At 37.4% G+C, this 72,089-nt stretch overlaps 2 protein-coding genes and 1 long non-coding RNA gene across 3 annotated transcripts; 1 reads left to right on the top strand and 2 right to left on the bottom strand.

Annotated features, from left to right (window-relative positions):
• Positions 1-22,411: 22,411 nt before the first annotated feature.
• Positions 22,412-23,179, bottom strand: LOC110919659 (extensin-like). The gene has a single exon (XM_022163923.1). The coding sequence runs from the start codon at positions 23,177-23,179 to the stop codon at positions 22,412-22,414; it is 768 nt and encodes a 255-aa protein (XP_022019615.1).
• A 5,961-nt stretch (positions 23,180-29,140) lies between these two features.
• LOC110916782 lies at positions 29,141-31,142 on the bottom strand. Its single transcript, XM_022161446.2, has 3 exons — positions 30,300-31,142; positions 30,122-30,157; positions 29,141-29,405 (listed from the first exon to the last, which is right to left on the bottom strand). Exons 1-3 carry the CDS (start codon positions 31,093-31,095, stop codon positions 29,278-29,280), a joined length of 960 nt encoding a protein of 319 aa, XP_022017138.1. The 5' UTR covers positions 31,096-31,142; the 3' UTR covers positions 29,141-29,277.
• A 1,399-nt stretch (positions 31,143-32,541) lies between these two features.
• Positions 32,542-33,693, top strand: LOC118488069. Its single transcript, XR_004883610.1, has 3 exons — positions 32,542-32,604; positions 32,749-33,022; positions 33,180-33,693. It is a non-coding gene; the product is annotated as an uncharacterized LOC118488069 (long non-coding RNA).
• The last annotated feature ends 38,396 nt before the right edge of the window (positions 33,694-72,089 follow it).

Below are 72,089 nucleotides of genomic sequence, written 5' to 3'. Positions count from 1 at the left end.
CAGTTAAGTCATCATTAGGATGACAGTTGTACCCTCCCCTGTCTTGACACGCATTCCCACCCGTTTACCTTTTTGAATTCGAAAGGTTGCATCCCCTATAAATAGGTGTTCTGTTTAGGGTTTGGGATTTCATTTCCTTCCTTTGTTCACCGTTACTTCCTTCAACTTCTTGAATCTAAAAATGGCCTCGAAGACCGGCGAATCTTCTTCTTCTGCCCTAGCAAGCTTCGATGCCTTATATGTCAAATGGGAGCAGACTTCATTCAACAATCTTATTCAGGATTACGATATTAGGGCAGAGTGGAATCCGGTACTTCCGTCGAAGACATATACGGCATTTTCGTTAAAGAAGGGTAAAATTACTCTGTTTAGCGATTTATTCAAGTTTTGCAACTTCCGATTGCCGATCACCAAGTTCTGTAAGTTGGTTCTTGACCATTATCCCATCCACATTTCCCAACTACATCCGTTAGGGTTGGTTAAACTCCGACAGTTTGAGTTTGCCTGTATCGCCTTAGGGCTTATCCCTGAACTCATCGTTTTTAGGGCTTTTTTCGTCCTTGTATGGAAATCCCCCTTTTTTACCTTCGACAGAAGGGACACCGATGTATCTTGCTTGAGGGACATTCCTACCAGTTCCAAGGATAAGGACTGGAAGAAAAAGTTCTTCTATATCGATGCCGGTGTCATTCCCGGAGAAATGCATTGGAGAGAGATGGGACCGAAGGACAAAGTTAAAGACGAAGGTCCCCCAAAAAGATGCTTACGTGGCCAACGCTCTTTATACGAAATTATGTGGGCGCCCTTCTGAGTGCACGGTAATCCCGGAGGGAGCTTTGGTGATGGCGGGAATGAGCCTGTTATGGCGTGGTATAAAGCTGTATCCTTCTTTCCGGAGGGATGATGAAGGTATGTAGCTTTTTTGGCTTTGCATATGTTTTCCAACTGTATAAACTAACATGTGTACATGTCACATGTAAATGGAGTTTGTTTGACTTTGTGAATCCTCCGCGAAACGTTGCTTTAAGGGCCGCAGACCGCGTGCTTGGCGAACAGAAACCAGATGTTCTGAAGATTCACTTGGAGCAGTTTTTGCTGCCAGCTGTGCCGGCGGACCCGACTGCTTATATTTCTCAGCCTCCCCCCAGCGGAGGAAGTGATGTTGCTGCCATAGAGAAGAAATCGATCCGGGTAAAAGTCATCGGGAGGAAGTACATGGCCGCGGGGGCCGCTGCATCCTCGGTTGGCGTGACTGTTCCCGCTGGGAGTGCTGCTGTTCCTGCTACTGAGTTGACAAGTCCGACCCGCGTGTCGAAAAAACGCAAGACTTTTTACTGTACCTGCTCTGACTGCTTTCGAGGCTATGCAAGCCGCCTACGCCTTGCCCATTGGTAAGTAATTTTGTCTGTGGGCGTTATTGTGGACTATGTGCTCCATAATGCTGAAAATCTGATTTAATACAGGTTCTACTGCTGGGGTTCAAGTTGAGGGTGTGTCCTCTGCCCCTTTGACATCTGTGGATACAATGCCTTCCGCCACTAGCGGACCAAGCCTTTCAGAGCTTATATTTAAGGCAAGTGTTACCGCTACTGTCAGTAGCTCCATTACGCCTCCTATGCCCACGGCTGCTGTGGAGATGACCACTAGTCCGGTGTCTACATCGCTGCCTTCCAGTATTACCCCCACCTCCTTGTTTGACTCTCCTTTCAGCGTTTTTTGTGCAACTGGAAAGGAGACGCCTACGGTGTTTGCTGCTCACGAGGCAACCAGTGCCGGAGATACCGCTGTGAGCGATGCTGGGGGGTCCAGCATGCGGGATTGCTGATGATGGGCCCCGTTTGGGTGATGATCTTTATCTGCCCACTATTAGTTGAAAGACGAAAAGTACCGGTTGGAGAGTCAACTCCAAGCCGCTGGTTTGAGGGAGAGCAGGTTTGTATCGGAGAAAAAAATAAGGCAGAGGATGACCTGAAGCGGGTGACTGCCCATCTTGCTGAAGAGAGAATATTGTGGGCCCGCGATATAGCGGAGAAGGATCGGGTCCTTGCTCATGCCAAAACTGTTCAAGAATAATTGGAGCATAAAGCTGTTACCGAGGCCCAAAAGGTGAGATCTGAAATGTCTGCTAAGATGGAAAAGTTCCGAATTGACACTGATTTTGTGTCTTAGGTGTAGGAGCGGTACCAGGCTTTAACTGTTGAGGTAGAAGCGTCTAACGCCAAGGTTCAGGCGAAGCAGGTTGAGCTGGAGGAGCGGGAAGCACGGCTTAGGGAGGTTCAACAACAGTGCGATTCCCTTGTTTCCGAGAGGAACGAATTGGTTGATTCTTCCGCCACCCATCAGGCACGCCTTAGGGAGGCGGAAAATGCTTTGGAACAAACAAACGCCGAGGTGGACAGCCTGACTAGCCAGTTGGCTGCATTACGAGGTGACAGGAATTGGCTGATAACCAATGGCCTGGTTGGGGCGTTTGAGTATCTCCGCCAGTCGGGGTCTTTTACAACGTTGTTGGACCGCCTCTCTGCCGCAGCTTATCAGTTCGGCCATCATGATGGTGTTTACAAGGGCTACTTTGAGTGCCAACAATCAGAGAAGATTACTCCCGAGTTCCACACAAGGAGGGGCAAACTTCAGGGAGATATTGCGGATGCTCTTGAAGCGGCGTGCAATGAGCCGCTACCCGCGTATGCTGATCTAATGGATAAAGTGAACGAAGATGGCGTGGACTCCTTACGCCTAATGTTGGACCTCGCGGAGGAGTCGGAGGAGGAATGAGTGTTTTTATTTTGTTTGTTATGTACACTGTTCCTTGGATATTTTGTATAAACACAGTTATGCTTGGGTTATATGCATACACTCGATTTTGTGTCAGACATTTAATGCTAATATCATGATGAATGATGCCGCTGTTTGCCTGAAATGTGGTGATTTGACGTGTGATAATTACTTTTCATTAATTGTACTATCGTCATCACTATCAAACCGTTTAAACTTCTATAAATTAAGTTACTTTTTCCAAATTTGGTAATTCGAAAAGATGAGTCAGAATTGTTATAAACAGAGACTTTCTGATATTTTCCGACGATTGGATGCAGCAGATGGTTTGATTCATCTCTAAATTCAGGTTACGGAGGAGATGATCAAAGGAAAGGAGGTGCACTCCGATGATGCTTTACCCCGGGTTAGTCAGTCCTGCAAGAGTGTCATATATGAGGAACCTTCAAAAGCTGATGCAGGTGTGGCTTCACTAACAGCTGACACTCTGATGGGAGCGTTTCCCCCTGACCGTGTCCAACGCTGTGGATTGGTATACGAACGATGCCGCGGTGGCCGTTCTAGTGCAAGCCTGGTCGATGATCAGGAGGTGGTGGCTTTTCCGGTGGACGAGGGGAATGTCGATGACTTGATCGTTGACCCTCATCCGTTGGAATGTTATGGTGTGGCATTGTACACCCCTGCAGAGGTGAGAGCAATGCTTTCCAAAAAATAGATATTTAGAACATGTTCGTTTTTTGGTTCCCGTATGTTGGTATTTAGCAACAGGGACAAGTACTTGGTTTTTTGCAAGATAGTTGTGTGTATTTATTACCAAAATACCTATCTTTTTTGTAGTGGTTAATATATCTATTACCAAGATACCCACTCTTAGCGCTGTATATTTTTGATCCTTCGACTTATATATGAAAAATATTTCGTGTCCAGGATGCTTTTTTACCGTTATATGCAGTTTAAATGCGATGGTAATTGTTTGTACCGTAAAGTGCAGTACGAATGCGATGGTAACTTTTATTGTTTATGTAAGTAATGAGGAAAAATAATAAAAAGGAAATAACTTTTATTAACTCAATACTTAGAAGAAAAGAGAGACATCGTTAAAGATGGATTACACTTGTTTGTAAAAGAAAAAACGATCAAACCCGCCGTTAGGGGCAAGGTTTTACATATAACACTTTTTCAATTAAGCCACGTTCCAGCTGCGCGGGACCGCGGTGCCATCTAGTCTGGACAGGCGGTAGGCTCCTCGGCCGAGGTCTTCTTGGATGACGTAGGGACCTTCCTAGTTGGGTCCCAGTTTGCCTGAGGGTTCCGCTCTATTGGCTTCATTATCGCGCATGACGTACTCGCCTTCCTTGAAGGTATGCTGAGCCACACGCTGATTATAGTATTTTTCCAGAGTTTTCTTGTACTTTGCCTCGCTGATAGCGGCTGCCTCGCGCCGCTCTTCCAGTAGATCTAGGCCTTCCCTTAGGAGTCGGTCATTGTCATCATCAGTAGTGATGCGCCGTGGCGAGGGTAATCCGACTTCCGCGGGTATCATTGCTTCCGCACCATAGGTTAGGCTGAAGGGGGTTTCATTGTTACTTGTCTTGGGCATTGTTCTATGTGCCCAGAGGACATTTGGCAGTTCTTCCACCCAAGAGCTTCCTTCATAACCTAACCTTCTTTTTATCCCATCAAGCAAGCTCCTATTTGCCGCTCCACCTGGCCGTTTCCCTAGGGATGTGCTACCGATGTAAATATTTGCTGAATCTGAAGTTCTGCACACCACTCTTGCAAGACCCTGTCGGTGAATTGCGTTCCATTATCACTCCCCAAGTATAGCGGCAGTCCGAATCGGCGCACTATGTGCTCCCATAGGAACTTTTTGGCGTTTTCAGCAGTTTTTTAGCCAAAGGTTTGGCTTCAACCCACTTGGTGAAGTAGTCGATTGCCACAATTAAATACTTTAGCTTTCCGGGAGCCAGCGGGAATGGCCCCACAATATCGACTGCCCACTTTTGAAAAGGCCACGCCGCTGTGACCGGAATCAGATTGTTCTTGGGGCGGAGCATTTGGGAAGCAAACTTTTGACAACTACGGCACTTTCTGAGTTTGTCTACCGCGTCTTCATGCATCCCGGGCCAGTAGTATCCGACATTGTGGATTTTGGCTACAACCGCCCGGGGTCCAGCGTGAATGTCACATATACCGGCATGTATTTCTTGGATTAAGTATGTTGCTTCCGCTGGGGACACACACCACAGTAGTGGTCCCAAGTATGATTTCCTGTACAGGATACCATTGTTCACTTCATACTGCAGCGTCTTGGTTTGGATCTTTTGGGCTTCGCCTCTGGCGGGAGGTAGTTCTCCCTTTGTGAGGAACTTTAGTATTGGGGTGTACCAACAGGGTTCTTCCGCTGTGATGACGGAAACTTCCCGGGGTTCAATGGAAGGTGTTTGCAATGTTTCTACCTTTACTTCTCGTTCCATACCTGTTGGTGCATCTAGTGTCTGTTAACTACGTCTATATCGAGTCTTATGTCTAGATAGGAAAGAACAGTGCACAAATACCAGGAAAATGTAATTTAGTGGGTGATTCCGCTTGAAATGACAATAGGTCATTTTCAAGCGAAATCAGAATCATAGCTATTCCGCTTGAACACACACATGGTGATTTCGCTTGAAATCACTTGGTGCGACATCAGGTAATTCCGCTTGAGCAGTTTCAAGCGGAATCAGTCCTCCTATATATGTGTGTGGTGTGTTCATTTGGAGCGGAATCTGGTTAGTGTTTCTGAGCCGAGGTGCTGTCCGTTTGTCATTTGAACGTGTAAAAGCTCAGGAATTCAGTAATAGAAAGGAAATTGAAAAGGAACAAGCTGTTTGACATTGTTTGCATTGATTCCGCCTTTGTAAATGATGATGAACTACTCCACTTGACTGTTTAGGGTCACGTAACCGGTCCTACAAGTGGTATCAGAGCTCAGGACGAGGAGTTCATACCAATTCAGCTTGATTTCACCGGATTCTCTCACTTCTACACCTTCTCTTCTGATTTGAACAAGTTTTAACGGTTGAAATGGCCTAATTTTCACATATATCACGTAAAACATAGTTTTAACAAACCCTACAAAGAATCAGATCAAAATTCGAATTAAAACAGGTAAAAATGGCTCAAAAACCATATTCCGCTTGAACGAGTGCTTGATAATTCCGCTTGAAAACTGTGGCCATTTGAAGCGAAATAACAGATTCCGTTTGAAATTACATGTTTTGCTTGAAAGTAAGAGTCTGATTCCGCTTGAATCAGATTTCGCTTGAAAAACATTGTTTGATTTCGCTTGAGCTGAGATTTCTCTTGAAATTTCAAGCGAAATAAGAGATTTCGCTTCAAAAGTCTTATTACACTTTAAAAGCTGATTCCGCTTGAGAAGCTATTTCGCTTGAAATAGTGATTTCGCTTGAAGTTGCTGTTTTTCAAAACCAAAAATTTTTCTAAGTGTTTGTTGATCGTTTCAGGTACTTGAAAATGGATGATTTGTTCATGAATCCATTCTGTGATGTGTTTGCTTATACCAGTGGTTCGGGAGACGGCACAACAAACAACACAAATGAAACTACACCAACCCCAAATGCGAAGAAGATTCTTTCTGATGCGATGAGCGTGGAAAGTGCCTATGGTACATACAACAAGCCTCCTAAACTGATGGCGATCGAAGATTATAATCGGTGGGCTACGAGATTTGAGGAGTGGCTTAAAGCATTCGCATATCAGAGCTGGAAAAGTTTAAAGAATGGTTTCGGTTTGAAAGATTGTGTTGGTGAAAATTTGACAGATACAGATGATGTTGAAAGATACGTTGCTGAACAGAAATGCATAGCGTTGATTCATCAGTCAGTCAGAGATGATATAATTTCATTGATCGAATATGAGAATTCAAAAGATCTTTGGGAAAAGTTAAAAGTTAAGTGCATAGGTAGTGCTGAGATTGTAAAGAACAAAAAGAAATTGTTGCGTAAAGAGTTTGATTTATTTGGTTGTATGAAGAATGAATGTGTTTGTAAAATGATCGAGAGATTTGGGCATCTGAAGATGGAGTTGGCTAGACATAGTATCACTTATACTCAAGAAGAGCTGGTCGACAAGTTGTTTGATTCGTTGCCGAATGATCAAGATTGGCAATACTTTGCCTTAATGTTGAAGAACACCATCAAGCCGCCAGAAGTGTTGACTGTGGATTTGCTGATCGAAAGACTAGAAAGCCACGAGTTGGAGATAAAGAAATCGAAAGTCAACAACACAGCTCATCAGCAGAACGTGGAGTTATACTACAGAGGAAATCTACCAAAGACTGGGTCTCCACGAACAGTGTTTTCAGCAGAAAGTGCAAATTATGTGAATCATGAAAGTCCTCATAGTGGTTTTCACAGTGGATCTTCTTCAACAACTTCAAGCCAATCTGCATCAAAGAACTTATTTCAATGCAACATCGCTGTAGATTTGAAGAATGGTCAAAACTTTAGCGAGGAATCTGCAAAGCAGCAGATGGTTTTCTTAGCATCTGTGCTTGAATCGTATGAAAGCCTTGTGGCAGGCAAGATAGGCAACACCAACCTAACAAAGGAAGACTACGATCAGATAGATCCTGAGGAGATGGAATTGATCGACATAAGGTGGTGCATGGCCAGTGTAGTTCGAAGGGCACAACGTTTCATGGAGATTACAGGAAGAAAGTCTATTGGTGGACCTTCTACCAAGCTAGGCTTTGACAAATCAAAAGTGACCTGTTTCAAGTGTAAACAGAAAGGTCATTTTAAAAGAGAATGCCGAAATGCTTATGCTGATGATTCTGAAAATCCGTTCAGAGAAGATTACTACAAAAAGACAATTTATCATCAGAACAAGGCTGAACCCCCCCAGGATGAAGCAGATTGAGGACAAAGAAAAATCCAGAGCTCTTGCCGTCATTCATGATGATGAAGGTTTTGACTGGAGTGAGCTGCTACCTGAGGAAGACGCAGTAGGTTATGCGTTTCTAGCAAAAACGGAAATCAAACCGTACAAAGACACTAGAACAGAAGCAGAAAAAGCACATGAAAGACGATAGAAAGCTGAATGGAAAATGTTGAGATTATCTCGTGTATTCAGTGAAGCTAGAAAAGCAAAAAGATGGGATGCAAATAGAGAGTGTTACCTTGATCCTGAAGGAAACATTGCTATAGATGCAAAGACTCTTAGTCTTGAAGCTTTAGTTGAGGAATTTGCTGAACAAGAAGAGGCTCAACAGAGAGAATGGTGGGGAGGTGGTGAAGAAAAAGAGAAAGAGAAAGAAAAAGAGCCGGAACAGAAGCCAAAGAAGATAGATGAAGGAATCATTGATACGACACAGGATATGACAGCTGAAAACTTTGGAAAGATGGCTGACAAGGTGCTGGCTGCTAAAGCACTTGAGGTAGACTCTAAGTCTGTATCTGAGTCTAAAAGCCAGGTCAGTTCAAACGCGTCGTCAAGTGAGTCAGGTAAGAAAGTCAAAGGTGACAATGACTACAAACATTGCATGAAAAACTGCAAAGTTTGTAGTACACAAGCTTACCTCAAAGATACGAAGGTAAATGATCTGACAAAAAGAGTCAGAAAAGTTGAAGATCAGATTCTTGAACGTGATAGAATGCTATAAAATTTTCAAATGAACAAGTTAAAAAGTTGACTGAGAAAATTGACAATGATAAAATTGAAGTAGAAAGAATTAGGAGAGAAAATGAGAAACTAATTCATGAAAATCGTCAACTCTCAGAAAATTTTAACAAGTTAAAACAAACAATTCAAGATTATGATGAGCAAAACGGTAAAACAAGAAAAGAAAATGAGCATTTAACTGTGATTCTTAGATACAAAGAAGAACAAATCAACAAGAAATTGGATGAGATTGCTAAGTTGAAGCTTCAATTTGAAGAAGCTAAGATTGAGAATGAGCGTATCAATCTGAAATTAACCAGTTACAACTCCGCAAGCTTTGTTTTGCAACACATTGTTCCCAAACCTATCGGGAAAAACAAAGCAGGCGAAGATGTATTCTCTGATGGAACATGGGTGGGGTATCATCAAGTTCCACCACCAGTTTTGAACAATTATTCAAAGAAAAAATCAGGGTTGGTTAATGATGATGATGAAAATGAGGTGAAATTTCCTGACACGATAGATGTCACGTTCACTTCATCTTCCGATGAGGATAGTGTCCAAACTGATGTTGTAAAAAGTGTTGTTGAGAATAATCTAAAATCTGAAAGTGACATTACTGAGGAAGATGAATGTTTCTTGGACAAATACATTCCGAAGCCAAAGTCCAAGAACAACTTAAATGAAGGACCAAATCTTGTCATGTACAAAATTGTAACATCCGTCAAAAACGGATATTCAAAATCCGACCCGTCTTGAAATTCGGATCTTAAACCGTACAAAAATCGGGAATTCGTACGTTAATTCGTTAAAATACCCAAAATTTGGGATAAATCAAATAATTATAATATTTATTATTTTTAATTTAATAATTTAATATTTTAAACAATTAAATAAACTAATATTTTAATAAATTAGTTTTTGGTTAACAAGGTTAGTTTAAACCTAACCTAGTTAGTAGATCCTTTAATACATTCAAAATAACCTAGTTAGTCCAACTAGGTTAGTTTTTATAAAAGAAACCACTAACTGAGTTAGAAAACTCAGTTAGTGCAGTTAGTGCCAAAAAACAGGAAAAAAAGGGGGGATCCTTCTTTAAAGGACTGGCCCCCCAGATTCGAACTCGCGACCTCGATCACACAAAGCAACGCACTAACCACTCGGCCGGGCATGCCACATCCAAACGTTTATGGAAACTAATAACTCTTATCCGGTATTTCAGTGTTTCGAATTTCCACTTAACCGCCTAAAACAACAACACGTTGACCTTCACTTTCCTTTTGTTCAACCTTCTGATTAATCGGAGATTGACAACCGAGACCGCGTGGTCCATGATCAACATTTCCTTTTATTCTGTTAATTCCCATTCAAGAGAATCAATCACCGAAATTACGAAACCATTTCCAATCGTGCAAAACGTCTTCGGTTCCTATATAAACCGGCACTCACCACCTCCGAAACCCACCACCATTCGACCTTCACTACCCCACCGGAAGAACCTGCAACTCGCCGGAAGAACTTGCGACCGCCGGAACCACCGTTAACCGCCGGAGAAGACGACTGCCACCCCCGTTCCCACCGGTAACTTCTCTGATACAGTTTCCGGCCAACTTTCCGGTTTACAGTTAAAGTTCGTTGTTTATTGTTATTGTTTTATTAATAATATCATTAATTAATAATTTGTTATTATTTAACAAACTCAGTTATTATTATTATTATTATTATTTAGTTTATTATTAAATAAAATTAACTATTAATATTATTTTTATAAAAATCCAGTTATAATGTTTATATAAATCCAGTTATATTTATTCAATTATTTTTTAAGCAGAAATTTTATTATTATTATTATTACTATTATTATTATTATTATATAATTAATCAGAGTTATTATATTTAATCAGGATTATTATATATATATATATATATAATTAGGTTTATTATTAATATCAGAATGTTTGTTAATATCAGAAATTTTTATTAATAATAATCAGAATTATTAGTATCGGAATTTTTATTAATCAGATTCATTTAATCTATAATAATCAGAATTATTAATTACATTATCAGAATTATTATTATTATTATTAGTACATATATATTAACCTAAATTTATAATATTATGATCATTATTCTATTATTAGTATTATATTATTATTATTGTTATAATTATTAATCACTGAAATTTATTTAATTATTTTTTTTATAAATATCAATATTAATATTGTTATTAGAAATATTATCATTTTCATTAAAAATCAATTTTATTATTATCATTAGTTGTTAATATTATTAGTATTATAAATTTAATTATTACTAATAATGATATTATTGTTAGTATTATCCTTATTTCAACTATTATTATTATAATTATTAATATTATTTAATTTATAAAATAATGTTATTATTATAAATACTACTATTATTATTACTAGCTTTATCATTAATAAAATTCTAACTTATTATGTTTGGTAACAATACAAATCATGGATATCACAATGCCAAAAGTCAAACCATAATAATTGGTAACGTTTTCCTCAATTAGGGTAATCACTTGGAATCTCGTGGGCAATCTCTAATCTCTTTACCAAGAAAAACGCAACGCAATCAATGTGAGTATACTCGATCCCATTTTTGTTTTAAACACATTTGGGTGCAACATGTATTACATATTCAAATTACACAACACTTGAGTCTTGTTTTTATCACACTCTATCCACATTTAAACATGAAACGATTTGATGCTTGTAACCCCACATTCAATGCAAATTCAACACTCTTTGAGTGCAACTTCATTATATGCAACTTTATTTGAATGCAACTTCAACACTCTTTGAGTGCAACTTCATTTGGATGCAACTTTATTTGAATGCAACTTCAACACTCTTTGAGTGCAACTTCATTATATGCAACTTTATTTGAATGCAACTTCAACACTCTTTGAGTGCAACTTCATTTGGATGCAACTTTATTTGAATGCAACTTCAACACTCTTTGAGTGCAACTTCATTATATGCAACTTTATTTGAATGCAACTTCAACACTCTTTGAGTGCAACTTCATTTGGATGCAACTTTATTTGAATGCAACTTCAACACTCTTTGAGTGCAACTTCATTATATGCAACTTTATTTGAATGCAACTTCAACACTCTTTGAGTGCAACTTCATTTGGATGCAACTTTATTTGAATGCAACTTCAACACTCTTTGAGTGCAACTTCATTATATGCAACTTTATTTGAATGCAACTTCAACACTCTTTGAGTGCAACTTCCTTTGGATGCAACTTCATTTGAATGCAACTTCAACACTCTTTGAGTGCAACTTCATTACATGCAACTTGAACGATATTTGAAAGCAACTTGAACAATGTTGAAAAGTGGTAGCTAGTGTCATCGTCTTCATGTTGGAATTTGAGCAACTTCAAAACTTGTTTTATTCTACTATGCTATGTATCAAACTTGTATATTCGCCAACAACTTTTGTTGATTTTATTTTAATACATGTTGCAGGTTGATAGACAAGATGATGAAGAAGCAAGTTAGGGTGGACTAGAAACTCACCTAGAAAATAAACTATGTTTGAAATTTGATTTATGTTTTGATCATGTTGAACAATGTATGACATTTTAGTCATTTATGAAATTTGATTTAATCAATATTGTCACCAATAGTGTTATGTTGTTTTGAGCAATTTGTTCGTCTCATCCCGATGTTTCCGCCATCGGTTGGGGTGTGATAAAGATGTTGGGTTCGGATAAGTTGTTTTCGGATTCTGAGTTTCCACTGGAGAATGTAAATGTTACTAAACTGACAAATGTGTTCAGATTGATTGAAGTTGATCTATCAGAAGTGAACAGTTTAAATCAAACAAAAAGACAAATGAATTTTGAAAAAGATAAAGCTTACTACAAGAAGCCAGTTGTTCCACCACGTTTTTATAACAACAATCGAAACAAATGGGCCGGGTGGATATCAGGGTGGTAAGTCTTATCAGAAAAGGAATGTTCAAAACAAAAGGTTTGTTGAGAAGATAGTGTTTGTGAACAGTTCGAGTTCACTTTCTGATGAAGAATCAAAAATCTTTTCGAAAACAAACAAAGAGTTCTTTGAGAAGATGACCTCACAGCCTCAGTCTGAAGGCACAAGTCGAGTTGTTGACACTCGAACATGCTTCAAATGCAATCAAGTTGGACATATTGCACGAAAGTGTACTAACTTGAAGCCTAAGACTGAAGTTGTGATGAATCAAAGAAAGAAAGTTGATGGGAAAGGAAAAGCTCCATTGGTTGTTGAGAGAAAGGTTTTGAAAAATGAGAACATCAAAGTCAAAACTGAACCTGCTAAAAAGATGGTAACTAAAAATGATAAATTTTATAAGCGGGTTGCATCACCTCAACAAACATGGAAGCCGAAAGTTGTTAAGAAGGAATAAAGTGTTCTAAAACCAAAGGTTTCTAAGACTAAAAAACAATCATCTTCTACCACACCAGTAAAGATGACTGTTCCTTTGGATTATTATGTGAAACTTGAGAAATAAAAGCAAAAATCTCAGAAGAAAAATGTTCAGAAGAAAGACCAACCATCTAGTCAACCTCAAAAAGATGAGTTTTTCCTATATAAAAAGGTTGAGGTTGGGTCTGAAGAAAGATTAAAAATGAATGACAAAAATTTTCCGCCACTTTACACTACAAAATCTCACATCAAAGTTGAGTTACCTGAATCAAAACAGGCTTGGGTAGCATCCAAATCTAACTAAGTGTTTGTGGTTTGTGCAGGAGCTTCCGAGATCCGTTTCAAGATGGATTATGGATAGTAGAACTTCTCGGCACATGACAGGAAAGACAGCTTTGCTGTACGATGTTAGAAATTTCAATGGAGGTTATGTAGGATTCGCAGGAAATCAAGGTGGTAGGATTATTGGTGAAGGAACGTTATCCAATGGGATTGTGACGTTTGAAAGAGTTAATTACATTGCTAAGTTGGAGAATAATCTACTGAGCATCTCGCAGATTTATGACAGGATGTATACCACTCATTTCACTGACAAAGAATGTTTGATCTTGAAGCCAGGATTTGTTATCCCTGAAGAATGGATTATCATGAGGGCACCAAGAGTCAATGATCTGTACGTGTTGGACATGAGTGTAGCTACTACAACCATGGGTCAGGCTCATTGTTTCGTGTCCAGAGCAACGGAGAAAGAATCGAGATTGTGGCACCGAAAAATGGGCCATATACATCTACGAAAAATGAATCACCTGGTGCATAACGATTTAGTTTTGGGTGTTCATGTAAAAGGTTTTCATCTGGAAGGGGAGTGCATTAGCTGCATCAAAGGCAAGCAGAAGAAAAAGTCACACCCTAAAAAGCAAGTCAATTCAGTTACAAGACCTCTGGAGAGACTTCACATGGATTTGTTTGGTCCTGTGAATGTCAAAAGTATTACAGGAGATTACTACTGTCTTGTGGTTACTGATGATTTTTCCAGATTTTCGTGGGTATCATTCTTAAAGTCGAAAGATAAAACGTATGACAGTTTGATGGCGTTGTTCAAGAAAATTAAAAATCTGTACCAAAGGCGTATAAAAAGAATCAGAAGTGATAATGGTACTGAATTCAAGAACAACAAGATGGAAGAATTTTGTGAAGAAAGAGGTATATTGCATGAGTTTAGTGCTCCGTACACTCCGCAACAGAATGGAGTCGCAGAACACAAAAACAGGACACTAATCGAAACGGCAAGAACTATGCTTACTGATTCAAAGCTACGGATAAATTTTTGGGCAGAAGCTGTTTCCGCCGCATGCTATATGCTCAACAGAGTTCTCACTGTCAAGAAGTTCAACAAAACGTGCTTTGAGTTAATCAATAACCGCAAACCTAATCTGAAGTATCTTGAACCGTTTGGGTCACCCTGTACTGTTCTAGAGCCTTTTGGAAAGTTTGGTCCGAAGAGTGTTGAGGGAATATTCATTGGTTATGCAAGTCCTCTACGACGTGTCTTCGTTCCAAGTGAGAAGCGGATTATTGAAGCTCCAAATGTTGAATGTCAAGGTAATACAATGCCGCCGCAGAATCCTGGAGATTCATGGCGTTATCATTGCGACACTTTATGGGATTCGTTTGACATGATGGAAGAACCAGAAGAAGAAGAAGATTTCTTTGATGAGTTGGATATTTTGAGAGAGTATGAGTCATCGCAAGAGAGGTTCCCAGCTGAGTATTCTACACGACCACGACAAACATCAAATGATAATGAAGCAGGTCCAAGCAATGCTGGTGAACATGATGATGTCCAACAAAATGAAGTTGCTCATGATAATCAAACGGAACAGAATGATAATCAAGAATCCGAGAATATGCCGATATTTGATCGTGGTGATTCAGATTCTGAGGGGGAGCAAATTCAGAGTTCAAGTCAAACAGATCCTATTAGTGAACAAGGTGCAAATCAGAATGTTACTAATCTGGAAGGCGATGTAGATGTTCCAAGCGAAGTGATGCCAAGAACTCTTTCATACCATCCGGAGGAGCTGATCATTGGAGAACTACAATCAGGCGTTAGCACTAGACGTCAAATTGACCAAGGCCTTACATGTTTTTATTCTATAGTAGCACCTTTACAAACTGAATTTTCATTAAGTTGTTTTATTTCGCAGATCGAACCGCGAACATATAAAGAGGCGCTAACTGAAGATTCTTGGGTCAATGCGATGCAAGAAGAGTTGAGTCAGTTTGAAAAGTTGGGAGTGTGGAAGTTAGTAGATTTGCCGGATGGTCACAGGAAGATCAACACAAAATGGGTGTTTAAATGCAAGAGAGATGATAGAGGAGTTGTTGTGCGAAACAAAGCTTGACTTGTTGTCCAGGGCTTTAGTCAACAGGAGGGGATTGATTTTACTGAAGTGTACGCTCCGGTGGCTCGACTAGAAGCAATCAGAATTTTCCTGGCATTTGCATCTTGGAAGAACTTCAAAGTATATCAGCTAGATGTGAAATCGGCGTTTCTTTACGGGAAGGTTAAAGAGGAGGTATATGTCGGACAGCCACCGGGCTTTACCGATCCAATCCACAAAAACAAGGTCTACTTGCTAGACAAAGCACTGTATGGTTTACACCAGGCCCCGAAGGCTTGGTACGAGACTTTGTCTCAACACCTACTAGCCAACAACTTCATTCGTGGAAAAGTGGATGCCACTCTCTTCACTAAAGAGGTCGACGGACATCTTCTGATAGTTCAAATATACGTGGACGACATAATATTTGGGTCAACAAATGAGAATCTGTGCAAAGATTTCGAACAAGTGATGAAGCAAAAATTCGAAATGTCATCAATGGGGGAGATGAAATTCTTTTTGGGACTACAAGTTGATCAACTACCTGAGGGAATTTTCATTCACAGACAAAGTACGTTCATGATATTCTAGAGAAATTTGGGATGTCAGGTTCTACTCCAGCGTCAACCCCATTAGCAACAAATCATGGGATACACCCAGATCTCACCGGACACAGGGCAGATGAGACGTTTTATCGTTCCATGATCGGTTCATTGATGTAGTTAACTGCTTCAAGACCCGATATCATGTACCCAACGTGCCTCGCACCAAGATTTCAATCTAACCCGAGAGCTTCGCATATGGTTATTGTGAAGAGGATATTACGCTACCTGAAGGGAACTCCATCATTGGGATTGTGGTATCCTAGAAAAGGCGACTTTACGCTCGAAGGGTATTCCGACTCAGATTTCGGATGCTGCAAAGTCAATGCAAAATCAACAACAGCAGGATGCCAGTTCTTTGGACCTCGTCTGTTCACCTGGCAGTGTAAGAAGCAAACTTCTATGGCGCTATCCACATGTGAAGCGGAGTATGTGTCTGCTAGCAGTTGCTGCTCTCAGATCTGGTGGATCCAGCAACAGATGCGTGATTACGGTTTGCAGTTTCTTAACACACCTCTCTTTGTTGATAATGAGGCCGCTATTAATATAACAAAAAATCCAGTACATCACGCTAAAATTAAACACATAGAAATTCGACATCACTTCATCCGAGATTGCTTCGAGAAGAAGTTGATACGAATTGAGAAACTCCACACTGACGAACAGAAAGCTGATTTACATACCAAAGCTTTTGATAAAACACGTTTTAAATATCTTTTAAAACTGAACGGTATGATGCTTTTCTCGGTGTCGAATGGAATTATTGGCGTTGATGAAGGTACTGTTGTAGATGAAGATGAGAAACAATCTGCAATGGTTTGTCGATCTTTTACTTGTTTTGGTATTTAGGGGGAGTAAATATTTTCAGAAAATACAAAAACAGTAAAAAATTCAAAAATACAAAAACATGAGAAAATTTCAAAATTCAAAAACAATAGAAAACTGAAAAAGAGCTTTTGTAAAAAGGGAAAATGATAGTACATCGGCTTGACAGTTACAGTACGCTAAAGATTTGTAAAGTTTAAAGGCGTTAAACAGTCTCGCTGATGATGTGTCGATAGGTTTTTACACATCTAGTAGGTTTGTTCGGGATATAAACATAAAATTCAAACTTGCTTATTTCGTGGGGAACACTACTTGGATATATAGGTAACCCCTGAAATCTTGTTTGAAAGGTCCCTCTTTCTGAAATACTAGGTCTTTGTACTCAGTGATATCTGGGGTATTATTCCGGGACTTCTGCTGCATGAAAGTTCTGAACTAGTCCTCGAATAATACTTTTCGCATTGCTTGAAATACAACACCACCCTCAGCATAAAAAACGATGAAACATTGCAAAATGATAATCGTGTGCTGTTGAAACAAAAGATCCTCTAAAGGGGACACACCTAAAGTCGAACCGTCATCTATCTGCTGAACGGAAGTTCTGACCTGAGCTCTCACGGTTTCGCATCTAACCCCTTACAGATATCACCTGTGGTATACTCACCTGTAAGACTGAATATTGGGATCTGGATACGAGAGTATATTCAAGAGGTGGGACACATGAATGAGTTTAAGTTATTAAAACATCTAATCCGTATCCTGATCAGATTGAAAATTGTGTGAGAATTTAAAGTGGATCAGCATATCGACAATCTAAGTGAATTGTTTAATTCTGGGTATGAAATTAAAGCTTAACGGTACTAGTGACTTGTCTGATAGCTGATATGATTCCCTAACATGCTCACCAAAAATATGTTTGTAAATATTTTACTTTCATTACATTCTGCATTTAAATTTCTGTATTTCATTTCTAGTTTAGAAACTTTATTAAAAATCCAAAACGATTTTTCATTTCTGCTTTATTTTCTGACAAACCAAAGTGGAAAGTTGATCGTTAGATTCTCAAAGTTAAAGCAGATGCAGGAAATTTCTGGACTGGAGGATGAGAAGAGCTTATCTTGATAAAATTTGATTATTGAAAAAGTCAAAAACAACTTCATTAACTTGATACTTGTTATTTTCAAAAAATGGTTGAAAATTCTTGAACAAAAATCAGTGTGTTTTGTCAAAAATCAACCAAGGTCATTAGGTTGGACTTGGTAGATAAAATTAAGTAATCAGGGTCATTAACTTGAACCTGAATACTTAAGTGGATTTCTAGAACTGATGAACAGTTGAAAAATTTTAAGTTTGTATAGATTGTAATGATTTATGTTTGAGAAACAGGTTATGGATTTCAAAATCCCCACGGCAACAAAATGACGAAGTTTGAACCAAAAATTCGAGTCCCAGCATACCGAGAGGGGGAGTCTGTGAAAGGGGGAGTCAGAATTCTGGATCAACTTTCAAAGGGGAGTTTGTAGATTAAGGATAGAGCCAGGATGGGATCCTGAACCTGTGAAGAGGAAGCGTTTACAATGAGAAGATAAATTGGAAAGAGAAAAAGACTGAAGACTCGACGCCGAAGACTTCGTCAACATCCAAGGGGGAGTCTGTTGGTGCATCTAGTGTCTGTTAACTACGTCTATATCGAGTCTTATGTCTAGATAGGAAAGAACAGTGCACAAATACCAAGAAAATGTAATTTAGTGGGTGATTCCGCTTGAAATGACAATAGGTCATTTTCAAGCGAAATCAGAATCATAGCTATTCCGGTAGAATACACACATGGTGACTTCGCTTGAAATCACTTGGAGCTAAATCAGGTAATTCCGCTTGAGCAGTTTCAAGCGGAATCAGTCCTCCTATATATATGTGTGTGGTGTGTTCATTTGGAGCAGAATCTGGTTAGTGTTTCTGAGCCGAGGTGCTGTCCGTTTGTCATTTGAACGTCTAAAAGCTCAGGAATTCAGTAATAGAAAGGAAATTGAAAAGGAACAAGCTGTTTGACATTGTTTGCATTGATTCCGCCTTTGTAAATGATGATGAACTACTCAACTTGACTGTTTAGGGTCACGTAACCGGTCCTACAATACCCGAGGTAGCAAGTTTGCTCAAGGCGTCTGCTATTTGGTTTTTTCCTCTGTGGACGTGATTGAGCGTGACACTGTCAAAGGAAGCTATGAGCTCTTTGGTCTTAGCCAAATATTTTGCCATTGATTCGTCCTTGGCTTCATAAGTTTCATTCACTTGGTTATTGACTAGCAGAGAGTCAACATATGCGTCGACCCTTGTTGCTCCCATAGATTGGGTCATTCTTAAGCCCGCGAGCAGCGCTTCATATTCTGCTTCATTGTTAGAGCATTCAAAATCGAAGCGCAGGGCGTACATTAGTCTTATCTCCTCTGGGCTGATTAACATGAGACACGCCCCGGAACCTTTTCCACTGGATGATCCGTCGGTGTACAATTTCCAAGTTTGCCTAGCTGTGCTGGATTCCGGTATGTCTTGGACCACAGGATCCGATATAACTTCTCCATCAGGAATCTCAGCCAAAAAATCGGCGATCACCTAGCCCTTAATCGCTGTTCGCTTTGGATATTCGATATTCGATATCTAGGGCTCCCAACTCGATTGCCCATTTAGCCAATCTTCCGGAGATCTCTGGCTTGTGCAAAATTTGCTGTAGCGGGTAATTTGTTAAGACTTGTACGTGATGCCCTTGAAAATATCTTCTGAGATGCCGGGTAGCGTGGACTAATGCCAGTACCAACTTTTCAAGTGTTGTATACCGCGTTTTAGGTCCCACCAGAACTCGGCTGATGTAATATATAGGCGTTTGTTTCCCATCTCTTTCCACCATGAGTACCGCGCTTACCGCATTGTGAGCCGCCGCCAGGTACATTTTGAGTAGTTCTTCTGGGTATGGCGCTGTCAACATGGGTAGTTTCTCGATAAAATGCTTCATGTCTTGCAGGACTTCTTCTGCTTCGCTGGTCCATTTGAAGTTTTTCTTGTTAAGGCAATCTTTCAACGTCTTTATAAATGGCAAAGATCTCTCGGCGTGTCCTGCCAGGAATCTGTTTATGGCCACTAGACGCCCATTTAACGCTTGTGCCTCTTTCAAAGTCCTGGGGGAGGGCATCCGTGTTATGGCGGCTCCTTTTTCCGGGTTAGCTTTAAAGCCGTCACGGGTGACCACCACCCCAAGAACTTTCCTTCTTCTACCCCAAATGAACATTTCTTGGGGTTGAGCTTAATGTTGTATTCTCTGAGCTTTTGGAAGGTTTCTTCAATGTCTTCAAGCATTTGTTTTTCTTCTCTGCTCTTGATTACCAAATCATCGACATATACTTCCAAATTCCTGCCGATTTGCTTTTCAAAAGCCTTATCCATGAGGCGCTGGTAAGTTGCTCTGGCGTTTCGAAGGCCAAAAGGCATTTTAGTATAGCAGAAAATGCCCACATCGGTGTGGAATGTCGTTTTTTCCTCGTCTTCTCTTGATATTTTGATCTGGTGGTAACCTTTATAGGCGTCTAGAAAGCACTTGTACCTATAAGGGACCAGGGAGTCAACCTTGAAGTCCATTTCTTGCAGCGGATAGGCGTCTTTGGGGCATGCTTTGTTCAAGTCTTTGAAGTCAATGCACATCCGCCATGTACCGTCTGGTTTCTTTACCATTACAGGGTTTGATACCCAAGTGTGATACTTTGTTTCCCTAAGTATTCCAGCTTCCACCATCTTTCGTACTTCTTTGACTACCGCTGCTTTTCGGTCAGGAGCCATGCTCCGTTTACCTTGCGCGGCCAATTTAATGCCCGGGAGTGTGGCTAACTTGTGCTCTGCCTTATCCCGGGGTATTCCAGTCATATCAGAGTGCTCAAAGACGAAGATGTCAGCATTCCTTCTCAGCAACTGTTTTATGTTGTTTTTAACTTCAGGGGATAGAATATCCCCTATTGTCACTGTTTGCTCTGGATGGCGTGTGCTTAGTACCCACCTTTCTGGGCCAATAGCACCGGTAGGCCCTTGTCAGCATCTTTTGGTATCCAATACTTCTCCCAGTTTATCCCGGTATACCGTTGCGATACCCCGCGGGGTTGGGTACTTCATGAACCCACGCGTCGTAGAGACTATGGCATCCAATTTTCCCAGGGTAAACCTTCCGATGATCACATTGTGGTAAGACTCAGTGCGTACCACAAGGAATGTGAGGAGTATGGTTCTTTCCCGGGGGGTTGTCCGAACGTAACTGGGAAAGTAATTTCGCCAATTGGATCGACCTTTTCTCCAGTGAAGCCTTTAATAGGGGCGTGTACTGACTCAAACAGTCTTATGTCTTCTGGTTGCATTCTATTGAAGCAATGCTCGTAGATGATATCTTCGGAACTCCCGGTGTCTACCAGGATCCTCCTCATATTGTAATCACCTACCGCAGCGGATATGATTAGGGCGTCAGTGGTGAGGTGCAAATCTTCCACGCGTGGCTCGATTGTCATGGTTGCCAGCATCCAGGTTCGAGCGTGGAGAAACTCCGTTTAGCCCCCTTTCCCTTATCGGCGTACACCATGTTTAGCTCTCGCTGTCTCTTACCCACCCCTTTATCATTTTCTTCTTTAATGGGAGGCAGGCCCTGTTTTATATCTCGCACCAGATGAGAGCCAACTTACCCGCCTTCACGAAATACTCGATCTGCTTCTTTAATTGAAAACAGTCGTTGGTATCATGGCCGCTCTCTTTGTGGTATTCACAGTACTTGCTGGTGTCTTTGTTGGGGGTGTCCTTCAACGGCTTTGGAGGATTAAACTTGAGGTTTTCAGAGGCCAGGATCTCTGTCAGTGTTTTGCTCAAGTTAGGGTAGTCGGATCGCAGTTTAGAAGAGGACTTGTTTCTTGAGTAGGTGTTTCTGGACCTATTATATACCGCGAGTCTGTTCTATCACTTTTTTGGTATCGGTCTCCTCTACCTTTACCTTTGGAGCTCTGCTGCTCTCTGTCATCCTGGCTTTTCTGAGCCTCCTTCTTTCTGTTAGCCTTCTTTCCTCAGGATTTCGTCTATGGTGGGAGGTACGCCATCCCTCCCATAAAGTGTTCTTAACAATTAGTCGTCATTTACTCCTTGTAGGAAAGCTCCACACGCTAGATCATTCGTGACACCTGGGATTTCCAGGCTTTCTTTGTTGAATCTAACGATGAAATTCTCCACCGTTCCATTTTCTCGCCGACGAATGTGCAAGAGTTCGTTTCGATCCTTTGTGTGCCTTCTCTGTTGGCTGAATTGCAACGTGAATTTGGCCTCTAGATCTTCAAAGCTATCGATTTCCCCGACAGGCAGGCTATCCCACCAGACCCGGGCTGCTTCTACCAGTGTTTGGACAAACACCTTACACCAGAGGGGCATGGGCCAACATGCTACTTCCCAAGCGCTCTTAAACAGGTTGAGATGGTCATCAGGGTCACCTAGACCATCGTACTTGCCCACAGTTTGAGGCATCTTGGCTTTCTCCTTTATTGGAGCCTTAGCTATTCTTCTGGTGAATTTGGACTTGAAAGTAGCGTCCACCGGTTTGTATAGTCTAGTGAGATCATCTTCTTCAATGTTAATGGGGATGGGTCGCTCCGCCCTGGCTGGTTCCATGGACAATTGGGGGTTGAGCCGGGGTAATGTTTAGTGTAGGGCTAGGGCCTCCGCCTGGAGAAAACGAGGTCTAGATGCATTTCCTCTATCATACACAGGTTCCGCAATTGGCGGGGTCTGACTGTAAGCCGGTTGGGATGTTGGAAAAGTCCACCAAGGTGGCATATAAGCCGCGTATGGCGACTGCTGAGCATAGCCTTGCGCCGCCCCCTGGGGAGTGTATGTTGGAGTGTTGTATGGAGGTAAATACCCGTATGGGGGCGCGTAATAGTATCCTGGGAAGTAAGCTTGATTTCCCGGCGTCACCGAGGCGTTCATGATCCCTGTAGGCATGACAACTGGCTGATGCGGTGGAGTGGATAATGCCGCCGTTAGTGCTGCTGAGTATAAAGGCGGCATGGCGTATGTTACCAATGGCTGATAGTATTGGGCCAGGCTCGTCTGTGGTGCAATAGTACCTGGGCTTGCAGATGTGATAACTGGCATAGTGCTATGACATATAGTCTGTGCACTCATGGGTGACGCCAGGGTGAAGACATTAACGTCTGTGGTAGTTGGTTTCGCTGACCGGAACTGCAAGGAGGTGTATGAGAAAAGATCTGTCGTTGTCATCCTAGAAGAGACAGCAGAGGTGCCTGCAAAACCTGGTGGTGGTACTTCCGCCTCAAATTCTAGGTCGAGCGACCTGGTCACAGCAGGTGAAGCTGGCATGGTGGTAACAGGGTTTGTTTCCAGCGATGGGTTGCTGGTTGTCATTGCCTGACTCTGTGTTACTGTCGTGTTCTGATCGCTTGCCATTGGGTTCAGTCTTGCTGTCATTACCGAACGGTCCCACGGATGGCGCCAATGAAGAAACACTGACCTTATGGGTAAGCTCCGGCTAGGACTTCAACTCTTTGGAGATCCGAACAGCTGACTGCAAAATAGAACACCGTTAAGGACTCGTTACAGGAATGGGGTTATTCCTGTAACCACCCTCCAGCGTGAGAATAAGTCTCGGTTTGGGAGAAAGTAAGAATGTAGAGAGAAGAAGAGTAAAGGAGAGCAAGATGATCATACCTTAGATGTTTACCTCTATTTATAGTTTATCATTAGGGTTTCCCTTAACTTAGGATGGGCTCCGATAAGTTAGGGATTTGCATGATCTTCCCAAAAGATTGGGGATTTGGTTACGTGGTTTATCCATGCAGAATAGAACATTCTAGAATAAACGTTTATAATTAAATATTTATGATAAAATAATAGGTAATAACCGGGTCGGGTTAGCCGATCCGGGTCATACCTCGTCAATTACGTAAGATTCAAAAAGAAAAAATATAATCCAAGATTTAAGAATCTTTAGTAGATGTTTACATTTAAGTTATTATGTGTTGTTGACCATAACTTTGAATTTATAAGGATCTTTAGTAGATGTTTACATTCTACATATGGATAGCCATAACTTCGAATTTATAATTCTATAGAGTGTAGATGGTCTGAGATGCTTTAGAACCAGTCAAATGAATCTTGTTGACCTTGCCGGGTAAGAAAGGCAAAAGTCAACAGGTGCAGCTGGAGAGCGTTTGAAAGAAGCTGGTAATATTAGCAGTTCGCTTTCACAGCTTGGGTAAGTCATACATTTGGTTACATTTTCAAATTGTTTTTTTATAATTGTTTGATTACATTTATAAATCTATTTCTTATTGGTTCTGGATTTGCAGAAACTTCATTAACAGCAGTTTAAACTTTGCTCAGTAGATTATTAAACCCACAAGAAGCCCAGTTTTGTAACTTACATTCTGATGTGCTTGTGGACTTTTGGCTCTGCTCATTGGTTGTGTTCAACCATTAAGTCATCATTGTGATTTAGGTTGTTCAAGAGGTCTAGGTTAAGCCATTCAAGTAGGTCAAATAAAAACAACAGCTGAAAGGGGACCGAGTCGAATGGGTCGAACAAGTCGAATGGGTCAACTGGGTTAGCTGAATGGCAACATAGCATAATATTTACTCTAAAACAACCATGATTAAGTAGAATGGGTAGACTGGCACAATTCTTAGATTAAAGAAACCCCACTATAGTGAGCTGATTGAAATGTTTGAATATCGAAACTACTAGAGAACGCACAATGCAGAATAAGATAGGAATTAAATTTGGTCATGTAATGTTAACATACTAAAATGGTAAGGAGATGCTTTATGTAGGATCGATATACGACCTGAATGAGTCGATCCGAGTCAAATCAAAGTCACTAGAGGGGCGGAAATGGATTGTTATTTGTGTATGTAACAGGGGGTTAATCTCCTGAGTCTGCACAGTTATTGAAGGCTCTTAAAGAAAGTTTTGCAACTGAAAAGGCAGCTGGTGAAGAAGGTGAAAATGAAGAGAAAAGTTCATCAAGCTCATCTGAATCAGAGATTGATGAAACTGAACGTTTGAGAAGAATTAGGGCTGATATCGAAAAGAAAAACAGTTAAAGAGAAAAAGGAGAGAAACTGGCAGCACTTCGTTACAACTTCTCCAATTCGTACCAAATGAAAAACCCAAGACCCATATTTATAGGGCCACCATTTCTCACAAAACCAACATGTTCCGTTCCGCACGAAATGGCTACATACACAAATAACTATACATTTTGACACTTTAACCCCCTGTTACAAGCTACCGACATGGCCTAGACTGTTGACGTAGGCGATAGACATCTTGTACCAACACTTTAACTATATATAAGTTTTGTGGACTGCATCAAAAAAGGTCAATTGGCAAAAGACTAAAGCAGCCTTATTGGTATGTCATCATGGTTGTATCTTTGGAATTAAATAATGTGATTTCTTCCTAAATGTATTTGTTATATATTTAAAGCTAGAGTCATTAAGTGGGTACAAAACATTATAGAAAAATAAAAAACATTAACAGCCTTATTAGTATTTTATTGATGATCACTAAATTTCAGAAACTAATTAGGAGCAGTGTTATATCTAGACTCAAGGAACCCGTAGCAGATGATCTCTTCTTATTTTTCACCTTCTCAAGCTCAACTTATAAACATGTTCTTATTTTTAGTTCAGAGGTTATGTCTCGGATACTGGATTCGTATGCATATACACATAAAACTTTACATCCGATGGGCAATACTGCAGCAGAGGTTTTTTCTGATCTATTACTTCAATAAGTATTTTAAATATTTATGTGGATCAAACTTTTGTTTTGATGTATTAGATATTTTCTTTAATTTTGGTATATCAAAAGGCATGGTAAAGATCATTATATTAAAATATCAACAATTATGTGTCTTGAACTGGATTTCTAATAAAACATGTTGTAAGATATAGTATTTGGCTTTGCTTCCTCTGCTTGAATAGATAGTCAAACAACAATTTATTCTTTATATTAGTTAATAATAATAGTAATTTACAATGCCGGTTTAGTTTTTGTTGATCAGAAACAACCTTTTTGTATATTTTGGTTGAGTCAAACCGAACACTTGTTGATACCGTTTTGGTCATATCATGACTCTATTTTTGTTGTTTTCTTTTTCAGTCCCAGCGGTTCCGTATTTGGTCGAAATTGTTGTTGTTCGTTATGCAAGTCTTTATAGTGTTTTCAGTTGGTATAAAACATGGATTGGTATTTTTTTAAGCCTATCGGGTTGATAATATAGATCTGCAACTTATATATGCCTTATTTATCGTTGTAAAGAGTTTGAATTATGTTCTCGCCTTGTATTGTCGACTCCGCCGCAACACGCGGGTTTCCCATTAGTCATTTCACAATGCTTTTAGTTACATACTTAGGTTTTTCATTTTTTTAAATGGGTGTTCAAACTATTTAAATATTTCACATTTTTTTTCTTTTTGCAGAAATGGGGTACTCGCTATTTAAAATAGTGAATGCAGATGACTGAAAACAAGAAAAAATAAAATCCCAATTTGAATAAGTGAATTCAACTTTGAAAGCTTTTATATATTTAGCTTTCATTATTTATATTTAGTATATATTTTTGAAATTTTTTCATAATATGCTTTTATATATTTAGCTTTCTTTATTTATATTTAATATATATTTTAAATTTTTTCATAATATGTAAATTTTAAAAAATCTAAGAAGATAGTTTTATTTTATTTCAAAATTTTTAGAATAAATCAGTGTTTAGTATAAATTGTATTGAGATGCAGAAAAGATAAATACTATCGTATATATAGAATTTTAATAAATATTAAATACTACATTTTATAATGAGTTAATTAGAATAGTTAGTCACTGTGGTTTGCACAAAATAACATACTTAGATATTATTAGTATAAAATCACCTTCTAGGGTATTAACTTTTCATTTTGTAACGTTTGTAGGTATCAACTTCTAGGGTATTAACATAGTTTAGGGGTGTGCAAAAAACCGAATTAACCGAACCATAACCAAATTAACCAACAAAACCGAACCGAAAAAACCGAACTAAATAAAAAACCGGTGGGTCGGTTAATGGTTTTTTTAAAAACCGAATGTAGCGGGCCGGTTATGGTTATCATTTTTTCCATACCCACCATAACCGAACCGAACCGACATGTAATAAATCTTTGTAGGATTTAGGACTTTTCACCATATTTTTGATATTTGATGTTTTTTTACTGAAGATTTTTGGTACTTATTGGTTTTTCATGTCATTTTGTGGTTTTGGTTGAATGTTTATTTGAATTTATGGAATGTACCATATCACTTTATTTGAATATTTGATAATAATTGATATTAATATTACAGATTATATGTATTTTTTATACTATGTATTATACTAATATATACAAATATGCAATAACAATTTATTTCATGTTAAAAAAATTAAGCTATTTTTCTAAGATAAATACACAGTTAACCACCCATAACCGACCCGCTATAACCATCAAAACCGAATAACCATAACCACCATAACCGATCGGTTATGGTTATCCAGTAACCGACATCGTGGTTACGGTTATGGTTTTTGGTCAAAACCGACCCAAACCGACCCATGCACACCCCTAACATAGTTAGTCCTTGTGGTTTGCACAAAATAACATACTTAGGTACTAATAGAATGTAGTTTTAAACCTACAAATAACGTTAATACCTCCAAACGTTACAAAATGAAAAGTTAATACCCTACAATGTGATTTTAAACTATTAGTACCTACGTATGTTACTTTGGACAAACAACAGGGACTAACTATGCAATTAACTCTTTTATAATACTAGTTAAGATTCTATTTTCACAATATATAAACAAACTCTCTTTACTAAGTAGTTCTAAAATATAAGTAAGGGGCTGTTTATTTCTACTCTTAAAAGGCTCTTAATGGTCTAGATATTTTACTGGTTTAACACTAAATGGTTTAAATTATTTGTTTCGTGAGCAGATGTCTGAATGGTTCAGACATTTGTCTTTGAATGATTAAGCATTATACTGAGTTTGAATGGTTAAAACCTCTTATCTGAACTAGTCAAAAATTTACATCTGAATGATTAAACATTATACTTACTCTTAATATTTCAGACCTTTTACTGATTCAATACTTAAGGGTTCAAGTCTATTACTAGTTTAACACTTACTCATTTAAAAGTTACCTAACAACCCCTAAAAATAATATGAGTTAATAGAAAAATAAGACATATCTCATTTAAGAAACCCTAAGAAGTATATATAGAATGTTAATAAACATTAAATACTATATGTTATAGTAGTTAAGATTCTATTTTCACAAAAAAAAAAAAAAAAAAAAAAAAAAAAACCACATTAGTGTCAGATATTTAGAAAATGGCTGATCTTAATGCACCCAATTCATTACTAGTTGTACTCTTCTCACAAGAAGAATAAAAAGGCATTAGATGTGTTACATAGTTAGAAAATGGTTGATCTAAATACACCTCATTTTCACTGATTTGTAGTTTCCTCATCTTGTGAGAAAAACAAAATAATAGCCCCACACTTGCCCTACTCATAAACATAAACATGTGAGATGAGAGGGCTGCATTTAGTAGCATTATTAGAAAACCTTATTTTTTTATAAGTAAATTTCTGTTTTCGTCCCCAAGGTTTGTCAATTTTAACTACTTTAGTCTAAAAATATAAGTTATAACAAATCCAACCCTGAAATTTGCATTTCTTAACGCTTTTCATCCCCCCTAAGGGTGCTTTTTCGTTTAATTCTTAGGGATGAAAGGCGTTAAGAAATGCAAACCTTAGGGATGAAAAGCGTTAATAAATGCAAACCTTAGGGATGCTTTTGTTAGAAATTAGATTTTTGGACTAAAGTAGTTAAAATGGACAAACCTCAGGGACGAAAACAGAAATTTACTCTTTTTTTTTTTTTTTTTTTATAAAAACAAACTCTATTTACCAAGTAGTTCTAGAATACAAATAACCATATCACACTTGTGCCAGTGATCCGCAGACCAATTGGTTTGGGGGAGGTGAGAAGGTTTACCCACTTATGTGGGGTTCTAGTCCGGGAGGTCTCAGGGTCAAATCCTGCGAGGGCGAACTGTGACACCGGTTCAACCTGTCAATAATATGCCAACCGCGAAATTCTACTCGTGACCTGGGTGATCAAAGGTCAAAAGCCTAACCGGATGATTTAGCCGTCAAAAAAAAAAAAAAAAAACCATATCACATTTGTCAAGGATTCGCCCACATATGCATACACGGATGATCTTCTCTTCTCTCCTTTCTTTCTCTCTCCGCCCTCTCAACTCTAGTACTCTACGTTGGTTTCACATTCCTCACGAACGACAAAAAATTCCCATTAGGTATACGCTACTGAAAGAAAGGTCACTCACAATACAAACTTTATTGTATCACACGGATTCAACTTAAAATAAAAGGAAAAGATTACTATATTATACATATTCTGGAAATACATAACAACTAAATCTAATAAAAAAAAAATAATCAAAAAAGCCTATTCTCGTTGCTTTGAACTCCATGTGTGACTGGTGCTTGAGCTTTTATTTTTCTAAAGTACCATACCCCGGCCCCTATTCCGATCGCTCCGGCTACTGACACTGCAGTTGCTGTTCCTGTAAAATAAAAACCCAAAGCTTTTAAATGGACCCGAAAATCGCGTGGACACGCATATTTGAGAGTTGACAAAAAATGACCTGTTTAATCTGATTTTTTATGGTGTTTGCACATTATACTCTTAAATTAGATATTTAGGGCTTGTTTGGTTTATTCAGATCTGAATGGTTAAGATCTAACCAAATCAGACATCCATGTCTGAACCATTCAGCTTCATTCACAATTTGAACCATTCACACCTTATTTCACCCATTCAGACATCATTCTTCTTGAAACCAAACGCTCTGAATGCACTGTAATCTGACCGAATCAGATGTGGACCTCTGAATGGTAAACAAACAGGACCTTACATTGAAAATTACAAATGTTCATAAAAATTACTCTTTAAACAATAGAATATGATGTTTTTTTTTTATTTTTATTTTAGCTTTAGCATAAAATTCCTATTAGTTTAAGTGATTACGTAAAGCAAAATTTTAATGACGTTAACAAATTAACAGGTTAAATGGGTCAACAAGTGAATCTGTCAAGTTGGTTGACCTGACCCTGACCCTGACCCGTTAGGTGAACACAAGGGTTCATTTTGAAAATGATTCGGATCTGTTTAAACTAAACACAAATATACTTATTTCGTATTAAGTTCATGTGTTTCATGTATATTTAAAAAAACTTAAAATGTATCTTAAAACATAAAGATTAGGGATGTCATTCTCACCTACAATTACTCGAGAACTCTTGTGTTGAGAATGATCTGCAGGACCAAAACTTGTTAGTCAACAACTTTTAGTGATGGACATTGAAAATCGTTAGAAAATGTCCGTCGTTAATAGTAACGTTACACGGTTTTGTATTTTTTTTTCTTTATTTGTTGTCATAACAAGGTTAAAACGTACCTTTGCAATAAGTTGTAACATTTCCTTTGTCACATAAGCATGAAAAACCATGTGTTTCGACATCGAATCCGCACGTACCACCGCCCTTACTCCCATCCTGACATTCGAGACACCGTGTTGTCACCGGGATATCGAAGTCTATCCGGATCCCGTACTCTGGGGCCGTGTTATACGTTTGTGACACCCCCAAATTCCTCCAATATACACTAGTATAAGTTTCACAATACTTCAGCATTAACCTTAGTGACTCAGTTGCTTTCGGGTAATACGAGCAACACGAGGTAGCACTACCCAAAGCGTGGGCACACTCGGGCAAATGCCTACACAAATAGCTAGCACTATCACATGTCGAGTCACATCGATCAGGGAATCTTTCACAATAGACCGGTTTTGGCTCCACTATCACATCATTTTCGCTACAATTGAAAAAAAGATAGTCGTTTTGCACGGATAACGAGAAATGGATACTTGTGTCTAGGCTAAACGGGCGGGTGGGCCGAAAACGCTCCCCATCTTGGCAACTCCACATGTACGGATCAGTAACGAGGATGTGAGGATCCGAGTAATCGATCCGACGGATGGGGTATCTGCCAGACGGGGTGCGGAGTTCGAGGTGGTTGTTTTCGGAGCATACTAGGAGGTTTCTATAGTAGGGGCTGCCACAACCATCATCAATGCCAAAAGGATAATTGATTTGTATGTCACCACAAGATGTCCTGCAAAGACTTGATTTAGATTTCACAAGGGTGCAAAGTGTAAATATCAGAAAATGTAGAAAAATGACATCTGAGTCCATGACAGAGATTTGTGGAAGGAGAAGACTGGTCCAGAAAACAAGAGTGAAGTGGGGATTTAGATATTATTGTTATATAAATATTATTTGTTTCTTTTTTTTTACTTTATTTTATTTGGAATTATCTTTTGCTTTTTTCTTTTTCTTTTTCTTTTCCAGGAGGTGCTCATTTTCCCCTTTATTTCCTTTACATTGTACTAAATAAATTCTTAACTTGCAAAGCAATATATGATATATACTTTCTTCATCTACAAGATTGATTTCAAAGTATCGAGAAAGACTTGTCTTGTGACCCAATTTCGACTGTCACTCTCCGCACTATTTTCTGCGGCATCCAGGTGAAGGGCGAGTACGGGTGACGCCGGTTCGTCTTGAATGGAAGGCGAGGTTTTACCGATTATTCCACTGGCGTGCCTTCAGGCGGGTGGAGGTCGGGTTTCCGCGCATCTGGGAGAGCCAAGGGGGCTGGCGGCGGTCGAGTAGTCGACTTTGGCCACAACGTCTGGTGTCACGGTGGTTGGCACGTCGTTCATTGCTGTTAAAAAAGACCAACAATATGTATCAGTATAAGGCTATGGAAATTTTTTGTACCCAAACTTAATAAAAGCCCAATTTGAATGTCCATTTGATTCTACAAAGATCAAACGTCAGCCCAAAGATAAATTTTACTTTGGGCTCACCACTAGTTTTGATTCTTTTTGTCGCAGACTCAGAAAGTCATAAAGTAATAAGCAGGAAACTGATAAATTTTATTTTTGTTAATATAAAAGGAAACTGAAACTGAAAGAAGTAAAATAAAAGTCTATAATGTCAGCAGTGAATCCGATTCTTTTTCGATTTGTCACTGTTAACAAAATGTGTGCTTAATTAGATATATACGTTTTCGACCCCCGGTCGAAAATCTCAAACTTCGTCACTGGGTATAAGATCGGTTTATTTTTAGCCACTTAGGTTATAGCCTAGTGGTCAAGAGGAATTATCACTTGTAAGGAGACCAAAGCATGTTAATTTTTGAAAAGAATTTAAGACTAAGATTTAAAAAATAAACCTTGTTTAAACCCAACCCATTGGCGTGTTAATTACCTTTGTTGTAATTCTAACATATGAACGGCTACGCGTTAAATGTGCGATTGTAATCTATATATATTAATAAATGAGATGATGTGGGCTATATGTCCTTAAATGGTGAAGCCATTTTGATGATGTGGCATCCATTTGTTTAGTAGAGTTTGATTTTGGGAGGGAATTGGTCTAATTATGTCTACACAATCCAAATTTCTAAATACACAAACCAAATCTCAAAATTTGGAGGCGGGATCCGACATTAGTTGGGTCGGACAAATGGGTTTCGAATTAACCCAATAACGATATGGATCTTATTTAATGTTTTTTCTCAATTATTGTACCCTAAATTATGAAAGATACACATTTTTTTTTTCTCTCTGTTCTCTCTCTATTCTACCTACCTTCTTGAAGCTTCTTCTTCAATCAACAATCTTTCAAAAATCTAAGGTAAAGTACATCATCAAGGCTTTATACTGTTTGTTTATGTTGTTTGATCTTCATTTTAATGATGAAAAAGTATTTTTTTTTTTTTTTTGTTAAAAACCGGTTCGGCAAATGCTAATTATCATTGTTGTTCTTCTATTTTTGTAGATCATTGCACATATAGAGAAGGTATGTAAACGAAACAAGATTTTTATGTATTTTAAGTGTTTAATCCCACTTTTTAAAGATTTTTTTGTATTTTTTGTGTTGTTCTTTATGATTTACATTATCCGATTTGAATGTTATGAAAGGATCATTTGTTGTTGATGTCTTTATTGAGTGATGTTCTTACTGATTCTTTTGTTTTGGTTTTATTTTTTCATGATTAACCCTAAATTTTATGCCACTGCCGGACTATCAATCTTCCTCGAACATGTTACAGGTAATTTTAGTTTTATTGTTTTTTTATTTTTTATTTTTTTTGCTAATTTTTTATCCGGTATAATGTTCTGTTTCTTCGCACATGATTGTATCCAAAGTTGATTTTATAAAGATTGTTTCGATTGCTAATAACGTTTTCTTTGTTCTTATTTCTGTAGATCCAATCAAAAAAATTAAAGGCAAGTTGTTTTAGTTAGTTGTTTATCATGTCTTCCCAATTTATGACAGTTATTGAATTTTGTTGAATTTGTTCTTCATGTGAATCCTTAATCTGTTATAAAAATTGGACTCCGATAATTCCTCAAACAAAAGAGGTTAGTTAAATTTTTTTATCTTTTTTAAGTTTGTAATATTTAATTTTATCCTTTCTGTTCAGATGTTTTTTTTAATTAGTAATATATGTTCTGAATGATTTATGGTTTGTATTTTCCCATGGTTAACCGTCAATCTTTTGTGAAATTCGTACTCGGAATGTTCGTCTACCAAAACAGGTTAGTTAAATGTTGTTGTTATTGTTTGTTTTTTGATGTATAGTCTTTCTTATTTCTTATTAAATTTTGTGTCACTATTTTTTTTAATTAGTAATATATGTTCTGAATGATTTGTTGTTTGTATTTTCCCATTGTGAACCCTCAATCTTTTTTGAAATTCGGACTCGGAATGTTCGTCTACAAAAAGAGGTTAGTTAAATGTTGTTGTTATTGTTTGTTTTTTGATATGTATACTCTTTCTTATTTCTTATTAAAATTTTCTATTTAGGCATAATTTTGAAACTTTATATCATTATCTTTTGAAGTTCATATTGTTAGTTTTGTCAGTTATGAGTTTTTCTATTTAGGTTTAAATATACCTTTAATTTCTTTCTAAAGATGTTTTTGTTTCCATAAACACATTACTGTTTTTAAGGTTAATTTTTGTATTCTCAATTATAACTTGGTTTCTATAATTAGACATTGTTTCTATAAATAAGTTACCGTTATATTTTTTTTTTTTTAAAATTTCCTTATTTCCTTTGCAGTTATGGATCCTAAAAACAACGCTCCTTCATTTTTAAAATTTATTGATGACTATCATCCTATATTTTTTGTATGTTTCTTTGGTTTTCATTTTATCAACAGAGAATAAGTTATTTAAGCTTATATGTTTTTTTTTGTTTCGATTCATAGGAAATACCGTATGATTTTGCAACCTTATTATGGGGAGGAAAAGTTCCATATGGTCAATGTCTTGAACTTATTGATGATGACTTATCCTGGGTCGTTAGACTTAAAATAAATGTTTCGGGACCTGTCTTAGGTGATGGATTCACCAAATTCGTTAAAGATTCTGGTCTCAAAAAGAATGATTATCTATTGGTCAAGGCTATTGGAATATCGACATTTTATGTTTCTGTATTTAAATCATACGTTTTCGAGAACTCCTTCATCTCTAAGGTTGTTCCTGATAATACCTTTATTGTAAGTCATATTTATAATATGATTCATATTTTAGAATTTTTTTTGTTTTTTACAGTTTCTTTATGTTATTTTGTAAATAATTTAATTTTATTTGATTCATATTTATTTGTTTTAGAAATAAAAATTTTATTTTATTTTATTTTATTTATTTTGTAAATAATTTTAATTTTTAGAATTGAAATTTTAAATTTTAAATTTTGAGGTTTCTATTTTAAATTTTAAATTTTAAATTTAAAATTTTGAGCAATTTTAAATTTCATTAGTGATTTATTTTTAGTATGATAATTTTCCGGAATTAAGGTTTCTATTTCTATAAATAAATGGTGTTACGTTTTTTAAACCTCAAATTTAAAAGTTTAAGGTTTCTATTTGTATTTCCAGAATTCAAATTTTAAATTTTAAATTTTGAACAATTTTAAATTTCGTTAGTGATTTATTTTTAGTATGATAATTTTCTGGAATTAAGGTTTCTATTTCTATTTTCGGAATTCAAATTTTAAATTTAAAGTTTTGAGCAATTTTAAATTTCGTTAGTGATTTATTTTTGAAACCTGAAATTTAAATTTTTGTGATTTATTTTTAGTATGATAATTTTCCGGAATTAAGGTTTCTATTTCTATCTCCGGAGTTCAAATTTTAAATTTAAAATTTTGAGCAATTTTAAATTTCGTTAGTGATTTATTTTTAATATGATAATTTTCCGGAATTAAGGTTTCTATTTCTATTAATAAATGGTGTTACATTTTTTGAAACCTCAAATTTAAAATTTTAAGTTTTCTATTTCTATTTCCGGAATTCAAATTTTAAATTTAAAATTTTGAGCAATTTTAAATTTCGTTAGTGATTTATTTTTAGTATGATAATTTCCGGAATTAAGGTTTCTATTTCTATTTTCGGAATTCAAATTTTAAATTTAAAATTTTGAGCAATTTTAAATTTCGTTAGTGATTTATTTTTGAAACCTCAAATTTAAATTTTAGTGATTTAATTTTAGTATGATAATTTTCCGGAATCAAGGTTTCTATTTCTATATCCGGAATTCAAATTTTAAATTTAAAATTTTGAGCAATTTTAAATTACATTAGTGATTTTTTTAGTATGATAATTTTCCGGAATTAAGGTTTCTATTTCTATAAATAAATGGTGTTACGTGTTTTGAAAGCTCAAATTTAAAATTTTAAGGTTTCTATTTCTATTTCCGGAATTCAAATTTTAAATTTAAAGTTTTGAGCAATTTTAAATTTCATTAGTGATTTATTTTTAGTATAATAATTTTCCAGAATTAAGGTTTCTATTTCTATTTTCGGAATTCAAATTTTAAATTTTAATTTTGAGCAATTTTAAATTTCGTTAGTGATTTATTTTTGAAACCTCAAATTTAAATTTTAGTGATTTATTTTTAGTATGATAACTTTCCAGAATTAAGGTTTCTATTTCTATTTCCGGAATTCAAATTTTAAATTTAAAATTTTGAGTAATTTTGAATTTCGTTAGTGATTTATTTTTAGTATGATAATTTTCCGGAATTATGGTTTCTATTTCTATAAATAAATGGTGTTACGTTTTCTGAAAGCTCAAATTTAAAATTTTAAGGTTTCTATTTCTATTTCCGGAATTCAAATTTTAAATTTAAAGTTTTAAGCAATTTTAAATTTCATTAGTGATTTATTTTTAGTATGATAATTTTCCAGAATTATGGTTTCTATTTCTATTTTCGGAATTCAAATTTTAAATTTTAAATTTTTAGCAATTTTAAATTTCGTTAGTGATTTATTTTTGAAACCTCAAATTTAAATTTTAGTGATTTATTTTTAGTATGATAGTTTTCTAGAATTAAGGTTTCTATTTCTATTTCCGGAATTCAAATTTTAAATTTAAAATTTTGAGTAATTTTAAATTTCGTTAGTGATTTATTTTTAGTATGATAATTTTCCGGAATTAAGGTTTTCTATTTCTATAAATAAATGGTGTTACGTTTTTTTGGTTTCTATTTCTTATTAAATTTTAATTTTCCGGAATTAAGATTTCATCTATTTCTTATTTGTTGTAGCTGATGTAGATGTCATTATATCATAATATAAGAATCCAAACATGTATTTTTTTGGTTGATTTTTTTTTTTTTTTTGTAGCTGATGTGGGTGGGACAAGGTTGGGAATAGGTATGAGTCGGGTCAAAGTAGTTTGATTTAGAGTGTTGAATGATTGAGGTATTGTCTATACGTGTATATAAATTTTTTTAAAATAATCCGTTATACTAAAAAAATATACATGATTAATACATATTCTTGCTTTTGTATGTTTTTATGGCTCTTTACATCAAGAAAAAGTTTAAGAAACCGAATTAAAAATTTATGGTGGAGAAAATGGAAAGATGATACTTTAGATGTTAAAAGTGTTATTTTTATACTTTTCTTTGTTGTAAATTAATTTTTCCTACCCGGAAATCAACATAATTATGTTTCTGTATTTAAATCATGCGTTTTCTAAGGCTGGTTACTATGAAACGCTTTTGAAGGTGCGTATCTATTAAGTATTACATTTTTGTATCCATTTTTACCCGTATTTTATTTGTTTTTCCAACTGATGTTTAAATATGTATAATGATTTTTTTGTTTTGGTTTTTTATTTCTGTTTTTCTTTTTTCATGATTAACTAATAAATTTTTTATTATGTTAATTTTGAATCCATTAAAGATAATTTAAATTTTTAGTGTGTGATATCTTTTTACAGTATATTGATTGTGTTTCTAAAAATAAATAGGTTTAGTTTTTTTTTTTTTTTTTGAAACCGTTCCTTTTTAATTATTTGTTTTAGAAGTTTTTCCCGATATTATAAGTTTGTTTATATAAATAGTTTACCCTTTTAATTTTTAAAAAGCCTTCATATTTAATTTCCCGATATGGATCAAAGTAACAACTGTTCTTCATTTTTAAAGCTTATTGAGGAAGATGACCCATTATTTTTGGTATGTTTATATGTTTTCTAATTATTATTTTTTTGTCATTGTTTTTTTTCTTATTTTGTTAAATTTAATTACTATTCGTATTAGGTTGTTAAACATTTTTTCCCCTTATATGTAGTTCAAAGATGATTGGGATAAAAAAACTGAACCGAAAGGGGAAGCAAGTGTTCTTTGTGATGAAAATCAAAGTTCAAAGGTTTGTGTTCATTTACTAAATTATAGGAGTTTGTAATTAACTGAATTGTTTTACCTTTATTTTTTCATTTTCAAAGGATAATGTTTTATGTTTCTTATGATGATCCGAAGGGGAAATCAAATGTTGTTGTTGATGAAAATCTAACTTTAAAGGTTTTTGTTCACTTAGTTTAATTTTATCGGTTTTTTTTGTGTTTTTTGATCCGGTATAGTGATAGTTTTCATCGTTTATGCTAATCTCTATAATTTTTAAGTTATTTTGTTCATTTATTTATTTTTTGGCAAATCTAACTATGATATTTTTTGAAATTTGAAAATCTTTGTTTTTTTACTAATAGATTTTGTATTGTATTAATATGTATTAATGATTCTTTTGTTTTGGTTTTTTATTTCTCTTTTTCTTTTTTCATGATTAACTAATAAATTTTATATTGTGTTAATTTTGAATCCATTAAAAATTATGTAAATTTTTAGTGTGTGATATGTTTTTACGGAATATTGATTCTGTTTCTAAAAATAAATAGGTTTTAATATTTTTTTTGAAACCGTTCCTTTTTAATTATTTGTTTTAGAATCCAAACATGTATTTTTTGTAGATGTTTTTTTATTGTAGCTGATGTGGGTGGGGCAAGGTTGGGAATAGGTATGAGTCGGGTCAAAATAGTTTGATTTAGAGTGTAGAGTGACAGTGAGGTATTGTCTATACGTGTATACAAATTTTAAAAAAATATACATGATTAATATACATTCTTGCTTTTGTATGTTTTTATGGCTCTTTACAACAAGAAAAAGTTTAAGAAACTGAATTAAAAATTTATGGTGGAGAAAATGAAAAGATGATACTTTAGATATTAAAAGTGTTATTTTTATACTTTTATTTGTTGTAAATTAAATTTTCCTACCCGGAAAATTTCCGGGTTATAACCTATATATATATATATATATATATATATATATATATATATATATATATATATATATATATATATATATATATATATATATATAACATTTTTATTATTTTTCTTATTATTCTTTCTACAGCTCATTCCCGAGTCTATCCTGCCCAAGTTCTTTGATTATACATCAAATGATATTATTTCCATTATAGATATAGGCAACAAAATCTTTCACTTCAAGATTGAAACGCTTGATGGTAAAGTCGGTTTCTCCATTGGTATTGATGTAATTGTTAATCTGTTTCAATTGGAGGCCAGTTATTATTTAATATTCTCAAGAGGTTTTGGGAATTATTTCCATTTAACAATTTTTGGTAAAATTGGTGTTGAAATTAATTTTGCTGATGTAGAAGTTGATGAGGTAAGTATAAATTTGGTTGCTTGTTTATATATTTAATTACTATATTGTTATTTTAATAAATGTTATATACGATTTTTAGCCTGTAGTTACACCTATTGATGCAGTTGAAGAGCCAGCTATTGATGAACAACAAGATGGTCGTGTTTATAAGTTTGTTCGTATGGCTTCTAAAGATTTTGTAAGTTTTAATATTATTCTTGGAACTACTATATATTAAAAATTACATTTTTATTATTCACATAAAAATACATTATTATTTTTATATTCTTCTTCTTATTAATTTATTATAAAAACAATACAGCGGCTGCCTGATAATGTTTCAAGGATAGCTAAACTTGATTCTGATTTAAAACCTATGACCGTCAGACTTCTGCATTTGACTAAGCAAGAGGAGTTTACCAACCGTACCAAACGTGAAAAGAGAGGAGAAGGTTTTTGTTATGCGTTATGCAAATGGTCGAGATTCATGCAACGTGATTAGGAGGCTGTATGAATAAAATAAAAAGTCACATTCGGGGACTTTGACCCGTTCCCTTTTTTTTAGCTATTTTTTTTACTCGACTCAATTTGATATTGAAGTTTACTCAAAGAAGACGATGACTTGTAAGATAAAGAAAGGATTCTTTTAGTCATAAACATGAAAAACATTACTAAAAAAATAAACACTTATGACTAAATGGTGTTTCACAATCTTACAATATGTGATGCTCTTTAGTCATAAGTGTGTATTTTTTTTAGTAATGCTTTTATTATTATTTTATCTATGATTTTTATTTTAGTCCGAACGTCCGATTCCCGCTCTTGGGGGGAGGTATTGGATATTAGAATTATTGTAATGTGTTACTGAGTAATAATCAATATACGGTGCTTCACAATCTTACAATATGTGATGCTCTTTAGTGATAAAGTGTTTATTTTTTTAGTAATGCTTTTCATGTTCATCACATAGACGTTGATAAATTATACATTAATCTTTGTTACAATGTGAGATGCTAGAAACGTTTCAACTCTACATTATTTTGTTGTTGGTGTCCTCATTTGATGAAAAATACAGGGAACACCCTCAAAAATGAGTCCATGCATGTTTTATTATTCTACATTGCTTTTGTTGCTTTGTACACGTTCATGGTTAATTGCAACCTTAGGTTTGGAATGTACCCTTCAAATTGTATTTAGTGTGTATACGGTGTGGTTAATATAAAAATATAAATATAAATAAAAGGTAGAAAGATTCGGTATATGATACATAATAAAAAAATAAAAAAAAAGGTAGAAAGATTCGGTAGGAAACCCCGCATGTTGTATTTTACTTAATGTAGTTTGTTATCGGTATGAAACCCCGCATGTTTTGTATTTTACTTAATGTAGTTCCATGTGTTATTATATGGAATGAATACAATTATTTCTTTGGGATTATGGTACAAAAAAGTGGTTTGGTTCAGCTCATTTCTTCATAAGTGCTTTGGCTTAACCGGTACCGTATCGCATAACATAGGGGTGCACATGTAAAGGAAAGGAAGGAGGCACCCCATGGAAAAAAGAAGTGTTACTTTACGGCAGATAACGTTTAAAAACATGTCTTTTAATTTCAACATTGGTACCACATAGTATTGACACCAAATTTTAACTTATTTCTTTAAACACTTAATAACGTTTGAAAACATGTCTTTTAATTTATTTAATGACATAATTAGATTATAAATTGATTTTTTGTGACCGGGAAGTCCCGGGTTAAAAAGATTCACAACTACATGGTATATTTTTATTAATTAATATATATAGATGTATATTTATTTTTTAGATATAAAGATTCACAACCCGGGAGTATTCCCGGGTTATAACCTTGTAATATATAAAAGAAAAATAATACGATCACATTGGTAGGTGTTTGGAAAAATATAATAAAATAATTAGTGTGACGTTTATAGTGTGAGTTTCTAAAAAAAAATATATTAGTTAGAAACAGTAATATAAAAATATGAAATACGGTCCCCTCACGTATTCGTTAGCTGTACGCAATCACAAAGTCTACTCTCATAATTTTAAAGTTTGACCGGCCCGAACCACCGGCGGAGCCCACCGTAATTGTTACACAAATTCAAAATATAACCAACATTTATACTCGTATTGACCAGACCCTACCACAAGAGTATGGTCACAACCTTCACAACTAGGTTCTTCTGACAAGACTTATGTGACATTTAGTCGGTTTTTTTTTTTCCTAATATTAATAAGATGGCAAAAAATTATTTACACATGGTGTATACGGGCTGTATACAGTTATACGGCCCGTATATAATAAAATAAAACTAACAAAGTCTGTGCCTTCAGACTTTGTCAGTTTTTTTTCATTTCATACGGGCCGTATAACTGTATACGGCCCGTATACACCATGTGTAAAGAATTTGTCTGGTCGTATACAATGGAAACGAATAATGTATACGGGCCGTATAACTGTATACGGCCCGTATGAAAAGAAAATTAGATTTTACCCAAAGTATTTAATGGATTTAAGGTGTCAATCACACGAGACATTTTACAGTCGTTAGGTGGTCAAATCTTTGTAAAGGTAGAAAAAAGTAAAACTTTAACAAGTAACAAAGATTGAAAAACAAAAAAACATGTCGTATGACTGTAATAAAAAGGAAGGGTGAGGCATTTGATGAGAGTTGTAAGGAGAAGCGTTTTAATCACTTGTTTTCAACGGGGATGTAATGCAATGATTCTGTTAGTGGTCGGGCTTCCAATGCTTACACAGGGTGATAAACAACGCTGATATGAACCTAAACCAACTGCTTTGTCTTGAGTCGTCGGGAAAACATTTCCTCAGGGGAGGGTGAGTAGTATGAGTCTGAGTCCATTGTGGTTCGTGAATGTTTCGAATCATCATAGAAGACGTGTCGGGTTCTGCTAGAAGAGTATAAAGATTTTGTTTGTTTGTTTCCAAGTAGGGTTTAGAATGTTTGAAGTATTCTTGGTTCAATACCAACTCTTCTGAAAGACAAGAATACAACGTTCATGTATCACAAGGAATGACCGATCTAAGGCAGAGAACCTGCTTTAGATACACAAATTCATCACCGGTTTCTACAGCACAAGCACATACACAGTTTGTGTAGAGATCTTTACGTACAAATTTGCATTATCCTTACGGTTACAAATGAAGTATTAAAAGATGTTAGTTTCTTGACAATATGGTTTCTCGACAAATGAAGTATTATCTGTCCTTGCTGCCTCTTCGGTTGGTAAAAGACATTGGATGGTTTCTAATACAGGCTCTTTTAGAGAAGCGTCGGGATTCAAGGGTTTATGAGTAAAAGATGGTAGTTTATTGACAGTATGGTTTCTCGACAAATGAAGTATTATCTGTCCTTGCTGCCTCTTCGGTTAGTAAAAGACATAGGATGGTTTCTAATACAGGCTCTTTGTCAGTTGTGGTTGATTTATAGGAGGAGTTATGAAACGAATATATGTTTATGCGAATTCACAACATCCTTGCTTTATTCTCTTTAATCTATTAGAACGATCCTTGTTTTGTCACATACATGCGTTTAATTCCCAACACCCTTATTGTATCAGACTATCTCACCTCCTTTTCTCTCTCTGACAGCCTAGACCCAAACCACCGCAATCAACCACGTTCTGCGAAAAAAACATCATCTGTTCATCATTGTTCTTGAAGATGAAGATGAAGATGAAGAAACGAGGGTTTATTCTCATTAATCTATTAGAACGATCCTTGACTTGAATTTGTGGATTTCGGTTGGGTCAGAAAAACTTAACAAGAGAATCAACTAAAAAAATACAATTGATTACTCGGTCGAATAACCGGTCCGTTAAAGTTGAGCTTCCTACTACTACGATCCTTCCAACGCCTGATTCCGATACAACCCTCGATGTTGAAACCGGTTTTACCTCATGAAAAGGAAAGAGTTAACATTTTGATTCAGATTCAGGAAGCAGATGTTTATGAGTGAAAGAGTTAACATAATGATTCAGATTCAGGAAGCAAATGTTTATTAGTGTTTGAGAAACTAATAAGGTAAACCTGAATTTTCAAAATTTTAGATACTTACTTGAACCGTTAGTAATGCTAGATGTCATTTTGGCTGAACCACAACCTATTACAGCACTGTATGAACCTGTGTTTTGAAAATAGGCTTTGTTCTTCGTTTATTGGATCGTTTAATAGATTAAAGAGGTTTTTACCATTTTTTACCATGCGTATACGGGTCGTATACCGTTTATACGGCCGTATACGATTGGTAAAAAATATTTTTACCAATCGTATATTATGTATATGATGATTGTATACGGGTCGCATATTGTTATACGGCCCGTATACTATGGGTAAAAAAATGGTAAAAATTGGTTTATTCTCTTTAATCTATTAGAACGATCCTTGTCTTGAGAACCTGATTCTGATTTAAACAATGGAATTTTTGGATCAACAGAAATAACTGAAAATAACTCGCCATTCTCTTGCATCTGTATACGTTGATTGTGGATTTAAGTAGCAAGAATTGTGTCCGTCGCATGAACCCAGACTCATACTACTAGCAGAACCCGACACGTCTTCTGTGATGATTCGAAACATTCACGAACCACAATGGACTCAGACTCATACTACTAGCAGAAGAACCCGACACGTCTTCTGTGATGATTCGAAACATTTCGAATCACTAGCAGAAGAACCCGACACGTCTTCTGTGATGATTCGAAACTGAATACAACCGGTCAAATCACACACTATATAAAGTGTAAAGTTATCGTGTGTTGTAGCTTGGACAGATGACCGAATAGAGATCTGAATCAACATTTACGTCAGATGTCCAAGTTTGATCACATTTGACTTTGTTGGAATTTGTGGACCTGTGTCCGTCACATGATAGAAGACGTGTCGGGTTCTGCTAGAAGACTATCAGGATTTTGTTGGTTTGTTTCCAGGTAGGGTTTAGAATGTTTGAAGTATTCTTGGTTCCATACAAACTCTTCTGAAAGACAAGAATACAACGTTCATGTATCACAAGGAATGACCGATCTAAGGCAGAGAACCTGAAAGACAAGACACAAACTCCTTTAATGTGAGATTCTTCAAGTTTGCACATTTTGAGAAAATACCAATGTGTTTGTCAGCTTCGTCAACACACAAAGTGACAGAATGATGTGGAAAAACAAGGACCATTCACCTCTTTCAACCTACCAAAACACCAAAACCCGTACAACTTATTAAAAGTAGCAATCACCTCCAATCATTTCCAGATGTCGATTGTTGAAAGTTTGAACTGATTATTTGTTATCAGGTGAGTTCCAAGCATTTTATCGTGTGTTGTAATTTTAATGAAGCAATGAAGATTGAATATGCACTAGGGTTTTTCCTCTTCCGGTTACCAGGCCTATCATTTCCGTCTACGTTTGGTTTCCTCAACGAAGAACCATCAGCCATTATCTGCCCTTTTTCCTTTGGTTTCTGGTTGATTTTGAGGGTGAGGGTTTTGCATTGATTCCTGCGCTCAAATCATCTGTTTCCTGAATCTGAAAGTTAACTAGACCCCTCAAGTTGTCATTCGTAACAACTAAGCGTCTGGAGAAGAGTATGTTGATATAGGAGAGTTGAACCCGACACGTCTTCTGTGATGATTCGAAACATTCCGAATAACTAGCAGAACCCGATCCACTTACATTCGAATAACACTGAGAATCCACAACGCTTATGGCCAGATTCTTTCCTTCAATCTTGGCAAAATCAATGTCTGCTTGTTTTATTATCACGAAAGTACTGAACAACCGAGATAGGCACAATAACAACAACAACTTTCCATGATTTGGAGACTGATCGGAATCGAATCAGTGATTTTACTGGAAGCCGTTTGATTATTTCCTCTTGGATCTCGAAAGGCACGTTGTCTGACCTCTTGATTTTGATTACCAACTCACCATATCAATTTCTAGGTAGTTAACAACGCTAATTAGAAAAAAACGTGATTCATATACACAACGGACTCTTTGCTTCGTCCTAGAACTATTTGTGTATGCATTCTTTTGGTAGTTAACAACGCTAATTAGAAAAAAAATATTTAAAATTAATCATATCGATTGCTATAACAGGATGGATGTGACACACACAGATAGATAAGCTGTCACAGTTGTCAAGACTGTTTGTCGGGTTTCCAATGCTCACACAGGGTGATAAACAACGCTGATACGAACACATGTGTTTCAAAATAGGCTTTGTTCTTGGTTTAATGAAGTTACACGTAACATCTACTTATATTCAGATTTAAACAATGCCCGCCTCAACTGAGATAACGGACATCCATCAAGCTCAAAAAGAAAACTTGTGTTTCCCATAGTCACAAAAGATTGCGGTTTGTATTTCGCATAGCCACCGTTTCCGTAGTAAAAAACGGTTGCGGTTTGTATTTCGCGTAGCCACCGTTTCCGTAGTAAAAAACGGTTGGGTTTGCACATTCAATCTTCAATACTTCATTAAAATACCACTAGTAGAAGAACCCGACACGTCTTCATGTTACGGAGAATGTTCTAGAAATTGAAGGAAAAGGAAAAGATTTGTTGAAATCGAATTTGACAACTATGACAGCTTATTAAAAGTAGCAATCACCTCCAATCATTTCCTGGTCAAATCACACACTATAAAGTTTAAAGTTATCGTGTGTTGTAGTTTGGAAAGATGACCGAATAGAGATCTAAATAACAAACTGTGGAGAACTTGTTTGTGTCGGGTTCTTCTGCTAGTTACTTGATCAACGGACTGATCGGTAACGTTACTCTACTTGTGCTCCGATTTAAGCGGCGTGTTCCGATCAACGTTGTTTAAAGGTGATGAAGAGTTTAGAAACCCTAGAATGATGGTATTTTTACGTGAAAAAACGTGATAATTGAAAAACATCCATCTATACGGCCCGTATACAGTTATACGGCCCGTATACATTTGGTAAACATCAAAAACCTCAGAAATAAATCCATTGATCCGCATAGTTTTTATAAATCGTATACACTTGTATACGGCTCGTATAACTATATACGGGCCGTATATAGTAAAATAAAAATAAAAACATTCTCTGCGCATTTTCCTATTCAAAAACATTCTATACGGGCCGTATATATTGTATACGGCTCGTATACACTAGGGATGTGAAAATAAGATATAGGGGGTGTGGGAATAAGGGGGGCCTTTTTTTTGAACGTCAAATTTTGATCGCTAACTGATAACTGGAGTATCATCGTGCCACCAGCGAAACCACCCGATCATATCCATCATCACTAGACATGAAAGCAAGATACATGTGTAGTCATGTGAGTCGCACGGGTACATAGTTAAGTTAGTTAGGTCGGTTAATTAGTTGTTAATCTTGTTTATATTCAGTTAGTTGTAATGAGAATCAGTTTTTCCCCAATTTCATTTGCTCTCAAATCACATGGTATCAGAGCAACCACGATCTCTGTGACCTAATTTCAGCCTATCAATCTCGTTCTTCTTCTTCTTCTTCAATTCTACTCAGATATGTTCTTCAATCTGTTATCGATCTTCATCTTCTTCGTTTGATTCTTTGCAATTGTTAGGTTTTCTTCTCTGATTTGTTGTGTTCGTTTTCCTCATGTCTGATACTGCAAGTTCGAATTCTGTTACAATTGATCCTTCGAATCCTTTATACCTTCATCCATTAGATCATCTTGGTATGATTCTAGTTTCAAAAACTTTTGAAGGTACTGGATTTGCTATCTGGAAGCGTGCAATGACGATAGCTCTCTTAGCAAAGAACAAATTGGATTTTGTCAAGAATCCTTCATCTGCACCTTCTAATCCTTCACAGTTTGCGCTATGGGAGAGATGTAATAACATGATAATCTCGTGGATTCTCAACACTCTATCACGAGAAATTGCTTAAAGTGTTTTGTATACTGAATCGGCATATCAACTTTAGGTGGAATTAAACGATCGATATGGCAAAGCTAACGATGCCAAATTGTACCAGCTACAGAAGAATTTGTGTGAAATTACTCAAGGTAATAGTGATAACACCACTTATTTTGCTAAAATCAAATCGAATTGGGATGGGTTGAATGCTTTGAATCTTGTTCCGTCCTGTACTTGTTCTGCTTCTGCTGTTATTGCTAAAAATCACGAAGATCAGCGATTAATTCAATTTCTAATGGGACTGAATCCCTCTTAGGATGTTGTTCGAGGAGCTATTCTTATGATGCAACCATTACCTACAATCAATCAAGCCTATGCACTTTTAATTCAAGATGAAAAGCAATGAGAAATCTCTTCTATTGGACAATTTTCTTCTGAATCGGCTTATATGAATGTGAATTCTCAAATTCAAGGTACTCAATATGGCAGATTCGATAATAAGAAAAACCTTGTTTGTTCACATTGCAAGAAAGCTGGTCATATCGCAAACAAATGTTATAGGCTTGTTGGATTTCCTAAGGATTTTAAGTTCACTAAATCCAAGCGTGGGACTGCAAATATGGCTTCTGATGATAATCTTGGGTCTTCTATTTCTGTGGAGCAATATCATGAACTCGTGAAGCTTTTGCAACAAACTCAATTGCCCAAAGACTCTTCTGAAAATCAGAACATTAATACTTCCATCAACTATGCTAACTTCGCAGGTATGATGGCTTCCAATTCCCCTAAGTCAAGTACTAATTGGGTTATCGATACTGGTGCAAGTGACCATATGTGTCATGATGTCAAATTATTCACAAATCTTAAAGCTGTGTCTAAACCTTTTCTAATTGGTCTTCCTAATGGACAAATTATTGCAGTACATAAAGTCGGTACTATTCAGTTAACTCAAGATCTTTCTCTTCCTGAAGTCTTATTTGTTCCTGAGTTCAAACATAACCTTCTATCAGTGTCAAAACTTTGTCAAGATACTCATGGTGTTGTTTATTTTTCTGACACATGTTGCATGCTATAGGCCCCTTCAATGAAGAGGCCACTGGCTCTTGGTAATCTGCTCAAGGGACTCTACATTTTACATGCAGCAAATACGATGTTTTCTGATTCTGTTTCATTTTCAACTTCTCATTGTAATTCTGTTGTTACAACAGCCATTTGGCATCATCAACTTGGTCACTTACCATCTTATAAAATGAAACAATTGCCTATTACTTGTAATAATATGCATTCTCTTGATCATTGTGATGTTTGTCCTAAAGCCAGGCAACATAGACTTCCTTTTCCTCATAGCACTAGATCCACTGATGCTATTTTTGATCTTGTACATATTGATGTTTGGGGACCCTATAATACTTCCACATATGATGGTCATAGGTATTTCCTTACTATTGTGGATGATTATAGCCGTACCACCTGGACACACTTGTTATCTACCAAAAGTAATGCCTTTCCTGTCCTTCAAGGATTTATTGAGATGGTTGTTACTCAATTTAATAAGCATATCAAGTGCATTAGATCTGATAATGCATTTGAGCTTGGTTCAGGAAATAAAGAGGCTGCTTATTTTTTATCAAAAGGAATCATTCATCAAACTAGTTGTGTTCAAGTTCCACAACAAAATGGCGTTGTGGAATGAAAACATAAGCACCTTTTGGAAACCTCTAGAGCGTTACTTTTTCAATCCAAACTTCCTCTCAAATTCTGGGGTGATTGTGTTTTGACTGCTAAACATTTGATCAATCTTTTTCCTTCAAAAATTCTTAATGGTTTAACCCCCTTTGAGTTGTTAACATCCAAACCACCTTCTTATACCCATCTTAAGGCATTTGGTTGTCTTTCTTATGCTTGTACATTAAAACAAGGTCATGACAAACTTCAACCAAGAGCTTTTCCCTGCATTTTTATTGGTTATCCTCATGGAAAGAAGGGTTACAAATGTCACACCCCCAAAATCCACATGCGGAGTACCACCGCTTGGAGGCGTGACATGACCAGGATCAAGCCACCAATCATATTGAACATGTGAATACATTGTAAAAGTTATCCATCAATACGAAAGGTGTTTATCAAAACCAACCTAGTTAAGTATAGCGGAAGCATTAAAGTGAAAACCCCAAACATAAGTATTAATGTATGGAAAGTAATAAATATTTGTTCACGATTCAATCCCCACAACGACCTGCTCCTCCTTGTGCAAGCTCCATTAGTACCTAAGGTCCTGCAAGGCATGCAGCAGAGGGTCAACAACTAGTTGAGCGAGTTCACAGAAAGTAAATACGTAACAGTAAGTTCATGAGTATCAAGTGGCTCTACTGGGCCAATATAGGTTTCTATTGGTGGGGGCTTCCCATGTTATTAATCCACTAGACTATGTGTAACCATAAGTGTTCTTCACAACCGAGAACAGTAATACGTACAAGTTTACGCAGGATTTACGTAAGTATCCTTCACAGCCGAGGATAGGGTACGTGGGGGTTTACGTAGGTTTTACGTAAGTGCCTGACACAACCGAGGCAGTAGTGAGTATCCGTTCACGCAGGTTTTACGTGAGTATCCTTCACAACCGAGGATAGCGAGTAACTTAGTTATACGTAGGTTTTACGTATGTGTCCTGCACAACCGAGGACGATGGTATGGTAGTCTAGTAACAATGTCCGTATGGATCTAATCAACCTTATCCTTATCAATCCCATTCCCAACACCCCGGGAATCCCATGCCTTGGTAAGAGTGTGAACTCACCTTGGGTTGCTCGGCAGATACACAATAAAAAGGTTCTTGAACTAAAGTGGTCAACCACGTCCTATCAGGGTTACCATTCAAGTCAGGTTTTGACTTCAAGTAATGCACGTATGTATACACATAGTCTAACAAGTCACGAGCACGTATAGTTCATGGTAACACGTATTCAGTCTAACACACTTAAATAGTTAATACCGTATGCAAGATTTGGACTCGCACAAGCCCAACATCCTTGTGCGGTCCATCCAATGAAATCCAATAATTCCCGGCCCAAATAACATAACAGTCCAATTAGCAGTCAAGTACGTAAGCCCAATTACTTGGCCCAATCGATTGGGCCCGTGATAGTGTAGGGTCCAAAACAGTGTGTGCGGAATAACTGGTCTCGAGTCGCAACCAGCGAGTCGCAACAGGAGGTTTCGAGTCGCAAGAGCTGGTTTCGAATCGTCATGGTCGGGTCTCGAGTCGCAACGGGACTCGCAACCGTGGTCTCGGCTTGTCATGGTCTGGTTTCGAGTCGCAACGGGACTCGCAACCATGATCTCGGCTCGTGCTGCTGTGTGTGGGTGTGAGGTTTCGAGTCGCAACTGGAGGTATCGACTCGCAACCGTGTGGCTATCAAATGTAACAACTTTCCATAATCTAATTCAATCAGTTCCGTGATTCAAGCAAACATCTTTGGCAGTTTCACAATTTGGATCAAATCACAGTTTATTCAGAAATCAAACATGTTCATCTCAAGAACATCTATATGCCAACACGCAGAATATATACTCGGATTCATGTGATTAATAGAATTACCAACTATCATGCAACCTAAGTCATAACCCCTTATCAATATTACAACCGGTTAATCAACATATATTCAAACAAGAACAATAACAATAGCAGTAGCCTTCAATCCGATTACCATGCATTCATAACATCATACAACCTATGAATCAAGTTACTAGCATGCATAACCCTAAAGTAATCATATGAAATCAAAACAAATATAACATCAACATCACCAAACATGAAATCGGTGAACATCTACTAACCGGGTGAAAGTAGGGGATCGATTCGGTTCACGAGCTTCGTGTGGTGTTTGCCGTCGGGTTCCAAAGCACACAAGAGAGAGAGAGAGGAAGTCTAGGGTTTGTGTGTTAATGTGTTTTTGTGACAATTGAGAATACCAATCCCCAACTAGGGAAATTTACACGGTCAAGAGGAGTGGGCCGAGCCCAACTCGGCTGCCCCATGGTGTAAGGTATCCGATTACAAGGTGTGGCCCAAATGGGCTTGTGTGACCGGTTAGCCTTGTGCGATTGGTTATGGTGTGTGGTTTGGGTTCGTGTAACATTCACATAACATACATACACACATAATGCACATAATAACATAACATTCATTAGATCGAAGTATCACATAGGCACGCAACGTTACACAAGATAAGTCTAAAGTACGAGTTGTCACATTATCCCCAACTAAGAAGAAATTTCGTCCCGAAATTTGGTATGCACTCATTGAGGAAGCTAGATAAGTTGCATCGTTCACTGGTTTTCCTGGGGTGTCACATCCTCCCCCCGTTGATCTGGAATTTCGTCCCGAAATTCCGAAGTAGTAGCTTCAGCCTCAGCAGTGGTTGCATTGGTTCCGAATAACTGAGGGTACTTTTCTGTCATCCTGTCTTCGCGTTCCCAGGTGTACTCTGGGCCACGTTTGGAGTTCCAACGTACTCGAACAAGAGGGATTCTCTTGTTCTTGAGGACCTTCACATCCCGGTCCGTGATTTCAACTGGTTCCTCGACGAACTGCAACCGCTCATCGATAGTGAGTTCCTTAAAAGGAACTATGAGGGTCTCATCTGATAGGCACTTCTTCAGATTCGACACGTGAAATACATTGTGAACTGCACCGAGTTCAGCTGGTAGGTTTAGCTTGTAGGCTACTTTGCCGATTTTCTCAATGATTTCGAACGGTCCGACGTACCGCGGATTTAGTTTGCCCCGTTTGCCAAAACGAACCACACCCTTCCAGGGTGAGACTTTAAGTAAAACCCGGTCCCCGACCTGAAATTCCAATGGCTTTCTACGCTTATCCGCGTAGGCTTTCTGACGGTCGCGTGCTGCCGCCATGCGTTGTCGTATCTGTGCAATCTTTTCTGTGGCGTCCACTACAATCTCTGGGCCCGTAATCTGACTATCCCCCACCTCTGCCCAACAGAGAGGTGACCGGCATTTACGTCCGTACAATGCCTCGAATGGAGCGGCTTGTATGCTGGTGTGATAACTGTTATTGTATGAAAACTCCACCAAAGGGAGGTGCTTTTCCCAGCCGTTGCCGAAATCAATCACGCATGCCCGAAGCATGTCTTCGAGAGTTTGGATCGTTCGCTCAGACTGCCCATCCGTCTGAGGATGATAAGCTGTGCTCATGTCTAACCGTGAGCCGAAAGATTTATGCATCGCTTGCCATAGTTCTGACGTGAATCGTGCATCGCGATCCGAAATGATGGAGATGGGCACCCCGTGCCTCGACACAACTTCTTTAAGATAAACGTCTGCGAGAGTGGAGAACTTATCCGTTTCCTTTATAGGTAGGAAGTGTGCAGACTTGGTGAGTCGATCCACGATCACCCATATGGTATCATTCCCACGCTGGGATCTAGGTAGGCCTGTAACGAAATCCATGGAAATTTCTTCCCATTTCCATTGAGGTATCTTAGGCTGCTGAAGTAGGCCAGCTGGTTTCTGATATTCAACCTTGACTCTCGCACAGGTCAAGCATTTTCCAACGTACATAGCGATGTGGGCCTTCATGCTAGGCCACCAATAAGTAGTTCTGATGTCGTGGTACATTTTATCCGACCCTGGATGTACCGAGTAACGAGACTTGTGAGCTTCGTCCATCACAAGTTCGCGTAGACCGCCATAAAGTGGGACCCAAATACGCCCCGTTACATAGTAGGCGCCGTCTGCCTTCTGTTCCATTCGTTGTCGTGAGCCGCGTAAGGCTTCAGCTTTGACATTTTCGGGTTTCAATGCTTCTACCTGAGCATCTCGTATCTGTGCAGGAAGGCTAGACTAAATCGTAAGTTATAGCGCTCGCACGCGCCGTGGTAGAGTGTCTTTCCGACTGAGGGCGTCAGCCACAACATTGGCTTTGCCTGGATGATACTTAATAGCGCATTCATAATCGTTCAGTAGTTCAACCCATCGTCGTTGACGCATGTTCAAATCCTTTTGCTTAAGGATATGCTCGAGACTCCTGTGATCGGTGTAAATCGTGCACCTGGTACCGTACAGGTAGTGTCGCCATATCTTAAGCGCGAAAACAACAGCTCCCAGCTCTAAGTCGTGCGTCGTATAATTCCGTTCATGAATCTTAAGTTGGCGCGAGGCGTAAGCAATGACCTTATCGCGCTGCATCAACACACATCCAAGACCCTGAATGGATGCATCACAGTATACTACAAAATCGTCCGTGCCCTCTTGCAAAGAGAGGATAGGTGCACTGCAAAGCCTATCCTTTAGGTGCTGAAAAGCAATTTCCTGGGGATCTCCCCAACGGTAGGTGACACCCTTCTGTGTCAGTAGCGTAAGTGGCTGAGCAATCTTTGAAAAGTCTTTAATAAACCGTCTGTAGTAACCCGCCAAACCCAAGAATTGGCGTATTTCCGTTGGCGTACGTGGTGCAGGCCAGTTCCCGATCGAATCTACCTTGGATGGATCGACATGAATCCCATCCTTGTTCACTACGTGGCCTAGAAAGTGGACTTCACGAAGCCAAAAGTCGCATTTCGAAAACTTAGCGTACAGCTGTTCCTTACGCAGGAGTTCCAGAATAAGGCGTAGGTGCTGCTCGTGCTCCTCCTGACTCTTGGAGTAGATCAGAATGTCATCGATGAAGACAATGACGAACTTGTCAAGATAGGGTTTGCACACCCTGATCATAAGGTCCATAAATACGGCAGGCGCGTTCGTTAACCCGAACGGCATGACAAGAAACTCGTAGTGGCCGTAGCGAGTTCCGAATGCTGTCTTGGAGACGTCCTCTTCCCGGACTCTCAGCTGATGATAACCTGACCTCAGGTCTATCTTCGAATAGTAACACGACCCTTGCAACTGGTCGAATAAATCATCTATGCGTGGAAGAGGATAACGGTTCTTCACCGTCACCTTGTTGAGTTCCCTGTAGTCTATACACATCCTGAAGGTACCGTCTTTCTTTTTCACAAATAGTACTGGAGCTCCCCAAGGCGAAGAGCTTGGATGAATGAAACCCTTTTCCAAGAGCTCTTGTAGCTGCTTTGACAGTTCTTCCAATTCTGATGGAGCTAGACGGTATGGTGCGCAAGCTATGGGTGCTGCTCCTGGAGCGAGCTCGATTTGAAATTCGACCTGACGATGAGGCGGTAAGCCAGGTAAGTCTTCAGGAAACACCTGAGGGTAGTCGCGTACAACTGGAATATCCTCCAATTTCTTTTCCTTTGCTGATGCGTCTGTAACGAGTGCCAGAATGGCAGTGTGCCCCTTTCGTAAACATTTCCGCGCCTTTAAGAAGGAGATGATGCCAACCACAACACCACTCTTGTCGCCTTGAACTTCGAGAGGTTCTTGACCAGAACGGGGAATACGAATGATCTTCTCGCTGCATACGATTTCTGCCTGATGTTGGGACAACCAGTCCATCCCAACGACGACGTCGAAACTACCCAAGACTATGGGAATAAGGTCGATGGAGAAAGCCTGACCGGCTAAGACAATACTACAACCCTTGGCTATCTGCGTGGCTTCTAAACTCTTACCGTTAGCTAGTTCTACGATGTGTTTGTTGTTTAGGGGTGTTGATGTACGTTTTAACAATTTACTGGCTTTCACAGAAATATAACTTGTATCCGCACCCGAATCAAATAAAACAGTAACATAAATATCGTCGAGGAGAAACTTACCCATAACCACATTGGGATCGTTCATTGCGTCTCCTCGTCCTAACACGAAAGCTCGACCCCTTGCCTCGTTGCCATTGTTGTTTCCCCCGTTGTTGTTGCCATTGCCCTGATTGTTGTTATTGTTGTTGTTGTTATTGTTCCTGTTCAGCTGAGGACAGTGCCTTTTGAAGTGCCCTTCTGCGCCGCAATGAAAACATCCTTTGTTGCCCTGTTGCTGATTCTGCTGTGCTTGTGGCTGCTGCTGGTTTTGGTTCGCAGGACGAGGGCTTCTACAATCCTTAGCCTCATGACCCATCTTGAGGCATCTTTGGCAGCGACCCTTGTTACACTGGCCACCGTGGTGTCTGCCGCAGTTGTTGCACTTTGGGAGGTTCCCTCGATATCCGCCCTGCCTGTGATTACCTGAAGAATGCTGGCTGGGACTCTGATAACTGTCAGTCTTTCGCTGCTGGGCCTGAGACTGAACTGAAGCTGATCCCTTGCTGGAATCCCCATCCCATTTTCTCTTGCTGTCACTGGGAGTAGTAGGAGTAGCTGAAGTAGTAGCAGTAGCAGTAGCGCTGATGCGTTTAGGCAGTTTGTTCTGATCCACTGCCTGATCTGTAATGCGGTGAGCGAGGCGTTGAATATCCTGGATGTTATCAAGATTAGCTGAAGTAACATGGCTCTGGATCTCTGGCGCCAACCCTTTGAGATACAACTCAATGCGCTTAATCGGAGGGTCCACCATAGTTGGACACAGTACGGCCAGTTCGTTTGACCTTTTGGTGTAAGCTTCAATCTCTGATCCAGTCACTTCAGATGGTAAAACTCATCCTCCAGCTTATGGATGTCTTCCCGAGTACAATACTCCCTCTTGATCAGTTCCTTGAAATCATTCCAGGGTGTGGCGTTAGCAGCTGCCAACCCTAAGATCTGAACTTGGGCATTCCACCAAGTTAGTGCTATTCCTTCTAGCGTGCCAGTGGCGTATTTCACCCTGCGAGCCTCAGGGCATTCACACATCTCGAACACAGACTCGAGCTTCTCAAACCAGTGGAGGAGTCCAACTGCTCCTTCAGTGCCACTGAAAGTACTTGGACGGCAGTCCATGAAGTTCTTAAAGGTGCAAACTTGCTGCTGCGCTGGTTGACCTATTGTGTACGAATAGGGCAAAGTTTAAATACATGGGCTAGTTTAGGAGTGTAGGATCTAAAGATCCTAGTGTGTGCTATACTGCAGGGTATACTACCTGCTTGAGCGGCTGCAAGTGCCGCAACAACTTGAGCTTGAACGAGAGCCTCTAGCTGGGCTTGAGTCATGTTAATTCGTCCAGACATGATCTTCATAGTAAAAGTAACGTAAGTGAGAGTGGTTCGCGAATAGGGCGATGACAGAAAAGTGTAAGCACGTAGGTATTCTCATGTAACAAGGTCTTGTGTATCTAAGCGTAATGCGAGCAAAGTTCTAAACAAAGTTCTAAGTAGTTCTAGCAAACAGGCAATAAACATAAACCTTATTACCTAAGATGTCGAGTCTTGCACGTGGAGCGAAGCGTCGTTGTGGATCGTTGAGAGCACTGTTCTGGTTATAGTCTGGTTTTAATAAAAAACGTTTTCCCCATATTAAAACCTAGTTCTCTATAACCAATGGCTCTGATACCAATCTGTCACACCCCCAAAATCCACGTGCGGAGTACCACTGCTTGGAGGCGTGACATGACCAGGATCAAGCCACCAATCATATTGAACATGTGAATACATTGTAAAAGTTATCCATCAATACGAAAGGTGTTTATCAAAACCAACCTAGTTAAGTATAGCGGAAGCATTAAAGTGAAAACCTCAAACATAAGTATTAATGTATGGAAAGTAATAAATATTTGTTCACGATTCAATCCCCACAACGACCTGCTCCTCCTTGTGCAAGCTCCATTAGTACCTAAGGTCCTGCAAGGCATGCAGCAGAGGGTCAACAACTAGTTGAGCGAGTTCACAGAAAGTAAATACGTAACAGTAAGTTCATGAGTATCAAGTGGCTCTACTGGGCCAATATAGGTTTCTATTGGTGGGGGCTTCCCATGTTATTAATCCACTAGACTATGTGTAACCATAAGTGTTCTTCACAACCGAGAACAGTAATACGTACAAGTTTACGCAGGATTTACGTAAGTATCCTTCACAGCCGAGGATAGGGTACGTGGGGGTTTACGTAGGTTTTACGTAAGTGCCTGACACAACCGAGGCAGTAGTGAGTATCCGTTCACGCAGGTTTTACGTGAGTATCCTTCACAACCGAGGATAGCGAGTAACTTAGTTATACGTAGGTTTTACGTATGTGTCCTGCACAACCGAGGACGATGGTATGGTAGTCTAGTAACAATGTCCGTATGGATCTAATCAACCTTATCCTTATCAATCCCATTCCCAACACCCCGGGAATCCCATGCCTTGGTAAGAGTGTGAACTCACCTTGGGTTGCTCGGCAGATACACAATAAAAAGGTTCTTGAACTAAAGTGGTCAACCACGTCCTATCAGGGTTACCATTCAAGTCAGGTTTTGACTTCAAGTAATGCACGTATGTATACACATAGTCTAACAAGTCACGAGCACGTATAGTTCATGGTAACACGTATTCAGTCTAACACACTTAAATAGTTAATACCGTATGCAAGATTTGGACTCGCACAAGCCCAACATCCTTGTGCGGTCCATCCGATGAAATCCAATAGTTCCCGGCCCAAATAACATAACAGTCCAATTAGCAGTCAAGTACGTAAGCCCAATTACTTGGCCCAATCGATTGGGCCCGTGATAGTGTAGGGTCCAAAACAGTGTGTGCGGAATAACTGGTCTCGAGTCGCAACCAGCGATCTCGAGTCGCAACAGGAGGTTTCGAGTCGCAAGAGCTGGTTTCGACTCGTCATGGTCCGGTCTCGAGTCGCAACGGGACTCGCAACCGTGGTCTCGGCTTGTCATGGTCTGGTTTCGAGTCGCAACGGGACTCGCAACCATGATCTCGGCTCGTGCTGCTGTGTGTGGGTGTGAGGTTTCGAGTCGCAACTGGAGGTATCGACTCGCAACCGTGTGGCTATCAAATGTAACAACTTTCCATAATCTAATTCAATCAGTTCCGTGATTCAAGCAAACATCTTTGGCAGTTTCACAATTTGGATCAAATAACAGTTTATTCAGAAATCAAACATGTTCATCTCAAGAACATCTATATGCCAACACGCAGAATATATACTCGGATTCATGTGATTAATAGAATTACCAACTATCATGCAACCTAAGTCATAACCCCTTATCAATATTACAACCGGTTAATCAACATATATTCAAACAAGAACAATAACAATAGCAGTAGCCTTCAATCCGATTACCATGCATTCATAACATCATACAACCTATGAATCAAGTTACTAGCATGCATAACCCTAAAGTAATCATATGAAATCAAAACAAATATAACATCAACATCACCAAACATGAAATCGGTGAACATCTACTAACCGGGTGAAAGTAGGGGATCGATTCGGTTCACGAGCTTCGTGTGGTGTTTGCCGTCGGGTTCCAAAGCACACGAGAGAGAGAGAGAGGAAGTCTAGGGTTTGTGTGTTAATGTGTTTTTGTGACAATTGAGAATACCAATCCCCAACTAGGGAAATTTACATGGTCAAGAGGAGTGGGCCGAGCCCAACTCGGCTGCCCCATGGTGTAAGGTATCCGATTACAAGGTGTGGCCCAAATGGGCTTGTGTGACCGGTTAGCCTTGTGCGATTGGTTATGGTGTGCGGTTTGGGTTCGTGTAACATTCACATAACATACATACACACATAATGCACATAATAACATAACATTCATTAGATCGAAGTATCACATAGGCACGCAACGTTACACAAGATAAGTCTAAAGTACGAGTTGTCACATACAAACTTTACAATTTGCATTCTCATCAAACTTTTGTCTCACGTGATGTTGTGTTTTTTGAACACATGTTTCCTTCCATTAATTCTTCCACTTTTTCTCTTTTTCCTCCAGTTGACAATCTTTCTTCTTTCTTTGAAGATATTCCATCATCTTCTGTTCCTTCTTTTTCTTCTCTTTCCCATATTCCATCTGATCCTACTTCCTTAGTAACTCCACTTGCTGATATTGGCAGATCATCAAGGACTGTTGTTCCTCCTTCTTATTTGAAGGATTATGTTTGCAATAATGTTTCTAGTTCTGATATTTCAGATTGTCCCCATTCTCTTTTCCATGCTTGTTCAGCTACTACTCATGTTCCGGTCACAACTTTGACTATGCCGAGTTAATCCTTTATTCATTCTCTTGATTTGTTACAAGAACCTACTTGTTACAAACAAGCTGTTCAATATCTAAAGTAGCAGGATGCTATGAACAAAGAATTTACAGCTTTACAAGCTAATCATACCTGGGACATTGTTGATTTACCACCCGGAAAGAAACCCATTAAATGTAAATGGGTTTACAAGATCAAGTATCAAGCCAATGGAAGTGTGGAAAGATGTAAAGCTCGTTTGGTGGTTCGTGGTGATACTCAACAACCAGGGATAGATTACAATGAAACATTCTCTCCCGTAGTCAAAATGACTAACATTCGAAGTTTAATCGCCATTGCCACTAAGATGAAATGGCCCATGTACCAACTTGATGTAAACAATGCTTTTTTACATGGAGACTTGGACGAAGAAATCTATATGTTACCACCACCGGGTATGGAACTTCCTTCTCACCAGGTTTTAAAACTTAAAAAATCACTTTATGGGCTAAAACAAGCCTCTCGTCAATGGTATAGTAAGTTGTCCGGAAGAAGGGGTTCTATGAAGCCACAACCAACCAAGACTATTAGCTTCTTGGAAATTTTGCTAATTAAAATATCTTGTAGGCTAGAACTCCATGGTTTATGCTTCTTTTGCTTACTTATCTAACTTAGTAATATTTAGGACTATGTAATCCTCTCTATGATTTTTAATGAATGGATGGTTTTAAGGTTTGGATGGTGTTATAAGAAATAAAACACACTCTGGATGGTAAAGGATAACAAGGGAAACGAGAAACATAGCCCCATGCACTAAAACAGAGCAATCCGACAACAATCTCCCATTACAGTAGGCTCAGCACGGGCCGTGTCCGCCCAACACGGCCCCGTGCTGCACAATCTGCATCAAATCGCCCAGTTCAGGTAACTGGACACGGGGCCGTGTTCACTAAACACGCCCCCGTGCCCAGGCTTCTGTTTCTTTTCTTAAATTTTTGTCACTGGCACCTAAACACGGGGTCGTGCCCGGTCCCCATAGGGCCGTGTCCAGACTGCCAGTAACATAAAATTATGCTTTTAACACCATTTTACACATTCAATCAACCTAAAAACTTATTTTTGGGACACATTGAGGACAATGTGTAATTTCAGTGTGGGGGGGGGGATGCTAAAACTTTGAATTTTGCAAAGTCCTAATAACAAGCCTTACACAAAACTCTATTGGAACCGCTAATCACCCCAAATTTTTTGCAAAGTCCCATCAGCCCACCTCCTTCATCATTCTCTTTGGCTATATGTTGATCCTAGATAATGATGCTCTTTAACTAAATTTGGCAATCGATTTCAACAAGTATGAAAATAATGTGCTGAAATGAATATCAAACTTTCAAGAAACACAACTACAGAATTTTCAAGTTTATATCACTTTGAAAGAACAATGTTTACAAGGTGATTGTGTGGTTATTGACTAGTACAAATGAATACTTTAAGAATTATGTAATGAAGGGTAATGGAGTTTTGTTGTATGTAATGAATGCTTAGCTTAACTCATTTTCATTCGGTGGTGACTTCTCTATTTATAAAAAGTCTTTGTCATGAATAAACATTTGTTTATTTATGCACTTGCTCTTCACAAATGTGGCAGAGCCTTATCTTTTAGACAAGTTGGCTTATTAGAATTTTCCTGATGGCCCTCTTATCAGAAATCTGTTGAAGTGATCATCAAAATTTTTGATGATCAGAAGTTACCAGATTTTGATGATAAACACCAGATTCATCATCAGACTTATCAGATTCGTTTATTCTGATCGTCTTCCATTAATTATGATCAGATTCTGATATCTGTTGAAGATGTGACTATCCTTATTCTCTTGTCCTATTATCTTGTATCTTCCTTTCGTTGATCTTTTTGACTTTATCTTCAGTGTATGATCAGATTGATCATATTTTTCTTCAATACTTACAAATAATTTCCTAATAAAAATTCCCCCCCCTAAGTATTGTAAGAAAAATAACTACTCATAATAAAGAACATAAAAGAAATTCAAACCATAGAAATTTAAAATTGACAGAAACACTGTTCAAATAAAGGAAATAACATAAACAAATTGTTTGTCAATCGTTGATCAATACTGTATATATCACCATCCTTCAGTCTTTTCTTGAAGTTAATCATCTTGTTGCATTCCTTGAACATTTCTTTGTACCAGATTCTTGCTTGAATCCATTTATTGACGATTTCTTCAATCTTTGCTCTCAACACCTCCTTGTCATGTCCCTTTGCTTTGAGCTGCTCCCGTTTCTTGTTCATGCAGTCTTTTATGTATTTGAGGGTCTGGTTTGAGTACCTACTTATTTCATCAACCCTGAAGAGATCCTTATTTTCTTCATGATCTCTGAAAAAAAACCGAAAGTATTGGTTGTTCAAAGATAACTCTTGTTCTGACTTCTCCTTGTAGTTCTGTTGGGATTGATGTTTCAGGAGGGGACATGTGCACTTTTCTGTTGGTAACGTGATCATAGTTGATGCAGAGATCAAAATTAGTCAAGGCTATTCGTGTGAACAGCTTTTTTCCAGCTTTTGAGAGGCTGTGTAGAGCTCTCATAATAAACCTTGTGTTTCCTTTTTCTTGATCAAAGGACTTTTTCAGCATGGTTAGGTCTATTGGATGGAGCCTATCTGCTAAATCACCATCTATGATTACCTCTTCTTCTACATCTCTCCTGATCAAGGTGTACTTGTTCTGCTCATGCAATCCTATTACCCCATCTGATGTAGTAAGGGAATCCACTTTTCTGACTCTCACTATCGGATTAGGATGAATTCTATAAATACTGCATTCTCCTCTTTCAAGTCTTTCCAAACTTAAGTCCCTACTCATAGGACTCAGTGGTTTATCTAACTTATCTTACTCAGACCAATAGAACTAGAACTCTTTAAGTTTATCTTTGTGACAACTGTCAATTTTCCATGTAATTCCGTACATGATTTGTGCCATAATGACTGTGCTTGATTTAAATTAATGACATGAATGCTTTCTGATTATTGTCATATACATACAAGTACATTAAATGTTGCATGATTATTTATCATTATTGCATGCAACAACATATGATCCAATCGGTGCACGAAACAAAGTTAGCACAGTTATCAAACGAACAAGAAGTACTGACGGGAGTTCAATACTCAGACAGACATGATGCTAAGACATAGAATGAGCCCGAAACCAAGAGTTACACTAGTATAGTGTGTAGGAAAGTGAGGATCATAAAACCGCCTTCCTAGTGTTAGTTTAAGTGCCGGAAAGTGCCTAAAACTCACACAAACTGCAGAATTCTGCATTTTTCAGCAAAAATCAGCATTTTAACAACATAATATAATGCAGAATTTTGGTTTAATGGTCCAGAATACCTTCCTAAGTGTCGGGAATCAAAACTGTCACAAAAAGGAATACAAAGCATACTAAACTGCGTAATTTAGCACCTTAACGAACCGGTAACCAACCGAACAACCAGACACTACCCGAAACACCAAATTTTCACTAGAAGCACTGTTTTATCATTTCCGAGCTAGTTATGGTCACCGAACATCATAATATATCTTATAATTACATAACACATATAAACACTAAAATTTACACTTAGAAACTAACTAACCTATCTAACTTACCATTACATCCTAACTAGTATCCCCCTCCAATTCACGGTTACAAGGTGGCCCATCCCCGCTTGATTTTCTTCAATTGTTTATTGGATTTGTTGGCTACTTTTAGAAGATAATAACCCATGGTTTATGAAATGTTGGAAGTGTAGTTTATAAAAACACAAGAGTCTTTCTTTCTCTTTCATTCTAACATCAAACACTTCACCTCTTCTCCTTCTTTTCCCCTTGCTCTCGGCCGTAACCCACCACCCATATCACCACCATTTTCACTTCAAACTCATGCAATCCAAGGTGATTCTAAGGTGCTAGGAGCCAAGTTAAGGAGCTTGGAGCCATTGGAGCTTGAAGGACCACTCTCTAGAGCTTTTATCCACCTTGTTCATCATCTTGTTCATCTTTGATTCTTCCCTAGCCCTTGTGCTAGTAGTAAGCCTCTTGTAACTTGATTTTACTTCTCTTTTGATTGGTTAAAAGATTATGTAAATGGTTAATCATGAAGATCATAAAGAAACAAGAAGATAATCTTTCACATAAAGCTTAAAAACATAAACATCTATGTTGATTTAGTGTATGTATGAATCTTGATTGTTGATTTCTTGTGTTTATGATGTTAATCATCATAAGAAGCTTGCTAGATTGTGATTAAACACATAATCTAGCAAGTGAGAGGATGAATCTTGTGAAAATCAAGATGATCATCCTTTATGTTCCACATGAACTTGAAAATGAAGTTGATTTTGTGTATGATGAAGTTTGATACATGTTATAAGACTTGTAAATGAATGATTTCAAAAATAGTTTTCTCAAGAAACCAAAGTTATTTATAAGATTTACAAGATCATGATTTTTAAAGAAACTAATCATATTTTAGTGTTAAATCAAAGCTAGAAACATGTTGTTAACAAGAAGAATGCAAGAAAAATCATTTTTAGAAAATCATCTTATAAGTTGTAAAGGACTAACTTTTTCAAGAATGATATGTTTTAAAGGGTAACTAAACCTACTAAATAACATATTAAGTTACTACAAGTTTTTACAAAACTTCAAGTTCATGATGTAGTGTAAATTGTATGATTTTGGCTCATGGTAAGTCTTGAATGATTTGTTGATGATTTTAAAAGAAAATGATATGCTTTTAAAGCATGGAAACCTCCATTATTAAGGGGAAACTATGGCAAAATTTTTGTAGAATTTAAACACTTAGAAAAATATTTTTAAACAAGTGTTTACAAATAAATTTTGATCATGATTTTCATATAATAACTTGTCATAATTTTTGTTACAAAAATTACAAATATTGGAGGTTGATTTTTAATAAATAAAATGACTAAGTATATATTTTGGAAAATATATTTAGAAGTCACAATTTGTGTGCTACTTGTATATTACGTGTATTAGTTATATTATTTTAGGACTTGAAAATAATAACTCACCAAAATACTCCAAATGGTAATACAAAAATATTACCAATATTCCAAGAAAACAAATATACAATTTTTACCTGAATATTGGCTAAACCGAACAAGGACTTTGGACTACACTTATATATATTCCGGAATTAAATTCATATATTTTGACAAAACGAGTTAAACGGTATTTTGGAAACCATAGAAACGGAAATTATAATTTTTACAAGTATTACAAAAATATATCATATTTTGTCAAGTAGAAAATATATTATTTTGAGTGGAGGAAAATATATACATATTTTCTTGAACAATTAGAAGATATATTATGTTTGAAGAAAATATATACTTTCTTAAACAAGCTAAAAACATATTATTTTGGGTGAAAATGGAATTATAAATATTTTCTAGGTTAATCTTGAAAATATATTAATTTTGAGGTTTATATGAAAATATAATTATTTTTGCCAAGAAAGATTTATAGATATTTTTCAATAAAAGTTTTCTTAAAATACATATATATTTTAAGAATACGAATTGGTGATTTTTAGTTGATTAAAAATAATATTCCGGAAAATTAAATACAAAATTAAGTATAAAATACTTAATGAATACAAGAAAACACATATTCTCGTACATACAAATACACACCGGAATACGCCAGCAATACTTGGCAAAATACACAAATACACAAGTCTAGTAATACACAAGTGCAAGTACACACATACTTGGGAGAATACATATGTATAAATACATAATATACCAAGTTAAAATATATTATTTTAACAAATATACCAATAATTGATAAATATAATTTAAGTTAAAATGTTATTAGTTTAACCAATAATTATATACCTTGGAATTATACAATGCACACCAAAAACGTAACTCAAAGGATGCTAAGTCTTAACAAAGCAACTAAGACAAAAAGTCGTTACACGACCTAAACATCTAATAAAACGTGGCACGTGTGTAGGTAGTTGTACGACTCATAGAAGGACCTTTGAGTATACGAGATAGCAGGATGCAAAATTGTGAGTTCATGTCCCCCTTTTCTTTTAACTGTTTTCAGTTTTATAACTTCGGGGGTGAAATACATTTTACAAATGTTTCAATGATTACAAATGGTATGGTTAGCTAAGGAATGAACTGTTAGATCATGTGAGTGGTGGGTACAACATTTAAGACCATTAATCCTCGTATAAGGACCGAGGGACATGAGTGATAGATCTATTTGGGTGTTACGAACCCCACCCCTGGGCCGGAAGTGGCCGAAGGTGGTGACTATGTTTTACAGCCGGAAGCCCGGTACAAAATCCGCAAGGTTTGAGCCTTCCTGCACAATTGCACACACATTAATGTAATAGCTACACATTAATTGATCTGTTCATAGACGCTTTCATACCGGTTTACAAAGGCATACATACAAATTTTTACACCATTATTCGAACTCATATAGAATCACATGAACTCGCTCAACTTTTGTTGATGTTCTTCAAAATTACATGTATTTCAGGAAACAAGATGGATCTTGGGCGCTGGTGTTGTTATCAGGACATAAATTTCAAGTTTTGATGTCATCCACTTTTGATTTGTAACATAACCTGGGGAATATTGGTTGAAACTTAATGACCCGTGTTTGTAACATTTTAAACTTATGAATGGATGAACATCATGTTTTAATCATATTGCTGTTTATTATAATTGAATGCAATGATATTGAACAAGTCACACATCATACGCTTGCGCAAAAGTCAGGGTGTGACAATCTTGAGGAAACATCATGTCTTCTATATCAATTTCTTGTACTAAAGTGACATTCCCTGTTGAATCCTTTACATGCACTGTCTTTGGTCTTTTTGAATATGTTGCAGATTCTTCCCATTTTCTTTTCTCCGTGAGGTTCAAGAACTCACGAAAAGAAGTTTAAGCAGATGAGGTCCTTCTTAGTGGTACTGTTGTTTTTCTTTGTCCTTTAGGGGACCACTTCTTATATTGGAAATGGTAAGAGGAGGGGTTTCAAACCTTTTGAGAATCTCTGACCTTGATCTTGGAGGTGGGGGCCCCATTGGTGTAGGCCCTGATTGACTTGGTGGAGTGACTGGTTTTGGCTGTGTTGTGCTGATGATCTTTGATGTCTCCAAGTGTGAAGCTTCTTTTGGAATGGGAGCTCTTAACACGTGAATGTCTATGTTTTCCAATCTGGAAACATTGTAATGCATTCTTTTCAATAGTGTGTGCACATCATTCATGAGTTGAGCATTTTTCTTTTCTTCTTCATGCACCTTTTCAAAATTTATTTCACTTGTTCTTTCTGTGCTGCCCATTCTTGTACTAGCTTTTTAAGAGCATCTGATAAACTGTTGTTACTTGCCTTTAAACTGCTAATTTCTTCTAGAATCTTACTAGAACTTGAAGCTCCTCTTGTTTCAACAGCTTCCTTCACTTATGTCTAGATATTTTCCATCTCTTCAAAGACTTTCTTGAATTCAGTTATGAATCTGTCATTTTCCGTAGAGCTTTCTGGTTACTGTTGCATGCTTCTCAGAGTTTCAGTGTTCTTTTATGTTTGACTTTTAATTTCCTCAACTGAATCTGATAAAGCTTTCATATCAGACTTTTGACTTCTCAATTCTTCCAGCAACATATCTAGTTTAGCTTCCACTGGTGACTATGTTTCTCTAGTTGAATTATCTGCTACAGCTCTTATGACATTGTCCAACACATTGTCAAATTGTTCTGTTGCGATGAGTGGTGTTTCAACGGGAAAAGGTGGAACAACAGATGTTCCAGCTAACAAACCAGCAGAAGACACACTTGCTGTTGTTTTTAAAGGGTCAGATTGATCAATAGATCTACCAGAAACACCTTCACTAGATTTATGAAACTCATTCACATCTGGAATTTCCTCACTTCCTTGAATCATTCTGGAGAATGACCCTCCGTGAGTTGTTGAGAAAAGCCTATTTTCCTCTTCCAGCTTTCCTTGATCAGTGAATTGATCTCCACCTGTTGCTATCTCAATCTTCTCCTCACCAGATTTGGAGTCAAGATGTATGGGACTGACATTCTCCTCATTTATTGCATCAGATTTTCTATGAATAACTCTATAACTCACTTGAACAGATTCTTCAGAATCAGAATTCGTTGAGTTTCTTGCAATAAGTAAGGAGGGATTAGTTTGAGCACCTGATTCATCGGCAAGCTGCATTGTTTCTTCTGGATTCTGTTCTACTTGATCGTCTGTTTCCATCAGATCTGGTGAAATTCGGATGTCATTCTTTTCTTGTTCTCCTGTTTCGTAAGTTTCTGGTGCCACAGATATCTGATCATCATCTTCTAGTGAAGAGCTGCTGTCAAATACTTCTATTTGTTCCTCTTCCTTGTTCAGAATCTCTTCATGTAGCCTCCGGTATGGTGAATCTTCTTCTATCAGACACAGCATACTTTCTAGTAAAATTGGTACATCTTTGTTAGATGTCCAACCTTGTGTTGCACACCATGGCTTCATGATCGCTGACTTCCAGATATTTTCTGATATAGGTAGCTCCACATTTCTATCTTCAAAAGTTTCAGCAATGATAATTGACCAGAATCTGGGATAGGGTAAGTGGGACGTTATCCTTCCAGTCTTGGTAAGAACTGACCTTTTCGTTAGGTTGAAAATTTCTGTCCCATAATCAACGTTGAACCCAGTGATGAGTCCATATATGATTCTGAGAATGATCTGCTAGACCACAAGTTACTTACAAAATCTCTTATTAGGTAATGGGAGAAGTTGTATGGAACCTCTTACACTATTGCATGCATGGGTTCCATCAACTTGTATGAAACTTCATGGGACTTCACAATCTTTTTCGAGAAGCATATCCTGAGCTAAGTTACTAAAAACTGACATGGTTTGATGAAGCCAGACTTGGTGATGGCTCTTGCATGGCCCTACATATGATATCCCATCTGGGTCAAGGTGGTGTTCAACTCCTGGCGGGTGAAGGTCAGGTCATTGTTATCATCATTGAGACGTAACACTTCTCTAATGTTGTGCTCATTAAGGATGATAGCCTTCCCCATTACCCAACTACCAATGGTAGTCAGTCTCCCTTCATAGAAGATGAGCTGAGCATTGAGCCAAAACTCTTGTAAAATATCTGGATGAATCCAGATATGAGCGGTCAAGGCATAGGCCAGGGGGCTGTTGAGCAACATGGCAAGGATGATGTTGCATCCTTCCCATGCTGGACCTGCAACGTCCATTCGGACCCTTAGGTTGTGTGTGTGGTGGTATGGTAGTGGAAAGTGTGAACCATCGATTTGTGCCGTTGTTTAGGGTTTGGAAGATGAAGAGGTTTTCTTTTTAGGGTTTCTAAGCAAAGATGAAGGTGAAAGTGACCGATGATATAAAGAAAGTATCCAAGTGGTAGTTATTTATAAGTGAAAGTGATGCTTTGCCATTAATGGCACCTACCAACTTAGATTTTTCATCCCCGTTTTTCTTTATAGTTAGGGCATGTTTGGCTAAGCTTTTCCAACCAACTTATTGACTTATTGACTTAATCAAAAAGCCAATAAGGAGTTTTAGTGTTTGGCAAATACTTTTCAAAATGACTTTATGAGAAGGAGAAAAAGTCATCAAAAAGTCATTTTTGAAAAGTTAGAATGTTGTGACTTTTTGAACTAACTTATTGACTTATTAGCTTTTAGTCATTTTACATCAATAAGCTAAGCCAAACACTTTTTAAAAAACAACTTATTGACTTACTGGCTTTTCCCACCCCATAAGCTAATCCAAACACTTTTTTTTTAAAACCCCTTTTCAAAAAGTCATAAGTCAATAAGTCCTTTTCCCAAAAGTCCTTTTTAACTTAACTAAGCTTAGCCAAACATGCCCTTAATATCCGATCTCAGTGGTATAAAAGAATATTGTGAGATAAATTTTTCTTCATTTATGATATAGGCGGCCAAGTTTTGAGAAATTTTCATCATGATCTGTCCAGGTGTAACTTCTTTCTCACTAAGTATTGACAAGTAAGCAATGAATGTAAGAGAGAGAGAGCTAATATGCATTAAATTTTTGCCCAGAAATTTCTCTTTGTGATGCAAATAACCCTAAGTTGAAGAGATTTTTTCTTGAATTTTTGTTTAAAAAAAATAAAATAAAAAACTAGAAGAAAGAAAAGAAATTTGAACAAGAGAAAGAGAAAAAAAAAATATGTACAGGAATGTATTGATGGTGTATACGTATGGAGTGTGCATGCAGATGAGAGGGAAAAAATGATTTTTTGAGGTTTATCAGATTTTCTGTTAACTTGGTCAAAATCTGATAAATTATCAGATTTTTTGGTAAGCTTATGAATTTTATGACGAAACATCAGAATTTTTACAAGAATTTTGATCAGATTGTTGTGTATCAAAATTTTCTTCCTTTTGTGACAAAATGTTTTCTTTTGTTTCTTCAAATCTCATGTTGACCATGCCCAATTTACCAATCAAAAAGTTATGTCTCTTTTAATCAATAGGTTTAGTGAAAATGTCAGTAATTTGGTTTTCTGTTGGAACAAAGTACATTTCAATGTTACCTTTCTCCACATGATCCTGTATGAAGTGATATCTGACATCAGTGTGCTTCGTTCTTGAGTGATGTACTGGATTTTATGTTATTGCAACTATATATCTAAAACATATGTCTAAAACATTATGTTCATCCATTCATAAGTTTTAAAATACTACAAACACAAGTTGTTAAGTTTCAACCGACATACTTCATGTTAAGTTTACAAACCATTCAAAAGTAATAAGTTCCATAAAAGGACTTTTAACAAAAGACTTTCAAACCAAGGCTTTGCTTCATATATCTTATCTAGGATAAGATATACAAATCAAACCCTTCCAAAATAGGATGACATTAATTCTTGAAATTTCTTCTTGATAACTTTTACAACACCGCCAGATCCATTTAGTTTCCTGAAATACATGTAATTTTGAAAACATCAAAAAAAGTTGAGCGAGTTCATGTGTTTTGTATGTGAGCTCGAATAAACTTGTAATCATTTGAAAGTATTCCTTTGATAACTGGTATATAAGCGTCTATGAACAGATCAATTAATGTTTTGGAAGGACATTAATATGTGTGCAATGGTGTAGGAAGGCTCAAACCTAGCGGATTTTGTACCGGTCCACCTGGCTGGAACGACATAGTCACCACATTCGGCCACTCCCGGACCCATAGGTGGGTGTTAGGATCTGAGGCTTTCATGATTTTGTTTGTTTGTGTAATTTGAACAAATCAATAGATATGAATTGAGATTAAACGCAGTGGAAATGAAAACAAACTTTGTAAACACAATCAAAAGGAAAATTGTTTTGATAAACACATGCTTCATATTAAGTCGAATGATTACAGATCAAACCAAAAAATTACAAAGCATGCATACAAACTAAACTCCCCCCAGCCTGATGCTCCATAGTTGATTGCACCAGATGAAATGATTGGATTAGAGGAGAAGAACTCACTCCATCAATCAAATGTAACAATACAGGGTACTGTTCCATTTATAGGCAAATCAAACCACTGAAGCATCAAAGCTGACGTCACCATGAAAGTGACATCTAACAAACTAACAACCTGTAACCACTGATACATATAACTACTGCTAGCTAAACACTGATACTATTACAATTAACAAAGTAAACAATTGTTTCTTCATTCCACTGCTTCATTCTAAGCAGGGCTTTGGTCTTTGGCAATACTTGGCTTAGGGCAGTAGATTAAGGAGCAGCACTTTGTCTTCAGCAGTTGTTGTACACAAGCAGTACTTTAATGATCAGCAGTTGTAGTATATAAACAGTGGATGAGGGCCATCAGATGTTATAATCACTTTCAAGGGGAAAGTTTAATGCAAACAGCTGCTTATGATGAATCCACTGTTGTAAACCGGTTTTGGCTCTCATTATCTGTTCCTCTGATAAGGTTCAATCCCAACAATCTCCCCCTGAAACAAATAATGCCAAAACCCTTCATTATTTTGGATTATTATTGTCTCATCAGAAGTTTCCTAACTTGTCCTTTAAATTGTAGTTCAAAATCCATGGAACTTGTGTCAGCCTCATCCCTACACAATGTAAGCTCAAGGAGATCTTGTAGATCTTTAACTCCCAGGCCTAGTGCTTGTTCCCTTGATATGTGCTTAACTTCTCCATTGGATCTGATCAGTGTCAATACATGGGTCTTTTGATCAGACATCCAATTTAGTATTTTTGAACCCAATGGGTTTCTTGGGAGAGGTTTATTTACTGATGAGTTTGGAGATTTTGGCCTTGTAAAGATTTGTGAAGCAGTATCCTGAGCTTTTGCTAGTTCAGAATTTTCAGACATTTGTTTGAAAGCCATTTTTATGACATCATTTGCTGCAACTATATCTTCTGCAGTTTCTTTTTCAATCTGCTCTTGTCTCTTTCTTTGATCTAACTCAATGGCTGAAATATCTGCTGATGATGGTTTGTTCAATACCTTTTTGGCAAGGTTTTGAAGTTTTGCTGAGCTATCTTCATCTAAAGCCATTTTATGGATGGTTTCTCTAAAGTACTCAGCTTCTTTTTCTTTTTCTTCTGCATCAGTCAGTTGTTTCCTCTTTTCTTGGTTTATCACAATGACAGAGGTATCTGCTGAAGTAAACATTGGTTCAGAGGTATGAACCTGCTTCTTTGACTTATCAATACTTTTGTTTTCAAGCTTCTTTGGTAAGTTGGGATCTGTCAATCTCCTTCTTTTTAGCCTTTCATAAGCCTCATCTGTATACTGCTTTGTCCATTTTGCTATGGCTTTGGCAGTTCCCACCTTTGCATCAACCAATTCCTGCTTCTTTCTTTTGTTTTCTGAAGTAAGCTTATCAATGGCCTGTTTGTGTTTGCTCCAATTTGGAGTTGTCCTTTTCTTACTTGGATCATTTTTTATTCTCTTGATTCTGTTCACCTCATGCTTTAGTGCAATGAGTGGCCATTCACTGAATTGTTCTTCTTTGGCTGGATAAAACTTTTCTTTCATGATGAATTCAAGATACTCCTTTCTCATTACCTTTTGTAGGGCAGCATCAGGTGGTATATTTGACATATCTTTGCTCAGGTCTTTTGCATAATCTTCCATTTGTTTGACCTAAGTGAGTAAAAATTCCATTCTCTCAGAAATGGCTTTAT

Source organism: Helianthus annuus, chromosome 16, assembly GCF_002127325.2.
Source record: "Helianthus annuus cultivar XRQ/B chromosome 16, HanXRQr2.0-SUNRISE, whole genome shotgun sequence".
Taxonomy (NCBI): Eukaryota; Viridiplantae; Streptophyta; class Magnoliopsida; order Asterales; family Asteraceae; genus Helianthus; species Helianthus annuus.
Note: the sequence above shows the minus strand (reverse complement) of the source record. Positions and strands in the feature narration are given on the sequence as shown.

Bases quoted from the DNA above. Each gene is read 5' to 3' on its own strand.
- LOC110919659 (XM_022163923.1), bottom strand. From the start codon at position 23,179: ATGGCAAGCGATCAGAACACGACAGTAACACAGAGTCAGGCAATGACA.
- LOC110916782 (XM_022161446.2), bottom strand. From the start codon at position 31,095: ATGGACTCAGATGTCATTTTTCTACATTTTCTGATATTTACACTTTGC. The intron at 30,158-30,299 runs GTACGTTTTAAC...TTGGTCCTGCAG, and splicing joins TGTTACAACTTATTGCAAAG to ATCATTCTCAACACAAGAGT. The intron at 29,406-30,121 runs GTGAGAATGACA...TTTATTTTACAG, and splicing joins GAGTTCTCGAGTAATTGTAG to GAACAGCAACTGCAGTGTCA.